The following is a 72,089-nucleotide window of genomic DNA, read 5'->3' as shown; positions in this document are numbered from 1 at the left end:
CAATAAACGCGGAACCACAATCCTACACACAGACGGTAGGACTCCTTTGACGGGGGACCAGCCTGTCGGAAGGCCGCTGTCTACACAGGACAGCACAAAGGCAGAAAGCTGACAGACATCCATGTGTTTGAACGGGCGAAGCTAACAATATCCAATAATTTTACCCCTTTAATGAAACCCAAAACTTCATTTCTATTTACACATGTTGGTTTGCAAAGCTGTGTTAAGTAATAAATCATGAATTTCTGCGAAATCACACGGGTTGAAGTCGGATGTGGAGTAGTTATTTTCATGTTCTTAACGGTTCGAAGTAGAAACTAAATATTCGAATCGAAACTATGTTTGAGGCCCTGTATTACTGAAGAGTAAATGTGAGATTCAGTAATTCATAACTCTCATATACAGAGTGATTCACGAAGTTTTACCCCCACTTAGAGAGGGCATTCCTGAGGTAATTTGGAACAAAAATGTTAATATACTAATGGTATCCAACTCATAATTAAAGAGATACAGTAATTTGAAAACTGGCGAAAAATCTTTTTTTCTTCGAATTTCAGTCAAATTAGAAATACAATACAAACGCTTTTTAAATCGTTAATGTTTTAGGAAAGAAGCATTCTAAAACCATTTTTTTTTTAATTTCTTAATTTTGCATTGTGCAACATTTTTCATCAATTTTATGTTACAAAATTACATTATTTTCAGCATCCCATTCTGTAAACATACCAATGGTTGCATATCACACCCTTCTATCAATCTGTTTCCTTTAAACTGTAGTGCTTTAGAAGACGACTGGATTTACATAAGATTTTCAAAAATGTCTCCCTGCACGTCAACACAATGCGTCGCACGCGTATGAACCGCTCTGCCTATCTACCTACGCGCAACATTAAAACCGGTCTACCTTATCTGCTGACATAGCAGACTGGAACGTATGGTGGCCCATGCTGAAGCATAACGCTGCATTCACAATGATGCGTTTCGAAAATCTATTGTTACTCCGTAACTATTGAAAATCGACCACAAGTTTATAAGGAAATTTTGCAAGAAATAACCCCAGGAATATGTGCCATAAGCCGGGGTAAAACTTCGTGAATCGCCCTGTATTGTCCAGCCAACAGCTTCTGTCTTACTATTTGTTTTCCTTAAAATTTTAAAAATATAAGGAACGATGAAAAATGAAGTCTTCTGGGGTGTGGCGCAGTGTAGATCTTGTGTGAACCGATGTTTTGGAGGAACGTCGGTTCACACAAGATCTACATGGCGCCACATCCCAGAAGACGGCATACTTCATAGTCAACGCCGTGAAAACCTCAAATCTTACAATTTAAGAAGCAGTTTGCGTTTCGCTCTATGCAAAGAGGGACAGTAAAAGACAAATGAACCTAATTAGTTACATCTGAAATATAAGAGAGATGAAGATGAGAGTATGTTCTTGTCTATTTCAAATTCGTTTGAAGACCAATTGCCATTCATGTAACGTACTGATGGATCGAACGAGGATTCCTGGTCTTGAATTTCACTACGACTAAAATTTTATGGAACGGAAGGCCTTGAATTGGGAAGTAATTACAGCGAAATCATGCTGGAAATACAGGCCCATTGAAATATCATATAGATGAATTCTACAGCCATGAAAGGACCAACTGGTATGAACTGGATTCACTTGTCTCACTAATTATACTCAGGAAGGTCAACCAATTACCAAGTAAATACAAAATTCTGTTGAGACATCTCAGCCGTCTCTGCTCGGACGTCATGTTTGAGGACAAAAGACCAATTAGCTCACGTGTGAAATAACTTATGTAGTTTGTTTATTGTTTCTGTGGTATTTTTCTCCCGTGTTCCTTGTGAGTTGCTTACAAATTATATTTAAGCAGATTTCTTTGTATTGGAAGGTAATCAAATTATTATTCCATAAGCTAGTAGCACTGAATTACACTAATTGACTGACGAAAGGTACCATGAATTTCCTCCCATTCAGGACAGGACGTGTCGAATGGCAGCGACCCTCTCAGATGGACCCTTTGGTTTAGTTGTACTAAACGTTGCTGATGTTGGGCGCTATCTTACACAAGGAGCTGTATTCCCTGCTGATTAGATTGGTAGTGTTCTTTATGCTTTTGACAGTATGTACACTGAATTTAAAAGAAAATGGAAGGAAATGGATTTAAATTATTTCAAGGTATAGCTGTTGCTGGCCGGTCACGGTAGCCGAGCGGTCTAAGGCGTGCACTGTCTTCGCTCGCTCGGAAGCCGGGATCGTGGGTTCGAATCCCACTCAGAGCATGGATGTTTGTGTGCGTTTTTCTGTGTTTGTGTACAGGTAGAGGCCTTGCGGCAAGCTGATCACTCGCCCAAGGAGTCCTACCGCATGTCTAAGATCTAGAAAACCGAAGTGAAACGGAGAGTTTCATGGAGGTAGGCCTAGGCCCAAATTGGGGCTGTAGCGCCACAGAAAAAAAATAGCTGTTGTCGACAGATATTGACAGCTGTAGCCATTTTCTTGAAAAATCGATTCTTTGGGAGATCTTTCGGAACTTGTATTATATATATCTTTTCGGTACAAATATTATAATTTAATTGTGCGTAGGCGAAGCGGAGTCAGTCCTAAGAACTAAGATTTATTACGTAACCAATCATAGTGAACGAAGCTCTGCCTGAGTAGATATCAGTCTTTCAGCTGATGAAAAATTTCTCCGCATTTTATTGAATTCAATTTCAGTTTTCTTGTTCACAAGGCCCCGATCCTGAGTCAGATGAATTCAGTTTATATCTTTACAACCCGCTATTTAAAAACACATTTTAATAATGTCGTTCCTCTCTCCTTTGGTTTCCAATTAATATTCATAGGCTTTATGAGGCTCCTCTTGATACATTTCTATCCTTCGTCCTCTTACTCCGCCTTTCCCACCTCCTTCTTTCATTCCTTTCGAACTGCTACAAATTATCGTGCCCTGTAAGAAAAAATAATAGTATATAAACTTGCAATAAAATAGAGCCTTGTATTGAGACCTGCTGAGCCCTCAGTGGCCAAGTTCTAGTACTTATTGGCTTAGAAAATTGTAAACCTTCAGCCCACAACCTACTTTTGTTATCTTACTCCCTCGTTATTAACATATCTACATCCTGGTTAACTCTCTCCGCTTCACTGCCTATCTAAACAGCTGCAGTAGTGTTTACTGAGTACAATTGCAAATTTGAACCAAATATATAGGACTTTAGGTTCTCACAGCGGTGGTTATGAAGAGTTCTACCTTCTGGGACAAGACACAGCTCTTGTTAGGGCAAATAATATTATGATATTCTCTTCTGTCCTATGATTATTGAACACAAGACCATGATGTCGTTGTAACTATGTCAGTCAAGTTATAAGCTACTTTATTTTGTCACTCAGTCTTTAACAGGAAAGTTTTCATCTGATCTTGAAACATAAATGTGAATTTCTATATTCCACCTAGCTGGAACTGAATGCCTTATGAAAGACATTTGACGAAGGGAATTATGTTCTGAGGAAAGTAAGAGCTTAAAAGGAATTAATTTTTAAAAAATCCCTATTATTTCTGCAGCTGAGTCTCACATAACTCTAGAAATGTTGCTATAATTTAAGTTTCGATATTGTCCACTGTCTGATACATATTATTTCCGGCACAGAAAATAATTCACTCCTGCTTACATCGTACAAAACATATTATCCTATGTAGGATGACACGCGTGACGAAAACGACAGCTTCTATTTCGGATGACTGGATTTATTAGCACCTTGGTTACAACCTCTCTTAATCACAATTTAATTACAGCGCTATCGCTGGTTCCACACTTCATAATTCACTGTTGCACACGCACACTAGTCCTCTCCTGGTAACGGATCTCAACACATGGAACTAGCGCTTCAAATCACTCCAAATATTACACATAACTTAAATCTTCAAATCCTCGCAGGCCGACATTCTGTATTCTTCTGTACTCCTGGTTCTAACTCGCTCTGCCGGCATAAGACTGAATTTACTACAAAGTCAAAGTTGCATAGCAACAATCGTGGCACGGACTCCATAGAAAGCCAGTCACGTGATAGCCATCTCGCCAGCCCATTGGCGCGCTGACTTTAGCTAGCAACGAACTATAAATATTCATCCTATTGTCGAGTGCAATTACGTGACTGATGGTTGTTTACAGGTCGTTGCCTAGAAAGGCTCTGGCCATCCACGTTAAATATATACTCTCATCCTTCACTACAAGAACACAGAGTGTTTCAAAAGTAGCTTTAGAAACTCGAGAGGATATATACTCGTACATATATTGATACGTGCTAAATAGAAGCCAAGCACATAGAAATGTAGCCAAATATATCAAATTTTTCTGATGTATCAGATTTACACTTCGATGTAACTTCCGGATGTAGCACGGCAGATGTCACATTTATAATTAATTTTTTCCCCCAGATGCGGCAGAATATGTCTGGAGCCACTTCAGCAACTGGAAATTACATGTTATCCTAATCCGCATACTTTTCTTCAAATAAGTTGTTCAGTATTTCAGTTTTGCAAAGCTACTTCTGAAACACCTTGTATATTTAGTCTCATTTTGCACAGTTAGTACACTAAACCATTCCAGAAGCCACTAATGACAGGATATTCTTGTCTCCTCACGTTCCGCATTTCAGCAATTAGATTTTAATTTTCTCACCTTTCAAAAAATCCGACTCTGCATGACACCACGCCGCCCTACACTTTATGCTATTACAAATATTTCTTTGGTACATTCTCTTCACTTGCTCTGTTGTCATAGTAACAGGAAAGCTGAGATATTAGTAGAATTCAGAATTAGGTCAAGCATATATCCACAAAGCCGGTCACAGTAGCCGAGTGGTCTAAGGCATATACTGTCTTCGTTCGCTTGGAAACCGGGATCGTGGGTTCGAATCCCACTCAGGGCATGGATGTTTGTGGGCGTTTTTCTGTGTTTGTGTACAGATAGAGGTCTTGCGACGAGCTGATCACCCGCCCAAGGAGTCCTACCGAATGTGTAAGATCTATAAAAACCGAAGTGAACGAAGAAGTTCATGGAGGTAGGCCTAGGCCCACTGGGCATGTAGTGCCAAGAAAAAAAAAAAAGCTGCCCACGAGAATGCACTGTCGATATGAAGGATTTCAAGTCAGTTTAAACGGGTGCTGTGGTGAGTCGACGGCAGGGATCAGAAAATGGAGAGTTTGGCGTGGGATTCTCATCTTCCAGGCCGTTCGCTGCTATATTCACTGTTTCGACAGAAAGAAAAATTGTTCATAAACGTAAGTGCTTTCGAACAAGCTTGCGCAAACAACTGTCTTCTGCCCCAGATTAGGATACTTCCGTTCAGGAAGACATAGAGTAAGTCGAATAGTTCTAGCTGTAAAGTGTGTTTATTGCCTTCTTATGATGCTATAAAATGACCAGAATGTATTCTGAGCAATAATATGCCAGTTCGAAGTCAAAAGATCTGCAGTATCTGTTCAATATGTCTGACATGCAGAACGTTATTCTTTTTGTAGTGCTGACTATTTTTATTTCGGTAAGTGACAAGTTTTATTCCTCAAGAGCGATAATTCAAATTACGACAATTTCAATACATTAAATACAAAAATTCCATTTAGTGTATCCAGTTCTTTAATTAATAAGCAATCATTGATCTCGATATGTTCAGGGGTGCACAAATCTAAACGGGAAATTTAAATTAATTTATACAATTAATTTTAAATTTGTTTATGTGCCTATCCTCAATGCAATATTAATATTAATATTAGGATAATGTAGGAAGAAAATCATTTATATCTTATGTGATGCAAGGTAGAAGGCAGTGAAGTGTAAACATAGAAACATTCAACCCCTTAACCTCTTTGAATGTAAAGTAATTTAATTTTATATTTAATTGAATTCTGCAGATAATGATTTACCAGTTCATTTGTTACCTTTGGCAGCTGTATTTTTCCCCCCTTGGCACTACAGCCCCAGTGGGCCTAGGCCTACCTCCATGAACTTCTCCGTTCACTTCGATTTTTCTAGATCTTACACACTCGGCAGGACTCCTTGGGCGAGTGATCAGCTCGTCGCAAGGTGGCCGTTGTATTAATCATACTTAATTGACCTATCTTGCAGCATGTCCTTAGAGTCTGTATGTAGTTCTATTGTTGAAGTAACTAATGTGATCTGCGAAATTGAGTATGGTCGTGTAATTAATGCTACATGCTTATTTATAATGCTATATTAAAGATATTATTTCCGTATCCAGACACTTCTGTCGTTCTATTTATTGATTATGTGTTGTATATGTATGTACGTAAATATAGAATTATTCTCCTATATGCATAACTTGGCCCTTTTCTCATTGAATATCTTCTATCAATGATGTTCTTTATTTTTCCGTATTTGTGGATAATGTCACGATTTTGGGGTTCGTGTGTGAGTTAGAAGATGGATCGTGGATCGGATGATTAGATGTATTGTACCTTGTATATTCACACCTTGGGACTACAGGCAATACAGCGCTATCGCTGATTTGCAGACTTTATATTTCACCGTTGTTCACACACTAGGGTTCTCAGTCTTCACTAGTCGTATCCTGACAACGGATTTATAACAACCTCACTGTCACTCCAAATCACATCTGAAGTCTTCTTTGCACCGCTTAATTCCTTTCTTGCCATTTTTTCTCAATCGCCTTCTACTACCATCTCCAGAACTCGACCCAATTCTCGACAACAACTGATTCTTCTCAACCTAATCTTTCTTTATAACCACTTTCAACGGACCACACAGAAAACACAGCGTCTATTGTTAGGAGATGTGTTTACTTATCCGTTGCCTAGCAATGGACGTCATATTGTTGTGCTCATTTGTTTCCGCTAGAATGTGTTTGCCGGCTCGTTACCCAGCAAGTGGTATACACGTCACATTACTTAATATGTGTGTTGCACATACAGAATCTTCTTCATACTTTTAACATCACGCATATGTTGGTTGCACTGATACGCAATGAACGTCAGCTTGCCCTGTGTATGCTTCTCTGCAGTCTAGTCACTCCAATTTATAGATCCCCGTGAATTCGTGTCTGTCGGTAATGGGTTTTTATATGAAGTGGGCTTCTTATTGTGAATGAATTAAAGATTGTTTCCGTTTCTTGAAAAATATAGTAACGGTTACCTGAATATACAAACGTAACCCTTTTAAAATTCTTTCTTTATTAATAATTTGTATTTTTTCTGTTTGGATATGCAGAGTCATCATGTGTGTCTTCTCCTAGCTGTTGTGTTCTGCGATGGTAACAATGCCATTAAATTATTTATGTATTACTATAACATTTAAGGGGGTACGCGGTAGCGTAGTTGGTTGAGGGGCTATGCTACAAGCCGGAAGGTCGCGGATTCAAGTCCCGATGAGGTCATCGGATTTTTTCAATTGACCTAATCCTTCCAGTCGCACTATGGGTCTGGGGTCGACTCAGCCTCTTACATAAATGAGTACCAGGAATTAATTAAATAATTTTCCTGGGGAGCTTAAGACTGACAACCTTACCGCCATCTTTGAACCTATTGTCTAAATAATGTGGGATCCTCAACGTCTCACGACCCTATGGGCCTTCACGGCCTGTTACAGGGAAAGCTTTACTTTTTTTTTTTTACTTCTATTACTACAAAATTTAGGGCTTAGTCCGTCGATGCAGTTTTCTGAAAGTGGTAATTTTATGCACCTCTGAATGGTATATATTATTGTTCATTATTGGGCCTCTTGCAGTTGGCTTTCTGGTTTACTGCTTATTTATTAGAACCAAATCCAAGGAAGTTAATAGACTGTTATTATTCTGTGATATTGAATAGTAAGGTTTAATGTTTTCTGTTTTATTTCAGATGTAATTTTAATTATGTTGTATATAATAAAGGGGCACGCGTTAGCGTATTTGGTTGAGGCACTATGGTACAAGCCGGAAAGTTGTGGGTTCGATTCTCGATGAGATTGAATTTTCAATTTACCTAATCGTTCCAGTCGCACTATGGCCTTGGGATCGACTGAGCCTCTAACAGAAATGAGTACCAGGAACCTTCCTGAGGGGTAAAGGCGGCCGGCGCTTAAGACTGACAACCTTACTTCCATCTGTGAGCCGACTGTCTAGAAAAGATGTGGGAGCCTCAACGTCTCACCAATTCCACCAATTGCTCCACAATCACCCTCACCTATCATCTGGGGCTGGTAAAATAGGCCAGAAGTGGCCGCAGTACAAGGACTTAGTCCCACTTAGTCTGATAATATTGTTATTTATTTATTCATTTGTTTGGCAACTTCCTTTGTTTTATCCTCCATACCAATACTTATACTATAGTTAGTTAGTTAGTTATTGGAGAGGGTGGGTTTCCCCATGCACTTAGACCAGTATTGGTCCATTGTGCTTCCCTCTATGATATTCTACCAGTCTCTATTCCCTACCGATATTGGTGCGTATCATCAGTCCCGCCGAGCAAGAGAGTTCGCATCCACTGGCTTGGTGGTGTCTATAATTCTTCCCCCCTCTATCAGAGGCATTAGAGACTACTGTTGGGCGGGAAACGTCCTTTAATTTGGCTCAGTGACCTCCTTTGGAGATATGAGGTTCTTTTACGTGCCGTAAAGCTACGACACGGGACCCACGGCTTAAAGTCCCTCCCGGAGGACTTGTTCTCTGAATTTTTCCGCCCTTAAAAATTCGACGACCTCCGCGGGGTTTTTGAACCCGCGTACTACGAGTCATGAGGTGGGAACGTTACCACCTCTAGACTACGGTGGCCGCCATACTTATACTATAAGACTCTCATCTAGAATTTCGTGACGATGTTTTATTATATTGTTCCGGAGCTAGGGACTAGCTGTATCGAGTGGGCCTTTCATCTGAGGACGGAGGCTGAGTCCGATCTCCGAAACATTATTTTAAACGGAAAACAGGATGATAGATATTGTCTAAAAGTCAATGATTATAGCACATAAAATAGTGAAAAATCATACAGATAAATTAATAAATAAATAGGAAATGCTACTGAAGATATCGAAGGATCGGAACAAAAGACCCGGATGAAACCCATTCCTTAACTAGAATTGAGATTTACGGATGATGCAACAGGAAGAATAATGGAGTATAATGTTATGTACATACACATGTGGCGAAGATCCGTACGCATGTGTTCTAAACGCGCGTGGCCGGGATCTGCCGTAAAGAACACAGCTGATGCTATTATCTGGTTACCTTGGTTTGCTGTTTTTGTAAAGTTTAAACCTTCCGTAACCTTGTCTTTTTAGTGAGTGTTTCCTCGGTGAAGTACTGCGTTCATTTTCCTCTTACATCACAATCGTTACTTTTGCCAGCAGAAAAAAATAGGATTTTAGGAAAAACGGGGTGAGTGGGTGTGGACTAGATTAATCTGGTTCTAGAAGTGGACTGGTGGCGGGGTCGTGAGAAAACGGAAATGAGCTTTCAGATTCCATGATTTGTAGAAATTTCGTCACCACCCGAATGTCTCTCAGTTTCTCACCACGAATGGATTTAGTCATCTAGTTACACCTTGAGCAGGACATCATTCAAGATTAAGGCGGTGTTATTTATTTATTTCTAGGTTAGCGGAAGATGTTATCAGTAGCTGAGGTTATGTAGCGGCGTATGATGGATTGATTGGTGAATAATAAATTGGAAAGGACGTCGAAGCACTCATGTACTTGCAGAAGGCTAGAGGGACTGAGGGACACCACGAAATCCTCATTCTGAACAGTCGGTATCCCTACCGAGATTCGAAGTAAGCACCTCCCGGGTACAAGTAAAACGAGGGCGGGGAGGGGTGTTACCGCTTTCATGATGAAGGGACTTGAAGTTCCAGTTCGAGTTTTAGGTGCGTAAAATATGTGTCAACCAGGATGGTGAATTTGGGTTAGCAGAATTGAGCTAGTGCGCAGATTCTGGTTTGCTTTTAACACTGGACTAAGACCCGACAGAACTTGGAATAAAACAAGCAATACCCTACTCTCATAAATCTTTAGCTACTCATTACAGAAATTTTCTCCCACTATACCAGGTTATTAAATTCGCACCAGAATATTTCAGTGGAAAATAAGAAGACAGACCCTTAAGAGAAAGATGAAAACCTTGCATTTGTGTTCGTCCGTCTTTGTTTTCCGAACCACAGTTCGTGAATTGTAACCATGGATATAAATAACTGCATATTACTAATAGAATTTCAGATTTGGAAAATATATAGATTATAAATTTTGGACATTCCTATGTAGCAGTCATAACAGGTAGTTTTAATGAGTACGTCACTATAGAAACATAACGTTTATCGTACCATTTTCGCCAGAACACACTCTATCGTATCGTCATGTACATGAGTGCATCTCCAAGAGGTTTTGGATTAAATATTGAATGTATTGACCACTTATAAAATCACGACTCCTACTTACATTTTATAAAATACTGTCACAAGCGCTAAGTCTTTTCCCGTCGACATGTCTTCCCTAGTAGTTGCCTGCTAACGGCTCCAACAATGGCTATTCCTCTGCTTCCATGCTCAAGTCCTTCTCTGAATGGCGACTCCATTCCAATCGAAATCTTGTAACTGACTGATTGCCACAAACATTCCTCATCATAATATCTCAGTACGGACTGCACAGAAATACCCATTCCTCTGTTGTTAGTCCAATTGTCTTTTATTAAGAATCTGCTGCAACAGATGTTCCATTGTTTGTTTCGGAGCCGTTGCCTGGAAACTAATATTGTTTCAGAGCCGTTCGCTAGCAACGGCTGTTTCTACGACTCCACATTTCTTTCTTTGAGCAAATATGCCGCAGTATGTATAATGGAAGACGAACACGGAAGAATTTCATAGTCAGTACGCATTAAATTTGGTTTTGAATACGAGGAAAGCGATTTACAAGGAATAAAATCTATTCAAACATGCACAATTAGTGTCCACCATTGACGTTTTTCCAGCGGGTCAGAAGATCATGTTCAGAAGTACTGAGGTACACTGAGGTACGGATAATACACTTCTGGATATGGTTTATGAAGTTCATCGATGGTTAAACATCTGTCAGCACGAATGTTTTCATCAAATTTTTTAATGATTTCATCAGTGACAACGAATGACATTCAACTCCTTTTTCCTTCATGGACAACAGTTCTTCCCGCTTCAAATTCATGCCACTCTTTTGCCACGTTTTGCCTGCTCATAACATCTTCGCCGTAAACAGAAACAAGTTTGCGATTAATTTCAGCAGCGGTTCCTCCTTTCGTGTTAAGAAATCGAATTAATGCACAAACTTCACATTTGGCAGGATTTTGAATTCACACGGCCATTTTAAACACTCACAGCGAGCACAACGTTGCCGTGACTGTGACCGGTGAACTCTGCCCTGTCATACGGTTCCTATCTCACAAGACAGAGCTGTTATTTCTGTGGAAAAGAAAATCTCTTTCATTTTAATGAACTTTTGTTTTTACTTTCCACATGTCACTCGTACATTCGAAATATTTTCGCAAAACCATTGTCTCTACTATTGTTAAAGGGCGAATCAACAGTAGCCTTAGGGCATGTGCCTCTGTAGCCAGTGAGGAGACCTCACCGTGCACATCAGGATGCAAAGCGGATTTATCTCGTACGCTCCACTGTCAACTGGTAAGTGTTCCATCGCTCATCCTTCGTCTTAATGATACTTTATATAAGAATAATTCAATTCAAAGGCACCTTCGAAGGAAGACAAGAGGGAGAGTGAAGAGCAAATATAATTCGCGATCACAGCTAGAATTTATGACCCAGAATTTTAGGTACTGAATACAGAAGCTTATCAGTTGTGCTAGTATGCCTATAGCTTCAATTTCTGGGACGCTGGCCAGTTAAACGAGAAAACCAACTGAGATCTGAATATGAAGTAATGTTGCATTATGCACAATAGATTAAGGATTCAGCAATGTCGCTGGCATATTTTCTGGCCAGTATGACGCCAGACATCCCTTACCGAACCTATTTTCCTCAGATATAAAACTTCTCCCATCGTTCCATTTCAGACTACTCAATTTGACACATCCTCAGTTCAATAACAGGTTTTAGAAACAGGAATTCCGGAAATATGAGCGAACGTAGTTCCGTTTTATTAGCCCTACCCCTCTGGAATTTATTCTAATGCTGGTTCCAAGGGTAGTTTCCTTATCGGTGGACTGGATATTGCACCTATAAACTGGTGAGATAAATTTCGCTACTGGATATATGAAACGGGGTATAGTCCAGCAAAATTCAAACTGAAAAGAGATTACATCATATATGCATGAATTCCGGTGTAAGAGTAGTAACTAATGTCTTAGAAGCCTTTGGGGAAAGGGAAAGGGTAAGGGGAAGAGTCCTTATTCTCGTACGTTCACCTCGTCGTAATATTTAAACCCCAAAGTCACAAAATAAATTTTACATATAAGTTTTGGATAAACTTAAAATGTTCTGTTGGATTTATTGAACACTTAGAGATCGTAACTGCAAGTGACTATTTCCGTTTCACGGACCTACACTATCTACAGTTCACTACAGCACACGCTAAATATTTTCCGTTTACTGTTTCATAATTCTCTTCATGTTAATGGGTCCCATAAATGTTCTCTGCTTCCGTGCTCACGTTTTTGGGACTGGCGGCTGCCTCACATCTAACTCATTACGATTCCAGTAGAAAGAACTAAATTATTTCTGTGCATGTACAGCACAAGCATCGAGGGAGAACCGCCAGCAACTTTGACCAATTCTATCCTATGCATGGTATTTATTCGAGACTATGGCGTTCTCGGGCATTGTGCATCGTACAGTATTGTAATGAATACAACATTTCGGAAACTGAATGTGTTTCCGTCCTCAGGAGAGGGACTGGGAAACAACTACTCTTTTGGTTCCTTTAGAAAGATCTAACCTCAATCACTGAACGAATTTCAAAATCACTTGGACACGGGCAGCGTAGAAAACACCGTTCATTTTTATACTCCAATCGCTTCCGTGGAAAGTGTTTGTTTTTGAAGGCTTTACTCAGTAACCGCTGCGTATACTTGCTTATTAAGTATCTGTTCTCTAGAAGCGGACGTTGTTTCATTGTTTGTTTCCATTTCGTTTCACAGTAACGGACCTACAAAATAGACAAAATCCGTGGTCTGTATTCCGCAAGAGAATTATACCGACCGAGCTACCGCCGCTTGTCGGTGAAGTTAGTGCCAACTTTTGCGGATAGAGGGTGTCACGTGGTCAGCGTAGCGGATCCCCACGGGTTTACGCGTTACAATATAAGTGTGTGTATTTGTATATAACTCTGGTCTAAAGTTCCATATTTTGCCGATAGACGTATCGTAAGAACGGGAAATAAGAACTATGGACCTATAAACACTTGAGATGGAATATCTCATATTACTCTTCATTAATTTTCTCCCATTTCCCAACTTCCGTATTCCGTATTGAGGGGGTGGGTTTCCCCATGCACTTAGACCGGTTACTGGTCCATTGTGCGTCCCCCTTTAATTTCTACTGCCTCCATACCCTACCGGTGCTGGTGCTTACTATCAGCCCCTTTCTGCCAGCGTGGTTCCAACCTCTTACTGGCAGTAGTATCTAATAGTTAGTCCCTTTCTGTCAGCGAGGTCGTCCCTCCTCTGGCAGGGGTTCCTAGTCCCTTTCTCCCAGCAAGGTTTCTACCCTCTACTTGGCAGTGGTATCTAATACTTTAGTCCCTTTCTGTCAGAGAGGTCCCCCTTCCTCTGGCAGTGGAACCTGATACTTCCCCCATCTACCGGAGGAATTGGAAACTACTTGGGCGGAAAACTTGGCCTAATTTTGCTCAGAGGTCTCCTAGAGACATGAGGTTCTTTTACGTGCCGTAAATCTACGACACGGGACCCACGGCTTAAAGTTCCTCCCGGAGGACTTGTTCCCTGAATTTTTCCGCATTTCTCAACTTAATTAAAGTGAAAAAATGGGAATAAACTAGATATTCGTTCTGACATTTTCTTATTTCTGTAAATAACTGCTTATAAAATCGAGTTAGTAGACATAACAGGGCACGCTGACTAACGAAATACTGGTATATTTAAAATGTATGAAAATTATTAAAAATACAGGTCTTACACTCATCACGGAATGTAGTAATTCTAGCTGGTCTATGTCTACTGAACTATGAGTTTTAGGTCCAGGGCACACAAAGGAAACTGACAACCGCAACGCAACCCCAACGCAGCCGCGATTTCCGAGAAATGTTATCAGCCTGAGTTGAACACATGTTACTGAATGGAGGAGCACAAATTGAGGAAATGGCAACGCAACTCGCGGAGAGACTGAGAAACTCAATTTCCGGGCAACGGAGCATGTCAGTATTCTCATAAATGCGTTGCTGCGTGGTTTCCTAGTGTCAGGTGTTCTGTGATGCGCTTCAATGATTCATTTGTTTGTTAAGGTGGCACGAAAGGATGACGAAGTTGCTAATTTTGTTTTTGTGCAGTTAATTGAGCAAGAGCATGGTATATATGACAAACGCCACCCAGACTATACTAGGCAGGGCAAAATAGATTTGGCTTGGGAAAGAATTTCCCATGAGACGAAGGAGTCTTGATCCAAGTTAAGTTCTTTCGAAACAATATAAGGCCCTTCAGTTTAAATCTTTACAGAAGAACGGATGCACTCAGTGTTTTCTTTTTCTAATACTGTATTTAAACATCCAGTTGCATTAATATATCATTTATTTCACATATATTTCCCTCTTAAATACAATTTATTATGTAGTCACCCTTTTTCCACGTTACATGGTTCGGCTGTGTACGGCCATCATTAGGTGCCTTCTATCGTACTAAAATTGTTTTACTGTATGTCAAAATTTCGTATAGCTTGTGAACGCATTATTTCCTGATTAAAATAAATTAACCTTAATTAAAACATATTAAATAATATACCAATATTTACCTTACGGCCGTCGTCCTCTCTTCTCACGCCGTCTCAGCCGGTCTCAACTACCGCCATATTATGACAGTATTAGTATTATTATCTTCCACTACAGAAGGCGAGTGTATGAAATTAAAAAAATATAATCATGCATTACGTCGGACAAATATACTCACTTGAGATGATGTGAGCAATTAATCAAAGATAATTTTCCGAAGTGTGCGTTTATTAAGCTGGAAGCCAGTTGCCTGCTTGAAATCGGCGAAATTCCTCGGAAATTGCGGTTTCGTTGCGGTTGCCAGTTTCCTTGGTGTGCCCTCTCCCTTAGAATACTTACCAAGAATTACCATGAAGGTGCTGACCTCAGTCCCATTATGTTATAACGGAAGAAGTTATTAACAAAGATGATGAACTTATTAAATTCTTTAGCTTTTGAGAATCTTGCTTTAAAGTGATCAGTCAGGCACAGTGTCGGGGGGGGGGGATTTCAACTTACCTGTCAGATTCAGAACCGAGAGAGCTTCTACACAAAATGGGTATCACTGTCTCTTCTCCAGAGATGAAGCGGTCGGAGCGTGAATCGTACTACGTGCAGAGGTTTAGAATAAATGGATATTTGCATCCACTGCAAATAGACATTGCGCATCTTTACCTGCCCATGAGATTTTACGGCGATGAATATTAAGATTACGAACTTTTGGGATATGTTGTCTTTTATTTTGGTAGACAGGTATACAAGTTTCTCGGAAATCTATTGCCAATTTCTTCAAAGTACTGGTCCCTCTATCCTTAAGATGATCTCAGTGCGTTGCTCCTAAACGGTGTATCTGTCTATCAAACAACATGGCGCTTCACATCAAGAGACCATAAACTTATTACTGACATTTGTCGTTACGTGTTCGCAAATTCATACACACTTTGTGTGCTTAATTAATTCTAATATATTTGGCGAATTTCGAAGGCTACAGAAACAAATTTAGAGTGTTTCTCTACAGTATGAGATAATGCTAACTTTTCTGTGTCCTCCGAACCAATTATGTTTCCTTCTGCAATAATTCTTTACAAGATGAATGACTTTTAGAGAATGTTGAGTTAAGGGCCTTAAATGTGATTCGTCAAATACTTTGATCAAAATTAAATGATACTGACAATTTTCAACAAAGGTAGAATCTGATGTTCTCACAGCGGTAGTTATGAGTTCTGTTCTCTGAGATGTAAAGTCTTGTAGTCCGATAAATGTCATCCGATCTTTCGGAGGAACATGTGGCGTCTATCTTCAGGATCGAAGAATTAGACAAACAAGAAACCAACATGGGAGCAGGTGGCAAGCAGAGCAATGATTGACTTTGACTTTCAACGGACTACACGGTGTTACACCCAGAAGCTGGAACTCTTCAAGAACTTCCATTGACTATTGTCTATTATTATTTGCTGTATTTGCAGTTTATTTGGCGACGTCGCCAGTAAATCTGACCGCATTGCGTCGAATTAATAATGAATTCATGAATAATAATTAATGAATAATTTGAAAAAAAGAAGGAAGTGGTCATGGCTCAATTTCAGGTACTAAATTGTACAGCTTTGCTTGCCGCGTGTTTCATGCTGGGTTCTTCCTTGGTTTATTCTTCAACCCTGAAGATGTTGGCGACATGTTACTACGAAAAGTCGGTTGACTTCCAACGGACTATACGGCGTTGCATCCCAGAACATAGAACACTTCAATTTCCATCAATAATTCTTTGAGATATATCTCGTTAAATTTTCTTCTTCTTTCTTTCCTTGGCACTACAGCCCCAGTGGGCCTAGGCCTACCTCCATGAACTTCTCCGTTCACTTCGGTTTTTCTAGATCTTACACATTCGGTAGGACTCCTTGGGCGGGTGATCTGTTCGTCGCAAGGCCTCTACCTGTACACAAACACAGAAAATTGCACACACACAAATTAAACATCCATGCCCTGAGTGGGATTCGAACCCACGATCCCGGTTTCCAAGCGAGCGAAGACAGTACGTGCCTTAGACCGCTCGGCTACCGTGACCGGCAGTGTATAAGAATAATATATAAGAATTCATTTCGTACCTCACAGGAAACATCGGAATCCACGATCCAGGTTTCCAGGCCAGCGAAGACAGTACATGCCTTAGACCGCTCGGCTACCGTGACCAGCCGTTAAATTTTCAGTGAATGTAAAATTACCCCTAATAAAAAGTCGTGTTTAGAAGGAAGTTGTATATATTTAAGCCTCCTTTTCCTTCTTAAATATGTGAAAAAGCATATAAAATTGTTTTCTGGTAAAATTTAGTTATAGAAGAAAGAACCGGTGTCTAAGCAATGATATTGCTTTGTAAACTTGTGTAATTAATTGCGATCCTTAGTCTATTCTTTAAAGAACGCCATGAATATAAACCGTACGAAAATTACTGGTAAGCATTAATGCGATTAGTATGCTGCATATACGTATTTTATTATCTCAGAATGAGTTTTCGAGATAATTGTCAAACAGGACTACTGTACTCGTACATGAAAATACTTATTTTAAAAAGAAGACGTTTGTGGTCCAATGTGCGTTTGTCCCCAGCATGCGAAGCAGAATAGAAGACGCATGAGTGCAAACACTCATTATTAAGGCACGTCCACATTATTCGTGCTCGTGTGACTCGCTATGTCCGCGAGTAATGTGGACAATATGACAAATCACGAGGCAAGCAAATTAAAAACTTTTAATTTAAATACTATAACCAATAAATTAAAATACGACCACAGCCTATACACACTACGAGTAAATATACGGATCTTCACGCGCCGAAGCCTGGCGAACAACTGAAGTAGTGTGGACGAAGATTTACGAGCACAAGTAAAAGCCAGACGAGTCTCCCGACGAGCACAAGCCTGGCGAGCACGAGCACGAGCATGAGTAATGTGGATGCACCTTTAAAGTATAAAATACTCTTAGATGGAACTAAACGTAATATGAAAAATAGAGTTGCCTTCGTGATAAGACTTAATAAACACTTACCGACCAATTCACGCCCTGTCAGTATGTTTGACGTAAATGCCTTGCAAATTAAGACACACACTTACCGATCAATCAGTAACTACAAGTAATTTGTCACGGTCCCCTCCTCTCCGCAACTTGCCCCTTTACCAGTGGACTGCAACAAAGGAGGAAAGGAGAGATGTCCAGTCGGCAACTCGCTCGAGGTTACATTAGCCCAGCTGCCTCGCGCTGAGCTGCAGACCGGCGCATCACCCACTCGCCTGAGCTACGAACAGTAATGATAAGGATAAGCTGCCTGAGGGGCACAGTCGGCTCTGCCTTGTACATGTAGCACCGACGGGCTACACGTTGGACTTGAAACACATTTCTAACTACTGCTACGGAGTTCGGAACCCGGTGAGTTGGAACTTGAAAATAAATACGACTTCAGCTATACGCGGCTATGTGGTAGTCTCAGTTGACACCACGTACACGTAATTTGGTAACTAGAGATAGAGGACGTTTACTCCTAAAACAATCTGGCACCAATGTCGAAGAGTCAGCTTAATTTTGAACCCTGGGAAGGAAGTAGTACATTCCTCCGAAACGCCGGTAAAATTCTATCAGATTTCATGGCGTCACATCTTCATAGTCACGGCCGTGACAATCTGAAACCACGATCGTGTTTCTGGAGATGCAATATGTCTGCTGTGAGAAAGAAACCGAATTCTTAGAAGAAGCCTGTGTTTCAAAATGTTAAGGAGCAGACGCATGTCAACGTGAGAAGGTTCATTATTGTAGCAGTCGTGTAAATCGTGAAGGACGTGGGGTTCGAAGACATCTCTCTTATGCTCGCACTTACTTATCAACTCCACCAAATGGGGCTACCGAACGACTTCGAATGTTCGAAAGCTGGAGATCCCGCTTTTTAGTTTTCGGGTCGGCGGCAGCCTATCATACAATGTAAATAACAGCGTTTTTCCTTACAAAAATTATTTCAAATATACACAATATAAATATAAATATAATTAATATATAATATAATAAATATAATCGTAAATATAATTTGAATTTGTTTCCGAATCTGAACTTTGCCACATTTCGAAGGATTTTCAGACATTCCCTAACATGGCCACTGTGGGCTCACATGCGGTCACAAGCTATTTCTATTGTTAATATGTAATAAAATAAAAGTATCACAATTTTGGGAAGAATAAAATTCATTGACAATTTCTAACCAATATCATGTGTCTGTGCTACGTAGCAGAAAATCCAAACTTTATTTATTTATTAACATTAATCATTAATCATGTATCATTTCTTGAAGAAAAAAGTATCACAAGCAGCCCTTCGGTTAGCTGTGAGGACACGTCAAGTGAGCATATTGCAATTTAGTGACCTGCTATAAATTGACGTAATCACATTTTTCTTGCGTTCACTTAAAATTGTAAATGCATAAAAACCGTCTTTACAGGATTTATTTTACATGTAAAAAGTTATATGTTTCAAGCTGCTTGATGGCAGAATATGTTCAAATGCTGCCAAAGGAATTATATGCTTCAAAGCTGTTGTTATATACATCTTATGAGACCTATATTTTACTACTTCAGTATAGCCTAGCTTAGTGGCCGCTCAGTCTAAGGCTCGTAAAGCCTTCGACGGTTTGAACTTTAGGATTGGCTGTCTGACAACCACTTGTGGCGCAGCGTTTGTGTCCCCATTTATGTTGTCCTGTGAAGTTAGAGGCCTTCTATTGAGTCGATTTCCGTCGTCTGAAGAGCCTAGCATACACTTAAAATGAATAATATTTTCAAAAATTAATTTCGAATTGGAGCAGGCCAGAGGGACTATTCTATCTGAATGAAGAAGAGAGAAGAATATTATATAATTGCATCTTGTTTTAGCAACAGGATAAAATACGTGTAACACTAAATTAGTTGTAAATAATGTGTGTAAATTCAGTTTCTACCACACACGAAACGCATAGTGTCTACGTTACAAAGACCAACTAGGTGTTTTGGGGGAAAACCCGTTGTTTATAGTGAGAACCGTATGAAACATACAGGTATATTCTGTGGACAATGTTAAAGCACGTGGTACACACAGAACAACTTGGATTTAAAGGGTTGAATTAGCTTAGAGAAATCAATATATTCAAATAGTTACTTTTATTCCTTTTACCATTGTACCTAGGCAATAATACTCATAATCAGTTAGTGCAGCAATGGGTTATGGGCTGGACGGTTGGGGTTTGATTCCTGGCAGGGGTAAGAATGTTTTCTCTGCTCAACAGCGTTTAGATCGGCTCTGGGGCCCACTCAGAATCATCCAGTGGATATCGGGGTCTCTTTCGCCGAGGCTAAAGCGTTCAGGGCGTGTAGGTGACCAGTCATCCCCCACCTAGTACTGAGCTAAAGAATGGTGGAGCTATACTTCCACTCCACCATACGTTTTAAACATTGAAGCACAGCACAACTTTGCGTCATTTTACCTAAGCTAAAAGAATTTATGTTCTACAACTTGACGCGTGTTGGAATGCGTCAAGGGACTCAGTTGTTTAAAGATACTTACATAATTTTCCTTTTAATGGACGGCAGAAAATGTATCTTTCAAGGTCTCAAGAGTGAGGATTCCTGAATGTCGCTATTGTTGGAAACTATACGCGAACACAAGGTTAATTGGTCCTCACTTCAGCCATATCCGTACTACCTTGTTAGAAAATGAGTTGCATTACCGACTGATATAGTGCAGCTACACAATATCATTTTCCTGTTTTCACTTTTAGTTTCATTTTTATATTTTGCATCCTGTTTTTCATGATTGCACCCGGTACTGTGGCCTTCGACACAATAATGAGTGGGTAGTTTATAGTTTTACAAACGATTGGAATATATGTATATAATATAACAACCAGTTTATTGTAACTATCCACTATATGTTTCAGTCTGGAGACCCTCATTAGGTGTCCATAAATAAATAAATAAATAAAATACATTCATTCAGTTCTACAGTAACGTGTTATATTTATTTATTTATGCCGGTCACAGTAACCGCGCGGTCTAACGCATCAACAGTCTTCGCTTTCTCAGACGCTGGGATCGTGGGTTCGAATCCCATTCAGGGCATAGATGTTTGGTGTGTGTGTGTATTCGTTTATACTGTGTTTAGGTAGAGGCCTTGCGATGAGTTGATCACTGGTCCAATGAGTCCTGCCGTCTGTGAAAAATGATTACGGAACTGAATAAGAGGCCAGGGTCCTGAATTGGCTGGTAAAGCCATTGAAAAAAAAATTATAGACACTTGATGATGGCTCCAGAACGAAACATATAGTGCGATAGTTATAATAAATTGATTGTTATATTACATACATATATATATATATATTCCAATCGTTTATAAAAAATATAATCAACCTACTTATTGCTGTGTCCACTGCCACAGTGTCAGCGAAGAATATTTTTCTGGTTCTGGTCATGATGCACTTGATGATGATTATCACCGTTTGCTCCTAGCTAAGGCGGTGAGAGGGTGACTTCTCACGGCGAGTTTCGGGTTCAGTCCCGAGTGAATTCATGTGCGAATCGTGAAGGGTGAAGAGGTAATGAAGCAGATTTTCTTCCGAGTTCCTTCCATCTACCACTGTTCCATAACCATCTATTATCACCTCCGAGATCTCCAGCAATCCTGATCAGGCAGCACATTATAACATTCTCCGTCTTTAAGTTAAGGGCTATAACTGTCACACACAGACTAAAATTCTGTCCATATACCCAGCTTCAAACACGAAAGTACCTCTGGTGAACTGCAAACTTGTCAAAAAATTCCCCTTTTTATCGAACGCGATGGTTCATTTGTGTGATAAAAGAATTTATCACAAGATACCCATTATTTTTTTTTCCGATTTTAACCAAAATTGTAATCGTTCGACAGATTTTCCTTAATGACCCCAGTATAAAAATAAATGAAAATCTGTTCTGGCCTGTCGATTTGCTTAATACTTTTTTAGTTATTGACAGTCGGACGGAGTGGCCTTAGGGGCTCGCAGTAAAGCCAGTACACTTAATATTGAAGAATCTACTCAGTTCCTTTCATAGCAAAACCGAGAGTTACCAACCTACACGAGAACACAGTCCATTATAGTAATAGAAGTTATCTTTTGAGTTTTTATTAGTTTATGAAAATTTCCACATAACCTTACCCGGTGCCAGGAAGGTTAGCACAGCGATATCGTTGCCGTATCTGTTCAAGTACACGTACCTTCAGTTGTTGACGAAAGACAGTAAAGCAACTTTTCAGCAAACAAGAATTCGAACATGCTAGCCTTTTATTTAGTATTAGGCTTAAACTCTTTGAATAAACCATCTTAAGTGCATTGAGCTTGAATAGCATAAGCATTTCCTGAGCAATATCACGCACCGACTAAGTGATTTCGTTCCTTCATGCTGATCGAATGAAATTAATTACCGAAAGTATAAGACTTGCATGAAAAGTAAGGTACTAGGGTAAAAGGTAAGGTAAAGCTATCCCTGTAACAGGCCATGGAGGCCCATAGGATTGTGAGACGTTGAGGGTCCTATATTATCTAGACAGTCGGCTCACAGATGGCCGTAAGAGCCATAGTGGGACTGGAAGGATTAGGTCAAATGAGAAAAAAAATCCACCTCATCGGGACTCGAACTCGCGACTTTCTGTCTTGTATCATAGTGCAAGGTACGAGGAAGTGTCAGTAAGTAAGTCATAAATAAATATAAAACGTAAAACATATGATATTCCAAACTAGAAAATGCATTATTTTTCGACACATCTTCCAACACAATGGTATATTTGTCCCATCACTTCGTCCAAAGCCGCAGCATGGAAGTCTTTTGACTGTAGTCTCAACCACTTCCGCAAGTCTGTTTCAACCTCTTCATCAGCTACACGTTTGCCACAAAAGTGTTTTTCTTTTAGCGGACCAAACAGATGGCAGTCCCTTGGGCCCAATTCCGAGCTGTAAGGCTGATGTTCAAGAAGTTCCTACTGTAGTTCTTGGATTCACTCCTGGGTTGCTCGGGCTGTATGGGGTCTGGCATTGTCATGAGGAAACAGTACCCCTCTTGTAAGTTGTCCTGGACGTTTTCTGCGTACTGCATCCCGAACTTCAACAGAAGTTCACAGTACGATGCAGAATTAACATTTTCACCACGCTTCTGAAAATGGGCTAATAGCACTCCCTGAGAATCCCAAAACATGGAAAGCATAATAGTCCCAGCTAATGGTGTAACCTTAACTTTTTGGGTGAAGGTGAACTGGGTCGTTTCCATTGAACTGAAGCACGCTTTGATTCGGACTGGTACTCATACACCCATGGTTCGTCCCCAGGTACATTCCTGTAAAGCATATCTTCTCCTTCATCTACATGCCGTAAGAGATGTTGCGAGGACAGAGCCATTCGAGTCTTTTGTTTCTCTCGATCTTTCAGTTCTCTGGACACACACCGTGTCTACACTTTCCGAAACTTCAATTGATCATGAACGAGTATTATGCTCTATGCTAAACCATGGGAATACCCTAGTGCAGTTGCTACCCTGTCTAAAGTTATCCTCCTGTCAGCACGAATCAACTCTTCCAATCGCTGCACAGTTCAGAGTTACGTCCGTTCAAATCTCAACAGTGCGACCTGGTCGGACATCATCTGCGACTTTCGAACGGCCTTGACAGAAATTATCGACATAGATATGAACCGCTTTACGCGACAAACACTTCCCACAGTAAATATGAAATATTTCTAAATGAATATTCTTTAAACTGAGTACTCTTGCCCACAAAAAGCGGCACATCAGAACGCTGCTCTCCGGCAGTATACTTCTCGAGCACAGTCGCCATTTTGACTACTGAAACCAGCCTTTGAACATGCATATGGGTGTCTGCTACCATGACTGTCATGAAGCTGGACTGTGATGGTATCTAGTGATACACATAAAAAACCTATTACATCCCTTACAGCTGTTTTACTTGCATTTGTGACCTATTTACTGACTCCCCCTCGTATAACACCATTAAGATGTCAACAGAAGTAGAAAAAAGCTACATTTCGAATTATGCCGATATTAATAATTTAGCGTGCTCATTTTGCTGGAAGGAGGAATACCCTTTAAGAAAAGTAAAATCAACCCTGAGCTTATCTAATTACGCACTGCGCCATGAAAATTTATGGGGGAGTGGATGTATTAGTCCACGTTTTGTTAATCTCTGCAGTGGCTGGAGGCGAGTGGCTAACTTGACGCCCCTACCGCAGGGAAAGAGACTCCGGAACCCGTTGAGTACGAGGCTGGGAAGATAGGTCCATTGAACCCAATTAAATAACAGTATGCTGTTAAGTGAAGTGCTTAGGCAAAGCTTGTTTATGAAAAGCAAACAGACAAAAATATCTTCCTTCGTAGCCTTTCATATATAAGGTACATACGATGTAAATAAAAATGTACAAGCTTGATATCAAAATCGTTATTATTATTATTATTATTATTATTATTATTATTATTATTATTATTATTATTTTCTTTGACTTTATAATGTGTTTGTCTATAATGTAATTACTTTTATCTACACTGTGCTCTGTCTCTAATTGGCCTTGCGGCTGTTGACTCGGCACATAAATAATAAAGAATTGAATTGAACTGAAGAATTGAATTATTAATATTATTATTGTTGAGTTAATTTCAATAGTTGGAGAGGTTAGTGTCTCTGAATCAGAGATACGAGTATGTCTTGTCTCTTACTTGTACAGAAGGAAAAGTTTGTGTAATATTAGAAAATCAAATGAAATTAATATTTTCAGCTCATAACGTGCTCTTCTGGTCAACGACATTGTGTACTTTCGTATATGGTTACTAATGTTGCGGAGAAACCTGCTACCTCTGCCTTCAGGATATCTTAAAAGTACAAAGTTTCACAACCCAGAAAATCGTCTGCCATGAAAACCTCAAACGTTAAATAATTTCGAAAGCCACGTATTCATTACGTCATATCAGTTACTCACGTACTAAGACTAAGTACTTGGCCGATTTCAATTAAACTCCGTAATACTCTATTCAGTAGAGCAACTCTAAATTTGATCTACCAATTATTATTCTGCTTAAATTTGGGCATCATACAAAAGCAGCTTTATGCAAAGATCTCATTTCTGCAGCCATCTTGTATAAGCTGGAAACTGGATGAAATTCAGATATTCGTCATGATTACTAAATATAATTCTACAGCGATTACTGGTAATAAGATTGGTTTTACTTGCTATTTCCTTGCTTTACTGTTTGATATCGAAGACGGGGGCGGTGATTCCTCTGAAACGTCAGTGAAAATCTGCCGCACATCTCAAGATAACAGTGCTCTTAATACGTATTTAAACGCTACAAGTGTTTTGCATTCACTACACAAAGCGATATCAGAATGGAGGTAACATTCTTGCTAAGTTTCAATATAGACTTGAATTATGTTTAAGCTGCCAGTAGTCCATGTGACAGTGCAAAGTAGATGATTAGTGTTTTCATCGCTTCGCTGTCGCGGTGGGTTTTCTGAAGATGTTGTTAATAAAACTAACTCTTATTAGCAATAGTTAGATGTCTTACTTATGTTGTCCTTGCAGCCAAAGGTCTGATACTTGAATAGGGTACTTTCAATTACCCTACCAGAAACACGAATGCTTACTCTAATAGTAGGTGTTACTAAAATAGCTGGGTTTATGGGTTCATCTCTTGGAGAAGCTAATAAGAATTCAAAGTTTGTACTCGTGCAAATTTACCTTCAAAATTTATTAGCCTTGTGTAGGATATGACGTTCTCACTGCGGTGGTTATGAAGAGTTCTGTCTTGTAGGATATAATCCCATTTAGTCTGTTTGAAAGTCAACCGACGTTTAGGAGGAACATGTTGATTCCATCTTCAGGGTCGAAGAATAAGTCAGGCAGGAAACAAGGCTTGTCGAAATTTCGGATTACGTACGAAAGAGGAGGGAAGTGTAAGGCGGCTGGTCATTTCCTGTCGGCCCCTCCGGCATTAATTTACTTAAAAAGAAGAAATATAAAATATAATTAGTAAATGTGTCCCATATCGAATTCCAACAAAATCTTTGGAAGGGTTTGGAAATGTGAAAAATTCCTCTTATGACTATAAGCAGACCAGGCTTTCATTATGTATCAGTATGCCTGAAAATTTGAAGTAGTCAATAACTTAAATGGGAGTATTCCGTACTCAGTTTCAATAAAATCTACTAAAGGATATATGGAAAATTTATTTATTGCATTATACAACGTAGGCATCATTGCGAATCAATATAATCGTGGATGTAAATCGCAACCGTCAGAAAGTTTTCTATGGAAGACTTCTAGGTCGCGTTTCAGCCATTTCTGTAAAATGTTAATGGGATATGTGGAAAACGCATTTCATGACCATATGCATACTAGGTTTCATTACGAATTAATACGACTAAAATTCCGAACTGCTTAACAATATTTGGCTGATGTCATCCATATTAAATTTCAACAATATCTGCAACATTGTTTATAGGATACATGGAAACGCCCATTTATTGCCTTATGTAATAATGTTCCCCTCTCCTTTGGGATCTACAATAAGAAATTGACAAAATAGATTAGCTGCCAATATATATTACAATTAGGCGCTTTTCAGACAAGTAATATCCATTCTAAATATGGGAGATCAGTATCTTAAATCAAGTTGTATGAAAATGCATATAACAAAAAATGTTTGTGTTTCTGGAACAATATCTCATGTAATATTATATGTTGAACTAGGGTCTATATCGTCAAACGTAATTGTAGATTAGATGGAGGGGTTCTTTAATTTGGATATATATTATATTTTCTTTTGTTAATATTTGTGAGAAATATGGGTATAAAACTTCATAACTATTGGTAACCAAGGGGAGTATTACATAGGCCTGTATATCTAGAGTTGAAAGTGGATCGTGATGTTGCAAAATCTTCTGCTATACTTAACAAAACTGAGTAGGTTTTAATCAGGTTGGGACTCCATGAAAAGTACACTGCAAGCTGCAGAAGACAAGAAACCGGGTTCCCTGAAAGACCCACTTGTGTGAATATTTCACTCGATATGCAGTCGAATTTGAATTGAGCCTCGAAATGGTTTTCTTTTATATACATAGCTAGACGTTAACTTCTGCTATTCTGCACATATTCATGTAATTAATATTTTTAAAATGTTACAGTTTCTTCTTTAGGGAGCAGGGCTAACGTAGTCGGTATAGCGACTGCTATGGGCTAGGCAACCGAGGGGTCGGAGTTCGACTCCCGGTAGGGTCAAGACTTTTTTCTCCTCCATGTCGTCCAGACAGGCTCTGGGGCCCACTTAGCCTCCTATTCAATGGGTAACGGGGATAAAGCGGACGGGGCGTGAAGCTGACCACTCAGCTCCAACTAGTGCCGAGGTCAAGAAAATATGGATCTATACATCCACTCCCCCATACGCCTTCATGGCGTAGTACTTAATTAGTTCACCACAGGCACAACTTTGTCTTACATTTTCTTCTTTTCTAAAACACAAGATTTTCGTACGTGCTGTAGATGTGTTTCTTTTATTCCTTCCACTTCAATATGGTTCTATTTTATGAATTGCAATTCTAAAAAAAATCGTATGTTTCCTATCCGAAATAAGGAACTAACCTATAAAACACTGCGCTACCATTTTCGAATACCCTTCCTTTATAGCTCTTTGCCTTTTATTTAGTTTTAAAATATATGCTGCATTTGAGATCATAATAAGTATTAATGCTCATACTAGATATATTAAGCTACCTGAAAGCAACAATGTACTAGCGGTTCAGTGTTCTGCCAACAAAAAATATGGCTCCCAGGTTAATTATTCGAAATACGGCACTCCACATCACAGCTATTTCGAGACATAAATATGACAGATATTTCTCTGTGTTTTCAGGTTGCGTATCGTCGGAGTTACGATCTGCCCACTTCAGATCACGCAGTGTGTCCCTCCATTACCGGCCACCGTGAAGATATTTCCATTCCCGTTCAACCGCGTGCCGCTGACAAGAGTATCAGAATGTTACTTTGAAAGTATCAGAGATGATTCTCGAAGTTTTCTATAGACTCTCATGGTTGATTCGAAATTGGTAGCTGTATTCCTTGCTACGTTACATAAGAGCAATTAATTATATGTGCTATATTAAGCAATGACCTATAAATGAAGTGTGCAATACAATTTACAAATTCTGAAATTTCCGATTTAAACCTACATTTTGGGGGTTACTTCTTCCGAAACAAATATTTTGTCGGAACGTTCTACTGCTGTAACCTAGTAGTCTTCGAGGAATAACAGTAGTCACTAAATTACATATTTTGGCCCAACTGTATGAATGTTATAAAACGAGATAAAGTGAAGTCAGTTCTCTATAAGCCCTTAGGATCACTAAATGTTACAAAATAAGCAATACACGGTTTAGAATTGCAACAGTATAAGTTATTAGCTCTGACCGTCATCACTTTATGAGGTGGAATGGATAAGAATCACCGTTTCAACGTGAAGAAAGTTTTAGAAACTAGTGCTCTTCCAGGCGTCTCCAAAATGAAGGCTTCTACCGACGGCAATATTCCGGATTTAGACCAGGGAAACGTCACGTATCCCGTTGTCAGCAGCGACCCAAAGATCCGCCGCAATTCTCTAGCTCAGCTCACCCGAGAGGCTCTGCCCCGCGTGGATCATTACCGAAATTGCATTGAGGCCACAAAGAGACCGTCCTTGGGAGAGCTGTACGGCGAACCAAGTGGAGTAAAGGTAAGAGATTTCAATGCAAGTGAAAGAACTCAACAACCAGAAGGGAATTGAATTGAAATTTCTTCTTATTTTCCATCCTCTCTATAAGCATGCCAAATTTTGGCCCATGTATTTTATAGGATTGCAAAATATCAGCGATAGAGAGTCAGTGAAAGTATGATTGTCCTTAGACGAAACGCGGACTTCTGATGAGTTGTATGAGCAGCAAAAAGAAACAAGCAGGTAATCTGATACATCCAACACCGACCACGATAAAACTTGCTCAGTATCTCAAGGAAAGTACTCAATTCTCTCCACAATTATTTTTGTCTTTATTTCTGCTACTCACTGCTGATTTAATACGACCTGTGTCCTCAGGTTAGTCATCAATGGGATGACAAAATGTAATTTTAGTTTGACTGAAAAGACTCCACACCCAAATTTAGCGATGTGATCAAACAACCTGCACAACACCTTACAATTTCGTATAAAATATGTATTTGTTTATGCCTTTTAAATAAAAATTAAAAATTAAACATCTGTGTAAAGTGTGAAAAGAACAATGTTAAGGTAAGTTACCTAAAATGGATGTAAGCTATGGATATTTCGGATGAAAGTATCTCTACTAACGGGCCGCATGTGTTATGGCCCGCGGTTCACTTTTGGAGATTGACAGCGCATCTGAAAGCATGTCTTACGTAACCTTTGTCACCCACGGTTTCAGACTGAAGGTAGAAACAGGCAATGCATCGGCAGATGTGCGACTTTTCACAAAATTTGCAATACGTACAAAGGTGATTAGCGACTGAAATAAATATTGTACATCGATATTACAGACAACTGGCCGACTTTTATAAACCTCAGTGTGGACAACGAGCTACTACAGACCTTCTTGTTTTACTAACTTCATAATATTTTATATAAAGTAAAGGTAAATTTATCCCTGTAACAGGCTATGGAGACCCATAGGATTGTGAGACGTCGAGGTTGCCACATATTTTTGACAATCGACTCACAGATGGCGGTGAGTTTGCCAGTCTCACACCCCGGCTGCCCCAGGAAGATTCCTGGTATTCATTTCTGTTAGAGACTGAAATTCTGTTACTGTATCTAGATGGAAAGAAAGAGCAGGAGAATACAGATACAAATCTGTAGACCCAAGGGCAAGAGCCCACACTCGTAAGACCTGTTACATCTTCAAGAGGCTGTAGAAGTAGAAATTTTATTGTACATGTCCCATTCAGTAGGCAAGATTGTTAAGCGTAATTCATTAAGAATTATTTATTGGCAAGACGAAAACTGTCTTCGCCCTTTCGAAAATTAGGATCATGGATTCAGATCCCACTCGAGGTATCGGTGTTTGTCTGGTTTCATTATTTTCTTTTTCGTGTTGTCCTGTGTAGGGAACGTCCTTGCAACGAGCTATTTCCCATTCAAGTAGTCTGTAAGAATATATATTTCAGATTAATTCTGAAATGGGAACAGGAGAGAGGACTTAATCCATCGAAGGAAGAAGATGAAACACGGCATATACAATCCACGATGACTGTCATTTCTTATCATAAACCTCGACAGACGTCATATTATAGGAAGTAATTAAGATGTTTGATAATACGTAAAATTTCTAAGAAATCTTTACAAATTCTACGGTAGTCAAAAGATTACTAACATGATTACATTGTGACTGTCCATAGTTATAGTTGTACAATACAAAATATCTCTAAGATCGGAGTTATAATTAGAATATTCAGCATAAAAATTAAGCTAGTTAAATAAGTTAATTACTAAAAGAACTGGTATCGATTGATTCTTAAGTCCTTTCATATTTAAAACTTAGATATATGTTAGTTCTTGTGGTCATATTCAGAGCTATCAACTGCTCAGAAATAGGCTGAATCTTTCGGTCCGTGAATTAATAATGCCACTGTTTAAGTAAGTGTAGATTGTACTTCTTTTGGCTCATTTTGGACTTCACCCATCGTCTGGTATGTAAAAGACAAAAAACCACCACGTTTCGGAGACTGGATCTGTCTCCGTCTTCAGGTGGATAGAGACCCAACTGAGTAGGTATATCCTTCCCTATCCACCTGAAGACGGAGACAGATCCAGTCTCCGAAACGTGGTGGTTTTTTGTCTTTTACATACCAGACGATGGGTGAAGTCCAAAATAAGCCAAAAGAAGTACAGTATACACCATCGTCAGAATCCTTTCAAGTCTATCCAAGTGTAGATTGGTTGAGTGTAGATGAAAGTGACCTACAAGGAGCATCGCTTCTGGGCTCACACGTATTGTATGATAGAATGTTGATATAACGTGCTTTTAATACAACTTCCCTTTAGCAAAATGTGTACCTCGAACATTTCCCACTGTTAAAACACAATGCACGAAATTTGTACGTTCATATCGCTTCGTTCTATTTGTGAGGACAAACCAAGTATGACTAGAATTCCTTATCATCAAGCAAGGTGAGGTAATAATATACTTCCTTTGTGGTGAGATGGGTGACTATTAAAGTAGTATGAGCCAGTTTGTACTGGAATGAATGGCTTTTGACCGGTTCCGTAGGCCATATACGTATTTTCAGTAGTGACTTCATTTTAAGGGTACGCTAACTGGTTCGCTCACGCTCTGTTACAACAGAAACTTGTGTCATTTACGTCATCCACTGAAAGACATGTTGACGAAGAGTGATAGATACCAATTGTATGAGCCTTAGGAGTTTCGTGGCGCTTGTCCCTGCTTCACCCTGTCCAGCTTCTCTATCTGGCTCTAAACGTTTCCTTAATATTCCCATGAACACCACTGAAAACATTAAATTACTATTTGAGCAGTATCCGGACGACAACAAAGGTAATATAACATGTGAAGGATCAGGTGTAAGAATAAGCAATATGAAATCTCTCCCGTGTTATCGCCGAATTCGCTTTTACTAGTCCAGAACTTTTAATAAATTAGTCGGGATATCTCATTTGGTATAACGAATGGCTATGGGATGGACGCCCGGCTTTGGAATCCAAACGGAGGCAACATTTTTCTCTTCTACATAGTTTCCAAAGTGACTGCGGGGCCCATTCAGTGTCCTATCTAACTGGTACTGGGTGCTCTTTTCCCGGGAATAAAGCGACAGGGGCATGAAACTGATCATTCACCCCAATTTAGTGTTGAGTTGAAGAATTGTGAGGCTATACCTTCACTAGCTTGAGGAACGCAAACCTCGCGGAAGGATATCTATCTGTATGTGCTACAGTGCAGCCTGCTAGCTGACCCTGTGAATCTCTTTCCACAGGATGGCGATATCGAATCTCGGAGACCTGAAGAGACGGGCGGAAATCATGGCATCAAACTGGGCTGGATCCAAGGGGTGCTCATCCCCTGCCTCCTTAATATTTGGGGCGTTATGCTGTTCTTGCGCTTGTCCTGGGTTGTGGCACAGTCCGGAATAAGTACGTATCATCTCACGACAGACCTGTTTACTCTGGTGTTTCACTTTTGTTTTATAGCCTTTTAGAAGCACAACGGAGAAGCTACGGGCTGGACGGCAGGAATTCGATCCCCGGAAGGAGTAAGTTTTCTCTTTTCCATAGAGTCCGGGCCCACTCAACCTTCTATCCACTGGGTACTGGACTCCCTTTCTATGGGGATAAATTGGCAGAGGCGTGAAGCTGACCACTCACTTCTATCTATTGCCGGGGTTAATATTAGTGGAGCTGTACATGCACTCATCCATATTTCTCCACGGCGTGATGCCTAATTAATAAAGCACAGGGATAAACTTACTTTTGCTTCACCTTTAGAAACCACCGAGCTGTATTAAATAATTATTTGAGATTTGACGGCCTATAAAATTTCAAAGCGGCTAAAGCAGACTCCGTCATCGGATACAGATCTTGAGCCAATTCAATCCAAATCATCTCAATGAAATCTATTTTCCTCAGGTCTAGTTTAACATAACCGTCCAGCTACATTTTCTATTGGTTATTTAACGACGCTTTCGGTGTCGAGGCTGCATGTCGTTGGATGATTGAATGTTTGAAGAATGATTAATTGCGAAGGATTTGGAAGAAAAGTGTACTTGGTTAATTGAAGTATTATCGCGGCATTTGCTTGGGGTTATAGAGGAACACCACAAAAGCCTCAGTCAGGATAGGCGTCTCGGACGAAATTAGGATAAAGCACTTCCTCAATAAAAATATATTGCGTTACTTCTAGCTCAACAGGTTTGGCGATCTGTTATATTCTATAATTTTGAACTAAATGAGGTGTAATATCAAATCGTACGTTGGAATTGGTACAACTTAATCTCTGCCAACTACTTGACCAAGTCAGAACCAAGAAGCCCTCCGAAATGCCAACAGATTGCTTCTCACATTTTCTAGAAAGTGCTTGAAGAGAAACGATATCTCGAGTCCGTGAAATTAAGTCTCATGGCGTTAAACTCTAATAACATTCCACATGTAAGGAGGCCGTCACTAAAACATCGAGTTTTCTCGTCACAATGTCTGTACACAGCTAAACACCGTTTTATCTTGAAATTATTTCTGATTCAATTTCATAATTTTGTGGCACCATAACCAGTACTTATTCTGCAAACTGTAAGAAAACCCTTGACGATTTTCTGTTTGCATCGTACAAGGAAGAAGCTAAATCTAATATGACTTTTAATACTATGAATGATACAAGAATATTTTACAAAAAATACTATCAATTTTTATTCTAACGAACTTATACATTTAATGCCGTCTTTAAAAATTTGAAGACAACAACTTATTCCTTTCTAAATAATGCACAATTATAAGTTATAATTGACACTTAAATTAATGTTTACTACATTACAATCAGTAGGGGAAACGTACCAAGGAAGCAGCAGTAAATAGCCATTAGATTTAAGAATATTTCTAAAAACATGCATTACTCATGGAGCTGAGCCCTTCCTGAGGAGTCGCCAATTCTGCAGCTACTCAAGAATTTCCCAGCATTTTATGGAACACCAATGTTCATTACCGTATCCACAAGAGCCCTCCGCTGGTAATTATCCCGAGCCAGATCAATCCAATCCATCCCATCCTCTCTTTCTAAGCTCCATTTCAATATTGTCCACCCACCTACGTCTTGGTATTCGCAGTGGTATCTTTCCTTCTGGCTTTCCCACCAATATCTCATATGCATTCCTCGTCTCCCCCATTCGTGCTACATGACCTGCCTATCTCATCCTCTTTGACTTGATCATTCTAAATATACTTGGAGAATAGTACAAGTTATGAAGCTCCTCACTGTGCAGTTTTTTCNAATGCACAATTATAAGTTATAATTGACACTTAAATTAATGTTTACTACATTACAATCAGTAGGGGAAACGTACCAAGGAAGCAGCAGTAAATAGCCATTAGATTTAAGAATATTTCTAAAAACATGCATTACTCATGGAGCTGAGCCCTTCCTGAGGAGTCGCCAATTCTGCAGCTACTCAAGAATTTCCCAGCATTTTATGGAACACCAATGTTCATTACCGTATCCACAAGAGCCCTCCGCTGGTAATTATCCCGAGCCAGATCAATCCAATCCATCCCATCCTCTCTTTCTAAGCTCCATTTCAATATTGTCCACCCACCTACGTCTTGGTCTTCGCAGTGGTATCTTTCCTTCTGGCTTTCCCACCAATATCTCATATGCATTCCTCGTCTCCCCCATTCGTGCTACATGACCTGCCTATCTCATACTCCTTGACTTGATCATTCTAAATATACTTGGAGAATAGTACAAGTTATGAAGCTCCTCACTGTGCAGTTTTTTCCAAACTCCTGTCACTTCATCTCTCTTCGGCCCAAATATTCTCCTCAACACCCTGTTCTCGAACATCCTCAGTCTATGTTCCTCCCATAAAGTCAGAGACCAAGTTTCACACCCATACAGAACCACAGGCAAAATTATAGTTCTGTATATTCTAATTTTTATGTTTTTGGACAACAGACGAGAAGACAAAAGGTTCTGGACTGAATGGTAGCAAGCATTACCCGAGTTCAATCTCCTCTTATCTAACAACTTACATGCAAATAATCGCTGGAGAATGGAATTCTATAATTTTCCATTTTTTTTGTAATGAAAAGATTTGCACTACAGCAGAACTGTTTTTTCGGTATCCACAATGATAACTTCCTATTACAATTCCTCTATGTGGCAAAATTCTCTGAAATAAGATATTTTTAACACTTTATAAGCTGTATTTAGAAGACTTATCCCTCTATAGTTATGATATTCAATTTGGTCTCCTTCCTTATTTGGGCACACGAGATTTTTCTCCTGTTTTTAAGGATCCATTCCACTATCCATATTTATAGAATGATATGATGTAGTTCATTGGCAATTTCTTTATCATCATATTTTAACAGTTCTGCCATTACTCTGTATATCGTACATATAGTATATGTAATGTATATATAAAACAGACTGTTCGAAGTATATTATGGATCATGGAAAGTTTGTCCCCATTTTCTCTTTTCCTTTTGTTGTCATGCAACAGGATATCCCGTGTGCGAATGATCCACAGCTTTGTAAGTTGCATCTTCTGTCGAATGCATTTAGTATCACAGTCAAAATTGCGTTTCAGAGATACGCGAACACACAACTGCCAACTGTTAAAATTTATTGAATGAAACTGAAGTTATTTTAACTTTCTTAATTTGTTATTAGTTTCCATATATTCATTAAAATTGATTATAAAGTTTAATTTATGAACCTCCAAATGAGCAGGAATGTCTCAGTCGGTACGGCAAAGGACTAAGGGCTGGAAGACCGTGATTCGATTATTGGCAGGGGGAAGATATTCTTGCCTTTCCACAGTGTCTCAGACCGGCTCTGGGGCCCACCTAACACCCTATCCGGTGAGTGCTGGAAGCAGCCAGGACCTGAGGCTGACCACTCACCTCTGTCTAGTGCCGAGGTCAAGAAGAGTGCAGATATATCTCCAATCATACGAGTTCATGATGTGGTGCTTATTTAATTAAGTTCAGGGACGAATTTACCTTTTTACCTAAAACTTCCAGCAGCACCATGGCCCCGGTGTCAACTGAGCCTCTAACAGAAATGAGTAACAGGATCTTCCTAGGGCTAAAGTGCGGCGGGCACGTAAGATTGATATCACCGCTTTGAGCTGATTGTCTATAAGATGTGGGATCCTCGACGTCTCACAATCTTATGGGCCTCCATGGCTTCACCTTTCTTTCTTTACCTGTTACCTCCGAAGTGAATTTATCTGAAATTGGCAACAGTCGGTGTCAATATGCATTTGGATATGGGGCATGACAAATGTAAGAGTGAAACAACTCCTTTACGAACTCTGTGAAATTTCTTTTACTTCTTCTTCAAGCACCACATAGAAGGCGTGTTGCGGATCCCTTATCACTGATCTGTTCGTCGTTTATGCGTCGGTCTCTGTTTCTCTTTGCCTAGAAAGTGATATCCTGCAATTATGTGACGACAAATTACCATTGAGAATTCTCTAAATGTTTCTCGGCAAACTGTCTAGTTACGTCTCCATATCATTATCCAAATTTAGCATGAAGCTTGTGTCTAACATATTGGAATATGCATGTAAATATATACGGTCTGATCGCAGGTTTTAAAAGCCTTATTCACGCAAAATGTAATGTAATTTTATTCTTCATTTCCAACCAAGGCAATACTTCCACAAATTAAGCGTTTTATCGGCATTGCGCAACAGAACTTTTTCTGCATCTTCCTGTTTTCATTTTCCTGATTTTACGAGTATATCAGATTTCATAACATATATCACTAAGATGTAGGTTTCTATTGGGAAGTTAAAAATACTCATCATATCAAGAAATTCCTCTCCTTGTGGGACTCGAAAATACATCACTATTTTTAAAATAGCCTGCCCTTTTAGTCTATTCAGAGGAGAGGGATGCAGTCAGCCCTAATCATAATGAAGGGCGGTATGACAGCATAAAATTTTGTCTTGAATTATTAGTCTGTACTGAAACTATCGCCTTATTTATTGCAGTTCAATCTCTCATCATTATCGGTATATCGACTGTTGTCTGCGTGTTGACTACACTGTCTCTCTCAGCCATCTGCACCAATGGAGAAGTTAAAGGAGGTAAGAATTTATCACCAAGTTATGGACACGACATTGTAATCATAAGAGGAATTGCATCTTCCAACAGCATAAGCATAACACTCACTAATTAAATAATATAATAATAAATAATAATAAACTTCGTTCAGGGCAGAAAGAAAGAGACCTGGTCATGTGTTAAGAGGCTTCTTCCCTTGTTGTAGGTGGTGTGTACTACATCATCTCGCGGTCACTGGGTCCAGAATTTGGGGCTTCTATCGGCATTGTGTTTGCATTTGCGAATACTGTAGCGGCGTCGATGAACACCATTGGATTCTGCGACTCTCTTAATGAACTCCTGCATTCTAAAGGACTTCAGATTGTTGACGGTGATGTTAATGACGTCAGAATTGTTGGTACCATCGCCATTTTAGTCATGTGCATCACATGTGCTGTGGGAATGGAATGGGAATCAAAGGTAATGGCAGTATTACATATGCTTGGCTACAGTAATGCGAACAGCGGTACACACAAAAAGAGTTTCGTAAAGGATTCTGCCAAGATTTGCTTCATAGTATATTTACAAAGCGAACTGCATGCGTATAATATTGTCGCGTGTTTCCTAGGTAACGCGAGAAGAAAATTTACGTGGTTTCGGATTTGGCGAATATGTTTATTGGACAATCACTCTTTACATTGTACACTCTTCTTCATAAGGCTCGACAGTTTCATTTCTTGAACGCTTTGGCCTGCTCAACAATTTCTTTCCAACTACTTCTGTCCTGTGCGCGAGTTATCCAGTTATAAATCCTGAGTCCTTTAGATCTTCCCTTGCCTCATCTTTCCAGCTGGTCTTTGGTCGGCTTCTCTTTCTTATAGTGTGTGGCTGCCAGTCATACATTCTTCTAATGGTTCGTCCAGCCTCCATCCTTGAGATGTGTCCAAGCCAACTTATTGTTTGGGCTTTGTTGAAATTAACTAAGTTCCTTCCATTTATTAGATTGTCTAGTTCATCATTTGTTTAATTCTCCATGAACCATCATACTTTACATTGTACACTCACAAATACAATTATTCGCACTTACAACGTCTTCGGACGTTTCCTCTTCAATGTTATACGTGTACATTCTCACCGCTAATCTCGGTAAAATGTCTTCCGCTCTACTCGGAGCTCAACTGTCCTTAGCTCTTGTCTGATACGAACTGTTATATCCCGCACTCGGGCTGAATAGGGAACACCTTGTCGAAGGGTTCAGTTTCTCCCGTTTCTATGCAAACGTATCTCTTGTTGCCGCATGAATACATGTTTACTGTCTCAAACAATTCTTTTGTAACGGTGGAAAGCCCACTGTTAGACTTCGATCTCCGGAGCAGCGATTTCCTAGGGATAACTTTCTCATTGTCCGTTGCGTAACGACGGATGTTTTATAGTCCGGCTTTCAGGCAGCACGTCACAATATATTACAGAAATATATGTACGTTCCATCCATCACGTGTATCAGATTCAAGAATATGGTAAGTAAACACTTATGCTTTTTAAACCAGACGAGTTAAGAGAGGGAAGATTTATTCGACGCACATAAACACTGAAAGCTGGGAAAATTTGAGAGCTTTGTAATAATATTGCAAAGAAACTTTCATTTTCTCACGAGACTTTAATTCCACTTTATAATATCTCCGCTAGTGTACTAGTATAAAATTCTAAATGTTTACATTGACTCCATAATTAATTTTTCCTCACTATAACAAAGAATTGTATTAATATTGTGACATGTGGGCTGTCTCTAGGAAACGAATTGGCAAATACGTTGCCACGGAGAGAGATTCTTGGAAAACAACTGGTTACGGAACACGGTTTCCATGGATACGAAAACTGAAAGTTATAAAACACTTAGAAATGAGACCGTTGCTTCAGAATTAACGCAAGTTTTCCGAGATAGCACATTCATGAAGAGCAGTAATGAAGCCCTTGGAGGCGGCGATCTCTTTTCGGTTCTCTTGCAGCTATAACAGACAGTTCATTCGTGAATTCAGTTCATTCAGAGATTCTTTGGAGAGATTTGTCAGAGAGATGTCGTTCAGAAGAAGTTTAATGCGTTAGCCGTTATAATTGCCTGTAATTGTAATGAAGCGCTAATAAACCAACTCATCAAATCCAGAATCAATTATTATTAGTCACGCGAACACCGCATTCGTGACAACATATACCGTTATCTGTAAAATTCTTATATGAAAATATTATCTTTCAGGCACAAAACGTCCTCACTATCATCATTGTTGCCGCAATAATTGATTTTATTGTTGGTGCAATCATCGGTCCAAGGAGCGTCCTGCAACTAGCCCAAGGATTCGTCGGGTTTAACTGTGAGTAGGATACCGCTATGTTCTCTAGAGCTGCTCTTAATTCTCACTCTTCGCTACGCAATTACGTGAATAACCCCATCCAGCAGAGCCCTTCTTGAGAAGTTAACAAGGACTCAACTAGTCAACAAATCCTCCCCGTTTATAGAACTCCAAAGTTGGCTGTCGTGTTCAGAAGAACCATATCCTGAGCCAAAAAACTTTCACGAGTTATTTTCCTAAGAGCCATTTTAATATTATCCTCCCACCATCTGCTGACAGAAATGTTGTACTAAGTCATTAAAATCAGCCCATTTATTCGGTTCTGGCAATTTTAAGTGCCGAGCATATTTAAGATCAGCTCACTGCGTAAGAAATAAGTGTTGACGTGCATCTGCAGCATAACCGAGAGAAGTTTCCTGTTGCAGTGACTGTTATGCAGCAAAACTTGGGCCCCGGCTACAGGTTCAGCGAGAATGTGAATCAGGACTTCTTCTCAGTGTTCTCTATTTTTTTCCCATCCGTCACTGGCATTCAGGCCGGAGCCAATATTTCGGGAGATCTCAAGGTCAGTCTGCTTTTATTCTCCGGTGCACAAATATTAGTATATTTCACTTTTCTTTTGTATTTAAGGAGGGTCTATATTTTTCTAGAAACACAGCCTACATGACTTAGTCCTTATAATATCTAGGCTATGAACTGGACGACAGGAGAATCGGGCTTCATTCTGCGGTGGGGACAATGATTGGTCCCTTGTACAGAGAGGTTCTGGAACCTACCAATTCTCCTATAAAATGAATATTAGGGAATCTTCACCGGGGGGTTAAAGCGGTAGGTGCGTGAATTCGACCAGACACTTACACTTAATGTTTAATTAAGCCCAGGGAAACTTTAGCTTTTAGGCCTATATTACTGAGTGTATGCCTTATCTAGAGCCGGTCACGGTAGCCGAGCGGTCTAAGGCATGTACTGTCTTCACTTGCTCGGAAGCCGGAATCGTGGGTTCGAATCCCACTCAGGGCATGGATGTTTGTGTGCGTTTTTCTGTGTTTGTGTACAGGTAGAGGCCTTGCGACGGGCTGATCGCTCGCCCAAGGAGTCCTACAGCATGTGTAAAATCTAGTAAACGGAAGTGAAACGGAGAGTTTCATGGAGGTAGGCCTAGGTCCAAATTGGGGCTGTAGCGCCACAGGAAAAAAAAGTACCTTATCTAGAGGTAAAAAGGTAAAGTTGTCCTTGCACTTAACTAATGAAGCACTACGCCCTGAAGGCGTATGGGGAGTGGGTGTATAAATCCACAATTTCTAGCTGGATGTGAGTGGTTAACTTCAGCCGCAGCTTTCCCAAGAGGAAAGAGGCCCCCGTACCCATTGGATAGGAGGTTGGGTGGAACCCAGAGCCAGTCTAGACGACTTGGAGAAGAGAAAATTCTTGCCCCCACAGGGACTCGAACTCTGACCTCTCGGTCTTCCAGCCTGTAACCAGTCGCTATCCCAACTTCAAACAGACCGCGTTCGTCCGCTTCATATTCCTTGCTTATTCATTACTCAAGGTCACCTTTTCTAATTTGACGATACGTACACATATACGGCAGGGGCACGCGGTAGCGTAGTTGGTTGAGGCACTACGCTACATGCCGGAAGGTCGCCGGATCCAATCCCGATGAAGTTAGTGGAGTTTTCAATTGACCTGATCCTTCCACCCTTACTATGGCCCCGGGGTAGACTCAGCCTCTAACAGATATGAGTACCAGGGATCTTCTTGGGGGGCAAAGGACGACCAGCGCGTAAGGATGATAATCTTACCGCCAACTGTGAGCCGATTGTCTAGTAGAAGATGTGGGAGCCTCGACCTCTCACACCCCTACGGGACTTCAGGGTCTGTTACAGGGACAGCTTTACCTTTTAACAGATGCCACTGTAAGAATTAAAATGTAATATTTCTCGATACTGACAAGGTCGTGAAATAACCAAGTTAGAAAATATCAGCTTAGCTACTCTTTAGTAAATATACGTAACTTAGTCCAGTTTTCTATTCTTCATAATAAGTACTCGAAATATTATTAATTATTAAACTTAAACTTATTAATGCTTGTAATATCTAAACTTCATTTCAAAAACATGCATCACAGAAAATTTTTCTAGTAGTGATGTGAATTTAATTAATATTTAAAAGAGTATTTTTCTTCTGTAGAGAATATTTCTCGACATGTCAGAATGTTCTGGAATAATTAAAATAATATTGCTGAATTCACTATTTCTGTTTTAGAAGAAGATGCTTCTTACACCAAGTTACTGTACACAATCTTGTATATTAGTATAAAGTGAAAAGCATTATTTCGTTGCTGAATATCACAGGATCCTTCGAAAGCCATCCCAAAGGGTACAATGCTGGCTCTGCTCATCTCTATGGCATCCTACGTAGTCTTTGTCTTGTTTGCTGGAGCCACCGCTGCCAGGGATGCCAGTGGGATTGTGGGAGATGTAGGCAGTGGCATTGAATTCCACTGTTTTCCTGACAGGAACTGTGAGTGGGGACTCATGAATAGTTACTCTGTAAGTAAACTCGTAGAGAATGACCTAAGGTGTAATAGAACTATTCACCATCCATATTCTGTTAGGGTCTCATTGGTGTGTAGGAACATTTATCTGCTTCAGTTTAAATCGCCTGTATCCGTTGGGTCTATATTTGTATCAATCTTTTCTTATCTAAGATTATAAGGGTCCATAGACTATATCATATAATAGATCTCTCCTGATGTTATGATCAAACAATCAGTGGTACAGCACTGTTCTCAGGAACCTCTCTCTGTTGCTGAAAGTACAGCTTATAGCTCTTTGTCGAAGCCCAGCATTCGTATTCTTGTATATCACCACAAACCAACTTCAAGAACACTAAGTTATTATGATTTTAGACATTATTCATCCTTCTGGCTTTTATTTAAAACACAAAATTTCAGAGACTTGTTTCTGTCTCCGTCTTCAGGTAAAAACCTACTCAGTTAGGTCCGATCGATAGAGTTATTCCCTATCTCCAGACACCAGCACCAGCAAAAGAAGGATCTTAAAACTATGTTGTGGTTGTTTTATACTGTATATACATAGAGGTACTCCCTATCTCCGGATACGAGCACCAACACAAGATAGGATATACAAAAAGTATTGTGGTTCGTTTGTGTACCCTACCTTGTGTTGGTGCTGCTGTCCGGAGAGGGGGACTAGTTCTATCAATCGGTCCCAACTGAGTAGGTTTTTACTTGAATATGGAGACAGAATTCAGTCTTCGAAACGCTGTGTTTTAAATAGGAAACAGGATGATGGGCAACGTTCAGACACACAATAGTTGTACTAATGTAACATCGTCACAAATTTGAGATCTTATTTAAGAGTACTGTCTTCTGGAATGTGAGGCCCATGTAACCTGGTAGCTCTTCATAGAAGTTTCGAAGAGTATCAGAAAAAATTATCCTACCACGCGGTATCACATTCCAGTTAATAATATCCGAGAGGACCTCAACATTACCAAGTGTACTTTGTATGTGCCCTATCAGATGATGCAGGTTGTGTCAATCTGGGGACCTCTGATTTACGCCGGCTGCTTTGCGGCAACTCTGTCTACTGCTCTGACCAACCTCTTATCAGTGCCAAGACTAATCCAGGCACTTGGCATCGACAGAATATATCCAGGGCTTATATTTTTCTCAAAGGGTTACGGCAGGTCTGGTGAACCATACCGAGGATATGTCCTTACATTTCTCATCTCCACAGCCTTCCTCCTCATAGGTAAGTTCCAGCAATTGCAGTCGGGGGGTTACGTTGTGTAAGATCTGGAGATTTTACCTCTGCTAAAGTTGATAGTCTCGGGCTGTCAGTTTGTTAAAAACTACTGAGGTTACAGGGCCCACCTCTGTCCCAAACATCAGAATTTTATGTGACGTATGATTCACATCGCAGGTGGTTTTATTGTCACCAGGTACAAAATGTAACGATTATGGCTTCTGCCTCTCTCTCTCTCAGGTATAATATAGGAATCCATGCCTTAGATATTGGTACCCATAGGGCAATATTTAAATTTGTCTCTGACTGCAGGATGATACGTCAATAGATCTGACATCTTGGGGCAGAGTCTTTGGGAAACTAGTATTTACCCGGGTTCTCAGGCAATTTCCCGCCTTTGTGGAACCCGAAATTAAATTACTGTAAGAATTAAGGCATTCTGGTCTGCAACGTTATGTGGTTCTGACGGAGCTGGCCATTTTTAAGGAAAATGTGGCCACCATCTTCAGGACAGAGGAGTAAGAACAGAAAGAAACCGGCAGCAGCAGGCAGCAAGCGAATCCAGACAAATGTAGCCGAAATAGGTACAGCGGCGTGGAAGTCTGCAAAAAAAAAAAAATACACAAACTCCACAGGTTTATCCTATCCAAATTCAGAGAAATAGATTTCTACCTTTCTCCCATGGCTCAGATGGGAAGTATATACAAATACTGCTATTTGAGTTATCGCCTCAGCGAATGTATCCAAAGTGTAGAGTTCTTCAAAAGCTAAGAGTCCCTCACGTATTCCCACGAATCCCATTTTAAAGCTGTTTCCCCCTGGGTACCCTACATCTCTCAGGCGGTCTCTCCTTTCAGTAATTCACGCACATTTGAATAAATTGACGTAAAATTTCATTTTATAATAGGAAGCCCCCAAAGATGGTCATATACGACAGAAATATCCCGGGTTTTATCATTGTCTATTAATTAATTAAGAACTGGGTGCAGTAGACGGTATTTTTCAATGTTTCATTTACTATAATTCCCGTTGCAGTGGCCGCTCATGAAACGTATTCTCCCACTCAGACACTGATAGCGTGGGTTCGAATCCCACTCGAAGCATGGATGTCTGCCTTATTTATTTGTTTATGTTGTCCTACGTAGGTTGCAACGGGCTGATCACACGTCCGAGAAGTCCTGCCAGCTGTCTATAAGATCCATTGTTCCCTATGAATTGTGATAAGATGAAGCCAGAAGGGTTAATCCATCAAAAGTAGAAGAAAATGAAAAATTTACTATAATTATTTGAGTTTTCATTTGAGTTTGGGGTACGCGGTAACATAGTTGATTGAGACACTTATGTTAGAAGCCGGAAGATCGCGGGTTCGATTCCTGATGAAGTCATTGGACTTGGCAATTGACCTAACCCTTCCAGCCTCTCTATGGCCATGAGGTCGACTCAGCCTCTTACAGAAATCAGTACCAGGAATCTTCTTGTGGACAAAGGGCTTCCGGCGCGTGAGGCTGACAAGCTCACTGTTGTCGCTGAGCCGATTGTCTAGAAAATGTGGGAACCTCGACGTCTAACGATCCTATGGGCCTCCACAGCCTATTAAATAATAGCTTTATTTTTACCTTTATTGTTTGATTTTAAACACGAGTAACGTTGGGATTAATTGTGACAATGTTTCAGCCCAGCTGAATGTGATCGCTCCCCTAATATCCAACTTTTATCTGGCATCGTACGCTCTCATAAACTTCTGTACATTCCATGCAGCCCTCGTCAAACCACTCGGGTGGAGGCCGGAATTCAAGGTGAGAAAATCACATTCTCTCAAAGTTAAACAATCATACAAATTTTCATAACGTCAAAATAATTGCAATTTTTAATTTTAAAAGAAGTTTTCTGTATGTAGCGTTCATATTTGTTTGGAGGGTTCTTTTATTATAAATATGTCGGTCTGTAAATAAAGGCCAGCCTTGGTATCTGTAAGCTTTTTATAAATTTTAAGTATTTGAAGCATGTGCAGATCTTATCCCAGTTATTTGCTGATTTCATTTCCTGCCTCCATTTATTACAAAAAAAAAATGTATTGCTGCAAACCTAATCACGCTGCAGATACCCCACTAATTACATGTAATTTATTTTTCATTTTATACAAGCTCATCGGATAACTAATTCAAATTATGTTTTAGGTTTTTTGGCACGTATATGCAATTCTTCTTTGCATTTTTAACTGAAACTTGGTCTTTGACATTAAGGGAGGAACATAGACTGAAGGTGTCTGAGAACAGGGTGCTGAGGAGAATGTTTGGACAGAAGAGGGATGAAGTTAGGGAAGGTTAGACAAAACTGCATATTAAAAACCTTCATACCTTGTACTCTTCTTCTAGTTACGTAGAATGATCAAATCAATGAGGATGAGATGGGCAGAGAATGTAACACGAATGGCTGGGAAGAGGAATTCATATAGAATATTGATGGGAAAGCTAGAAGGAAGGAGATTACTAGGAAGACCAAGCCGTAGATGTGCGGATAATATTAAAATGGATCTTAGAGAGATAGGATGGTGCTGTATGAACTGGCTCTATCTCGTTCAGGATAGAGACTAGTGGAAGGCTCTTGTGAACACGTAATGAACCTTCGGGTTCCATAAAATTTTGGGAACTTCTTGTTCTGACAACAGTGAATATTAGTGCTTTGGAGGAACCGTCTGCCTCCAACTTCAGGGTACATTATTGAGACAGCAGATTCCTTCGACAAATTGATGCCTTACGAAAGGACCACAAGGAGTCACATCCAAGGAAATCGTTATTATCCTAGAGCAGGAAGGATTTTGAACCAAACTTCACATAAGTAGGAAACTTACATTTAAATAATTAGATTAAATGCAATTTTTATTACAAAAATGTTGTTTACAGGAAAGAAAACCGGCATTGCAAACTTAAATACGAATTTAATTCGATACTATATAATATCTAAAAAATTGTGTCGTTCTTGCGACGTTTGAAATTTCCATAGCGACGAGCATAAATATTATTATCTTCTTGGAAGTGACAGTGTGTAATTAGGAATATAGACATATTATTAGATGAACACTGTATAGTCTGGTAAATATATCAGAATACATTCGTTCACATCCCAGAAGACTTTAATTTTGGGTGTGGAATTATTTGGACAAGCAGAGAACCTAAAATTGAAATAGATCTAAAGATAGAAATTACGAAGTTATGAAAAGGATTTTATTTCCTGACGGTCAGGCCAAATGACAATGCTATTATATATTAATTAGCTTAGTTAAATAGCTTGTCATGTAAATAATTAATATATTTAGTGGCTTACTGGATTAGTTGATATCACTTCTCTAGTAATGTTTGTTGTCTGATGAGGTAGATTGTATTTTTGTAATTAATTTGATGATTAGTTAGAAGACCTTTACCTTAGTGTGTTTCTCTTCTCTTGCAGTACTACAACGTGTGGCTGAGTCTCTTTGGCTTCATACTGTGTGTTGCCATTATGTTTCTTATCTCCTGGGTCACGTCTCTTATCACATTCTTCGTTGTTTTCGCCCTCTATCTGCTTGTTGTGTATCGAAAACCAGGTAAAGTGAATTCGATTAACAGCTACTAATTACTTAGACCTTCTTTTGATAGGACAAAAGCATAAATACTTGGTTTAGCTCATAAGCAACATGAGAAGCTTTGTAGGTAGGTCGAGACACGTCACAGTACAATAGATTATGGCGAACTTGGGTTGCAAACTATTCAGCAATATCGACGGTGAATTTTAGATATGGCTCTTGTAAAATATATTGTCCTCTTGTGATTATTATAAACATTTGCACATTTTATTCTCATACAAATGTTATTACGGCGATGAAATCGTGGAGAATGTGAAAGGCAGGAGAAGAGTATCTCAGGGGCTTAGTCGGCTGCGTTCCACATCGGCGACCGGAATCTGTCTCAGGTCGTATCATGTGGGATTTGTGGTGGAGAAAATGGCACTGGGACGCATTTTCTCCACTGCCAATTTGAATTGCACCAACAACTCGACATTCATTAGTCATTGCTTCATCAACGTTATATAAGGAGTGGCCCGAAACTCAGTTAACTGTTTAGTAAAATGTAAAATATATTTCGTTATATATGTTTTTAGTACTTACTGAATTTATACAAATTGTTCGAAAAGGAATCTTCCATCTTCAGTGCACAGCTCATAGCGCTGTGTTACCGTTCTACAAATTTACTGATTTAAATCTTAACATTCCCCTTAATATGAGAAAATAATTTAGGTTAACTAAATTTTGGGGCACACTGTAGTGCCAATACAGACATTGTCGTTAAATAATCAAGAATAGGAAGAAAGATGGAAGGGATATGTAGCAAGAGCGGGGGGAATGGGCAAATGCATGCAGAATTTTAGTCAGAAAATTTGAAGGGAAACGCTATTTCAGAGTTCCGGGAGTATGTGGGGTAATAATACTAGAAAGTGTCTTAGAGGTAGGATGTGATATTTGGGCTTGGTAGAGTAAATAAATAAAGAACCCAACAGAAACAGAAGACAAATTGGCTCAGGTGACCTCGAGAGTTAATATTCTTAATTTCTCCAACTCAGTGCATCCATTTGTGAAGTATAGGCCTTACGTCGTGTCCATCCAGTCGCTCTCCTGCTCAAGAAATTCTTCTCCCTTTATGTGACCTGAATACTAATTTCTGTCATCGAAATTATTATTAAAAGATTATTAAAAGACAAATGTTTGGAAAAATAATCCTTAATTCAATACCTAATTCTCAGTACCTCTCATGGATAGTGCGCACTGCCTGCTTCCAATTCAGCACTAATTCTATACGGATTGTTCTTCAGATGTTCGATAAAACTCGTCAGCCGAGGGCTAGAGGAATATATATGAAACTAGATTTAAAATGGTCCCTGTTCTTAGTTCAGTGAGGCCAGTAAACATCCTTACATCTGTAGCTTTTGAGAACAATTTCAATATTATCCTCTCATCTAAGCCAAGGTCTTGGAAGTGGTATTATCCCTGCATACTTTCCGACAAAAAGTTGTAGACATTTCCGTTTTTGACATGGGTGTTCATGTCCCGCCAATTTCATTCTCTTTGACGTTATCAACCTAATGATATTTGACGAGGAGTACATTTCCTGGAGCTATTCATTATGCAATTTTTCAGCCATCTTTTACTTCCTCATTCTTAGGCCCAAAGAGTTTCCTCAGCACTCTTCTCTCAAACACTCTCAACTTATATTGTCCTTAATAGGAAATGCAGTTTCACATCTACACAAAACAATAGATAAGATTATAATTTTGTATACTGTGTTTCAACATAAGCTGCACCAAATATTTTCTGAATTTAATGTGTTCTTAATAGCTGAACTTCGTCACGGCTAGGAAATGAAAAATGAAAAAGCTATAAATATTTATAATTTTCATATCTGCTCTGGTTTTTGCAGACGTCAACTGGGGATCATCGACTCAAGCGCAGACCTACAAGAGCGCATTAACTTCGGTCCACAAGTTGGTAAACGTACACGATCATGTGAAGAATTACGAGCCGCAAATTCTCGTCCTGTCTGGTAAGCCTCAGGACAGGCCCCCTCTTGTGGATCTCGCACACCTCATCACCAAAAACAGCGCACTGATGGTGTGCGGACAAGTGTCGGAGGTGAGTACAAGGCTTATAATCATAGAGTTCTCCATCAAACTCTCTTTATTGACAAGGAATGTTGACGGATTCAAGCATCGTCTAATTTAAATATCTGGTAAAAATATTATTTGGCTATAGAAATGGCAGTTAATGGTAACGGCACCAAATTTTCATCGGTCCTTCTTAGTTTTCAAAACATTACAGGAACTAAACTCTGGATGTGACAATTCTGATAAGATACTTTCGATTTTTGAAGTTACAATTCGAACATTTTTGATAGACTCCTTGAGAGAAATTGTATTAGATAATTACATAGCCGGTAACTCATATATTCAGGTTGTTAGACCTCATAAGAAAATATAAACACCATTTCTATTCTTTACTAATTAGGCCACTCAGCCTCTTACAACTCATAATTAATTCTGTAAGATAATCCTTCAAACCTTATGCATAAATCACTAGATATTTCAATGTGGCTTGCGGAAAAACGAACAGGAATATATTAAGTGAGCTTTAAAATTGGAATTAAAAGGGCCCTCTTTTACAGATACAAAATTTGGCCTTGAAAAAGGAAAAGGAATATCATACAAAGTTGTTATGGAAGTACTGAAAAAGAAAGGAATTTCAGCTTTAGAAAAGAAAACAGTAAATAAAATAATTTTTGGAATGTAATTGTGTCACAGGAAAGACTGTCGCATCGGGCTCGGATGAACCTTACCCTTAAGAGCTATGGCTGGCTGCATGCTAACAAAATCAAGGCCTTTTATGCCCTAGTGGATGACATTAAGTTCGAAGTAGGTGCCAGGGCTCTACTTCAGGCATCGGGGCTCGGGAAGCTGAAGCCGAACATTCTGATGATGGGGTACAAGAACGACTGGACATCATGCACTGCTGAGGACTTAGAAGAATATTTCACTATCCTACAGTAAGAAACCTATATGTTTGTTTTCTTCCTCTCCAACATGAACGCCGTGTAAGGAACTCATAAACTGTAGGTTTGTTTCTAGAGGATCATAAACGTTACGATTTCTTTCATATTTCAGCGACGCTTTCGACAACCGAATGGCTGTTGCAATACTGCGTCTTCCTGATGGACAAGATTATTCCAAATTCGTGGATGAATCGGAGCCCCACGCTTACGTCAACGGCGGATTCAGTCTCGCAACTTCTAGCCAGGATCTGACAGTGAACGATCAATCTGGTTTCATGCGCATTGACTCAGATGTGAGCATTTCGCAAATGGGGAACCAGTCGTCAGATCTCTCACTGTCTGTAATCGGTAAGCAAGAACACCAACAACGTTGAAATATGTTGATCATTGGAACTCGGGTAGAATAGAAAGTTTCGAACTGTGAAACAACAGGTAAAAAGAAAAAAGTAAAGCTATCCCTGTAACAGGCCGCGAAGGCCCATAGGGTTGTGGGACGTTGAGGGTCCCACATTATCTAGACAATCGGCTCAAAGACGGCGGTAAGGTTGTCAGGCTTACGCGCCGGCCGCGATTTACTCCACAGGAAAATTATTTAATTAATTCCTGGTACTCATTTCTGTTAGAGGCTGAGTCGGCCCCAGGGCCATAGTGCGGCTGGAAGGATTAGGTCAATTGAAAGAAAATCCAATGACCTCATCGGCATTTGAAACCGCGACCTTCCGGCTTTTAGCATAGTGCCTCAACCAACTAAGCTACCGCGTGCTTACATGAAACAACAGATGGATGCAGAAAATTAATAACATGGTGATTACTAATTTGCTCTTCACCCCATGCAAGTAAGTTTGTGAAAGTAGGAAGAATTTTATGGACGGATAAATTGATATGCAAAGGTAAAGCAAAATGGAAGTTTGAAGAGTACTCTCTTCTAGAATATAACGCTGTGTAGGCCGTTGAAAGTCAACAGACGTTTCGGAGAACCATATCACCTCCATCTTTAAACATCACTGTGAGAACTTCAAATCATACAAATAGAAGCTTATTTGGAAATGTTAATAGAAGTGGAACATTTGTGAGTTTGGCGGGGAGTGGGAAGTAGAACTGGAGTGTATCATGGCTGTAAAGATGTTAACTGGATTGAACTGGCACAGGATTAGTGGATGGTGATAATGATTCTTCTTATTCCATAATGATAAGGAATATCTTGAAAAGTTAATTTGTAACACTACAAAGAGATAATGTTCCATGGTAATTATTGCATTGTGAAATTGGAAGATATTTCATTTCGTGTCGGAGAAACATATTCCCTCCATCTTAAGGGTGAAAAACGGAAACATCGGCAGGCACCTACCAGAGAACACGGGGGTACGTCTCAGAAAAAGATAATCTTCATAATCACAGTCATGAGAACCTCAAATCTCACTGTTACATTGCGTTTGTACTTCAATTTTTTAAGTGCTAAGACCCCATCATAGAGCAACTGATCTTAGGAATGTTGCACTGCAGCTGCAGAAGTCGCATCTTGAACTTAGAGTCCTTATTAAGATTAAAATACATATATTTCCTGGTAATTAGAATTCCCATCTCACAAATATCAGTAACAAACTGACCAGAGAAAAGTGAAGGCTTATCCTCAGACAAAACGAAGGTACTGCAAAAGACGGAGAGGGGAAACTTGATTACCACTATTAAATATAAAAATTGGGCATGTGGGGATATTTTAGAGGATGGAAAATTAGCGATCAGAAAAGCTGAATAAGAATAATTAAAAGAAGCCTTTATACAGAAAGGTAGAATATGTAAGTGACGTTGGAAAACGGAAGTCCCTGACATAATAACTTAAAGAGCAATTGTGAAAATGGGTCGTTTTCAGAGCCATGTAAAGGAGAAACTGAAAGCGAATTACTATGGCGGAAAATAGGAGTTTAGAGACTGAAGGTGAGCAGAAGAAACACTGAGGAGAGATGTGTTTCATATTGTCACGTGTAGGGGGGTATGCGTGACGAAAATAACGGGTTCCAGTTCAGATTATTGGATATAATAACACTTCGGTTACAATCTCTCAATTACAATTAATATGGCGCTATCGCTGATTTACACAATTCACAGTTCATCGTTGCACGCTCACTAGGATTCTCCGTCTTCACTAGTCCTCTCCTGGCAACGGATCTAACCACAGAAACTAGCGCTTCAAATCACTATACAATCTTCTTGTTATTTCGTCTTCAATCACGCTGTACTTCTCTGTCCTAATCTGCACTCAATCTTCACAATTCACTAAGGACACGCTCCATTCTCCTGCTTGTACTCTCAACTGCTGAACCCTCCTGGATTCTCTATAGCTGCAAACGGACTCATATCATATAGCCGCAGCGCAGGCAACGCAGAAAACACCGTTCTACTGTTGCTTAGCGCAGACCACAGAAAAATGACGTGATAGCTATCTCGCCAGTCAATTGGCATGCTGAGTATTGCCTAGCATCGAGCTATAAACATTCGTCCTATTGTTATGTGCGCGTATCGCAGGGTGTTTATCGAGCTGTTGCCTGGCAATGCGTTGACATGTCACAATATGTAGCAAATAGGATGAATAGAGCCACACAGTGAGGTGTGAAAGAATGAAGTTTTGGAGGGAAGGCATTTTGGAGGGGAGATTAACAAACGTCGGTCCAGCAATAGGCATTTTGAAGATGTCAAAATTAAATTTTTTTTATTGCTAGTGAGGTGGGACTAAGTCCCTTGTACTGAGGCCACTTCTGGCCTATTGTACCAGTCCCAGATGATAGGTGAGGGTGATTGTGGAGCAATTGGTGGAATGAAGATTGGCAGGGGAAACCGAAGTACTCGGAGAAAACCTGCCCCAGCGCCAATTTGTCAACCACAAATCCCACTTGACCAAACCCGGGATCGAACCCGGGCCGCCGCGGTGGGAAGCCAGCGACTAACTGCTTGAGCTATGGCGCAGTCCCAAAGTAAATGTTAGAAATATCAGTCAGGAAGTAGGAATATATGATTAAATATAAAGGTAAATTTGAGTGGATCGTAAGAATGCTTGAGAGTAAAGTAGAAATAATGTAGATTAGGCCTACTAGTAATTATTTTTGATGGAAACAGGATTTGCGTAATAAAAATGTTGCTGTACGATGCATAAATAACGTATTATGGGAATACTAATTCGGATGGAATGTTCTAACGTAGGACAACTGAGTCAAACTTACTCGCCCCAAACTGTAAACAGCAACAGGTTGAATAAAGCGTCCATATTCATTTAAGGAGTAGATAAATTCGATGTGGATATTTCTAGGCTGTAGAACTAATGTTAAGTTGCCTCATGAGGGTCCTCAGGCAATGAAGAGTTACGTAAGATATTAATATTTCTGTTGATAATGAACATATTCACACTTTGTGTAGGGTCCGCAGAGAACTCGCTGACCAACAGCCCGAAACCTTTCCGGCGGTACCTAAACACAAGCAAGTCTGATACGCTCAGCCCTTTATCCATACTGAAACAGAAGAAGAAGGCTCGAGCTGAACAAGTGGGTCTGCAGTAAGTACATGATTTGAACGTTTTCCGGCGTGGATTGTCCGCGTCAATATTCGCATGTCCAGTTAGTTCTACAGCCGATTAAAGCCTGTTCTTCTCCATGGTGTTGAAGCCTGACTTTTTCGAAACCTTATGAATGAAATATATTAGTCTTTGAAGGAATTATCTGAAGGACATTTCTTTCTCTTCCTCTTCCAATTCCACTTCTCCTTCCTCTTCCTATTCTTACTTGACGGATTAGGCTATTTGGCCTGTTCCCATTCAGAATTAATTAATTCTGAAAAAATGAACCTTATAAACAGTGTGTAGGACTCCTTGGACGAGTAAGCCCGTCGCAAGGCCTGTACTTAAATAGGGGGAAAAAAACTAACAGAAGAAGCGTAGACAGACATCCATACCTGGTGAGGGATTTGAACCCACGATCCCCGTGCCTGAGAGGGTGAAAATATTTTATGCCTCAGACCGCTCAGCAGCTGTGATGGACCTGAAGAACACTTCGTGAACCATAAAGAGAGAAAAGGTCAATGAAGCGGACAATACGATAATTAAAATTTGTAAATTATATAATGATTTTGAACTGAGATTTGTAACGCTTCATAATGGACGTTAATATCAATCAGTTATATTGTCGGTTATCCGAATAATAACTGAAATTAATAGAAGTTTCATCTCAGTAGTACTATTTCCTTAGAGATAATTGGCGAGGGTGTATACCTCACCACTCATCTCCAGTTAGAACCGAGGTTATGAATGCTTGCAGCTATGCATCCACTCCCCATACTTCTTCGTGGCGTTGTGCTTTATTAAAAAATGTAAAAATATAAAGCTGTCCCTGTAGCAGACCGTCAAATACCATAGGGTTATGAGAGGTTGAGGTTCCCACATCTTCTAGACAATCGGCTCATACATGGCAGTGAGGTTGTCAGCCTTACGCGCCGGCCTCTCTTTACCCCCAGGAAGATCCATGGTACTCATTTCTGTTAGAGGCTGAGTCGGCCCCAGAGCTATAGTGCGGTTAGAAGGAAAAGGTAAACTGAAGACATTTAACGATCTCATTGGGACTCGAAGCAGTGACGGCTTGTAGTATAATGCTTCAACCAACAACACTACCACGTGCTCCCTGTGCTTAATTAAACACATAGGACATTTTACCCTAATTTCATTTAGGTATGTTATTCGGAACGGGTAAATAAAAGCGAATAGCAGAATGTTTTATTAGGAACTATAAGAAAATCAACTGCGTGGGAGATATGGAATATAAGAGGGCTATTTTACATTGGGTTTTATGGATATTATAGTTACGAGAATTTCAACTGAATTAAAGTGGTTCAGAATCTGTTCAGTAGCGGTAGTGAGCTCTTTTCTGGTGCATTTTATTTGGCGTGTGCTGTAACGCGATAATCTGTGTACTTGCAGGGTGCCCGTTAGTCGCGAGCTTCACAACATGACCCTGTTCCGAGATAAACAGTCAGAAGGGAACATTGACGTATGGTGGCTTTATGATGACGGAGGTAAGGACAGAAATGGATCTTGTTTTGAATTTCGTTTCATATTTAAAGACTTACATATTTACTTACCAATGGAGCTGAGCCCTTCTTGAGGAGCCGCCAATTCTGCAGCTACTCTAGAATTTACCAGCATTTTATGGAACCCGAAAGTTTATAACCATGTTCATAAGAGCCCTCCACTGGTCCCTATCCTGAGTCAGATCAATCCAATCCACACATTCCCACCCTATCTCTATAAGATCCCTTTAATATTGTCCACCCACCCACGACACGTCTTACACAACACGTGGCTTACTTTTCGTATTGCAATAGGCCTCACAATCCTGCTGCCGTACATCATCAGCACACGAAGCACCTGGGTCAGCTGCAGGCTACGTGTCTTCGCTTTAGTGAACCGCCAGAGTGAGGCAGAGCTTGAGGAGCGCAAGTGAGTACCATGCATCTCTAAAGCGCTCTCAAAATAAATGGATGGGACATTTACATTTCTAGAAAAATTCTCCTTTTCTAAGTTTTAACTGCGAGATGTTTCTAGTTGACACAGAATCGCACGAACTCCGTAGAGCGGCGTTCTTAATATAGAACTAATATTCGCTCGGTCAGTAATGTTTCCATCTTTATGGAACCCGAAGATTTCACTGCTGTGTTCATAAAATTCCCCAATATTCCCTATCATGTGCCAGGTGAACCTAATTTCGTTAAGACTCGTTATGATTTTGTGGTCCCATTTACCTCTATGTTTACCAAGTTATGTCTTCCCTTTAGATTATCCAACTAAAGCTTTGTTTTTATTTCTTTTCTCTCCCATGCCTGATACATGTTTTTTCATCTCAGTCCCCCTTGCATTTATCATCCTAATAATGTATGGTGAAGAGTACAAAGAAGCCTCATAATGCAGATTTCTTCAGCCTGCTGCTACTCCTTTCTTCTTAGGTTCGGATATTCTCCCTAGCACCCTGTTCTCACTGGCACGCGGTAGCTTAGTTGGTTGAGGCACTATGCTACAAGCCGGAAGGTCGCGGGTTCAAGTCCCGATAAAGTCATTGGATTTTCTTCAGTTTAGCTAATCCTTCCAGCCGCACTATGGCCCTGGGGTCGAATCAGCCTCTAACAGAAATGAGTACCAGGAATTAATTAAATAATTTTCCTGGGGAGTAAAGAGCGGCCGGCGCGTAAGGCTGACAATCTTACCGCCATCTTTGAGCCGATTGTCTAGATAATGTGGGACCCTCAACGTCTCACAACCCTATGTGTCTTCACGACCTGTTACAGGGATAGCTTTACTTTACTTACTTTTATCCTGTTCTCACAATCCTCAATCTCCGTTCTTCCCTCAGGCTGGGAAACCAGGTTTCACATTCATACAGAACAGTATACGTATAATTACGTTTTGTTACATTTTAATTTAGATCTACGTTTGTAGACAGCAGACGTGAAGAAAATAAATTCTGAACTGAATGGCAGTAAGCTAATCTAGAACTGAATTTGCTCTTAATTTATGTGCGAATGTAATATTCATTATCATTCTCAAATGCTGAAATTTGATCTATTATTTTATGTATTTTCCGTCATACGAAAGCTGAACACATAAATTATGACACAAAAATGTTTATTTTTCTACAGTATGGCCAGCCTGCTGTCAAAATTCCGCATCGATTATCAAAGTCTCAAGATGGTGTCGGGTATCACTGAGAAGCCGAAGAAAGAAACCGTCAACTTCTTCAATAACCTGTTGCAGGGATCATGTGACGGAGATGGTAGGACATAACTCAGCGACATATATCAGAATACGTCACAAAACGATGTCATTTAAATCTTAAGAAATTAGCAGAATAGCCTTAATATATCTGACTCTGTCTGAGTAATAGCTTCTATGTACCAACATTTTTTGTATTACTTCGATGATCACGGTGCAAATTCTCCTACCACAGCTAACAGTACACTCGTATAAATTATATTCACGTCTGTGTTTGAAAAATGCCTGGATCTACTTGGAGCCAGGTATTCTGGTAGGCACTTCTGTTGTTTTATTTCAAACAAGGAATTGAGGGAGTAATTGTCTTAAATCTTTCAAGTACGACGTTTATGTAAATAATACTGCCAAGTGTAGGGGGCACGCGTGACAAAATGACGGGTTCTAGTTCGGATGATTGGATTTATTAACAGCTTGGTTACAACCTCTTTTAATTACATTTAAAATTAGAGCTCTATCGCTGATTTACATACACTTCATAATCCAGTGTTACACGCACACTAGGCCTCCCTTGGTAATGGATCTCAACACAGAAACTAGCGCTTCAAATCACCTCATACACATAAGTAAGTCTCCTAATCACACGCCAAGTCTTCACGCGACGAACTTCCCGTGGCTGTCACTGTCACTTAAACACTTAATCACGCTCAAGTACTCACCAATACTGAAATCTGTTTTGAGTCTGAGTCTCATTTTACTACCGATGGTCAGTCGGCTAGTCTGTCTTGGCATAAACCATCCACCTGGGACTTACGACCAGATCTTTATTTCTGTTTGACAGTTACGGTTTTGTTTTTTATGGGCGCCTCGCTGACGAGAGGACATGTCTTTCTTTTGTATACGCTGCTAGTCCTTGCCAGCGCAGTCTTTCTCGAATCCGAGACCCTTGGTACTCGAGACCATATATTACTGTCTCAAATTTGAGACTTCCCTTTTCGTCTCCTCCTACGACTCGCAGGGTCACGGTGGAGGTGTTCGAACCCGCCTCCACACAGGCCACGGGCCTGTCTCTAACTGTCTTTATATAGCTTCCGCACCGAGCACGCAGCAAACAGCCTATATTGTTGGAGCTATCGCATAACAACAGTCATAACGCCGTCGGCATAGAAAATGCCCCACTCCCATTGTTGCCTTGGGTGTATTCGATCGCGAGTTGTTTAACGATCAGTTACCTAGCAACGCTGTGTCCATCCACGGTACAGTACTTAAAACATCCAGCCACTACCTGACAGAAAACATACTAGCTTTTTTCAAAGACAAACTGGTTAATGGACTTCAGGGGGATAATGATCGTTTGTAATTCTGTGACTTATATGAAATATATATATATATATCGGCCCCGCCCTAGCTCAAGCGGTTAGTCGCTGCTTCCCACCGCGGCGGCCCGGGTTCGATCCCGGGTCTGGTCAAGTGGGATTTGTGGTGGGCAAAGTGGCGCTGGGGCAGGTTTTCTCCAAGTACTTCGATTTCCCCTGCCAATCTTCATTCCACCAATTGCTCCACAATNCACAATCACCCTCACCTATCATCTGGGGCTGGTACAATAGGCCAGAAGTGGCCGCAGTACAAGGGACTTAGTCCCACCCCACTAGTAATAAAAAAATAATATGTGAAATATATAAATGTGCTCTGACGTAAAAAGAAATATTTAATGTTAAAGCATGTTGTGCATTTTTAATTTCTACTTTGCTTTAAAAAGTTAAGAAAAGTTAATTGTACTTAACTAACTCCAAGAACCAAGAGTCATTATTGAGAAGCAAACAGTCGTTGAGCTAGTCAAGAAAGTCCATGTTCCTTATACAGACCTAATGTTCCTTGCCTCATGAATTCAGTCAACACATTCTTTACTAAAGATTTCCGTTTTACATTACCCTCCCAACTACAACTAGACCTTCTAAGTGGTCTCCTCCCATAGAATTTCGTATTAAAAATTTATTTGTCATCTGATCTTGGTCTTAAAGTGCTAGTTCTATAGTCCCTACCTTTATGAATGACGAAGTTAAAACAAAACTGCTTGTCGAATAATAACAGAAATCGACTGATATAGGATTCTTGTATTTTCTTCAGAGGCGCGTGTTAGCAAAGAGGAGTTGACAACAATGCAACAGAAGACTTACAGGCAACTGAGACTCAGAGAGTTGCTGCTAGAGAACTCCCGTGACTCCAGGCTCGTTGTCATGTAAGTTATTAGTTCATAATATTTCATATAGAATTTAGCCTTGTGTTTAACTTCCGTGAACTTATTAAAAATGCAGTTCATATACTAGTATTTGGAAATTTATTCTACATATTATTTGTGGATGTCATAGATACGCCTGTGATAAGAGTAATGAACTATATGATCGGTGTTTGTGGCTGGCGTCTTCCAGGTGCCTGACATTTTTAACAAAAATAATTGAGGTATAATCTAAGAATCTATTAGGGTACGATTTGCCCATCAACATTACTGGGAGTATTTTAAGGTGAATTTTATACTCAGAATTTTCAACAAGAAAGAACCCTTTATCTGAATATGTAATAATACACATGCCGTCGTGGTTGTAGTTCTTTGTCTTTTCTTCCTCCACACTACATGTTTCGGCCGTAATTGACCATCATCAGGTGTATTTTTCACTACGTAGCTGTCACAATGCACACAATCCAAAATCTAAAATATCAGCCTCTCAGTTTTGTTTAAAATCTCGCCAACACACGTTCGTCAATTTGATTTTAGAATTCCAGTCTAAAATACAAATTTCTAAATATATTTTAATTCAAAATTTAGTCTTAAATACCAGGGCCACTTGCTCTTGTCTACATGTGCTGCGGCGGTTATTTCTTGTTTTCAGCACTGTTCATGTATTGTTCTGTGCAGGCTTTATCTGAAGTTACTAATCAGCCAAATATTTGAGGTTATTAGTCGCCGGTTTCTCACTACAGCGACCTGGGTTCGATCCATGGAGACTTTATGTATGATTCATTGTAGACAAAGTGGTAACTTGGCAGGCTTTCTCCCAGTCTTTGTGCCAGTTGTTATTCCACAAAATGCCACATTCTTCCATCTTCTCATCAGGGGTTGGTACAATGGGCCATTTATGGTCAAAATTCTGCAGGCCTCAGTCTCACTCCGCACTAAGAATAATATTAAAAAATAATAATCACACAAAGTACAATATAGATACGCACCAAAGTACATTAGTTTCATTTGGCGTCTGTATAACGTCTGTGTGCGGACAAGTAGACATACCAACTGAAATCTTCATATACTGAACTCTGAGATAAATATCTAATATTGATCATGTTTCCAAACAGGTCTCTTCCAATGCCACGTAAGGGCACGGTATCAGCATCCCTCTACATGGCCTGGCTAGAAGCTCTCACTAAGGACTTGCCACCCTCCCTCTTGGTCCGAGGAAATCACACGTCAGTTCTTACTTTCTACTCCTGAACATGCAACAGAGATAATACATTACACCCTAATTACACTGGGCTCTTCACGACACTCGGAGTTTGCCCAGAACGATGTTTTTAGTGAGCATGCCTCGGCGTGTAGATGCATTTATCGGCTGGCCTTGCATGCGTGGAAAAGTATGCCAGGAGACTACGGTCAAGCTAGAAACAGTCGAAAGAATTCTTTTGAAAAGTGTCCATTCGAAAATGACTAATTTGTGTAAAGACGATATTTTGATATAAAGTATGAATGATATCACCAACATATCTATCAGTCATCATGAAGTGTTTCAAAGTACGTGTGAATCCACAGGATGTTTGCGAGTTTTTTCACTCGTTTCCTTTAAGATACTTGAAGACTTTCACGGAAATGCGAAACTTGCATATGGACATTTGTCTCCGTAATCTTATGAAATGCAACTACAACGTCAAAGGGGTGGAATGAACTTGCAAGACAGTGTGGCTGAAGGAAAATGGAGAATGGTAGGCCAGACTCCCTCATGTTTTCACACTACGAACCAGACGACGAGTCGAAGATTAAGGTTTTTGTTACGTCTAACAGCATTCTGCCGCCAGATATACATATACTGATACATTTCGTATAACCGAAGGAACTAAATGTAATTGAACAAAAATGATATCGAAATGTATTTACTCTCAAATAATAATGTTTACATGTACGCACACAGGCACATTTTGCATGAAAGAACAAAAGAAGTTGGATTGGATAAAAATGGCACTGAAATGTAAATGCATTTGACTTCACAGAATCATAAACATACTTCAATGTAGAAGCATGTGGGTGTATATTTCTGTGACTGGAATTTTAGTATCAAATATGAGGATAGAATATGTGCAGTAGTTGTAGACATTTTGCACTTGAATCAAGGAAAGCGCACATGGTTTATTTCTAAGTACGGGTGTGTACACCATATAAGACCTAAATATTTTATGGAAGTCTTGCATCTAACAATTTTCTATTCCAGATATTGACAACATGAAAAGTGAAGATTATTACCTTCTGGGATACAACACCATGTGGTCCGTTGAAAGTTAACTGACGTTTCGGAGGAAAATACCGCCTTCATCTTCAGGGTCAAATAAGCCAAGCAAGATATTTCCATCTGAGGGGTCGAATAAGTCTAGCAAGATACCAGGTTGAAAGCATGTGACAAGCCGGTTTATACGAAGCTGAAGAAGGAGACAATATGTTCCTCCGAAACGTCCTTTGACTTTCAACGGATTACAAGGCGTTACACCCCGGAAGGTAGTGCTCTTCATAACTACCGCTATGAGAACCTCAAATCCTCAAATCCTCAAATCAAATATATTTTCATTTTACTGCCGAAATTAATGATCTGCCTTCGGTATTAGAGAAGTCTATGCATTAAATTAAATATTTCTCCATTAAAGATAACCTAAAATTACAGTATATCCATACTCTAATTAATTTTATAGCTAGAAATTAATTAATTAAAAACACAGGATTATATTATTGAGATAAATAAAGTAAATAAATTAATTGTTGTATTTATGTACAATAATGAGAAATACATAACATGCTTGCCTAAGTATTTTATTGCAAATAAATTTCAATGTAGTATACCGTTAATTGAAGTATAGACCAAACAGAGTGATTTTATCTCAAAAGTAATATGCCCACTAATTAGGCAACTAAACATTATCAGCCCTAATTCGTCGGATTCCCTTTGGATTACAGCGTGACATGTGAAACAAAGGTTTCTCTACTTCTCTCTCTCAGGATGTATATGACTTCCATCAAGGTCTTTATTTCTTAATTTCTCATCTCAGCCTATCTGATATGGGAAGTTATTTGTTTGTCTCCTAAAATATCTTCACAAAGGGACATAACTTTATCTATTAAACAGAAGTTAAGATACTTGGTCAGTTTCAGTAGGGAAATGATTCTGATAAAGATTCAAGTATTCTGAACCTGGCCCTGTTTATGTAATACAATTTAGATCGTCAGTCTTCAAGAAATGAACCGTATATAAATGAAAAACCAGTGCACAAAGCCAATGAAGAATGCATATGCAGTAAACCCTCGCAAATCCTGGTTAACTGGGGGGAGATCATCCGGATTAAACGATAATGAGGATTAGTGAAGAAAAGTTTGCTCTAAAAGACAAGAAAACTTAGAATATAAATAAGTGAAAAATTTAGTGATATAAGTGGTGCTGAATTGAATTCGGATAATGCTTGCTACTACTCACTTCAGAACATTTCGTCTTCTCGTCTACTGTCTAAAAACGTAAAAATTAGAATAGACAAAAAGCTATAATTTTGCCTGTAGTTTTATGTGTGCGAAATTTTGTCTCTGATATTAAGGGAGGAATATAGACTGAGGGTGTTTGAGAACAGGGTGCTGAGGAGAATATTTGGACAGAAGTGATAGGAGGTTGGAGAAATCTGCACAATAAGGAGCTTCGTAACTTGTACATTTCAACAAGTATAACTAGAATGATCAAGTAAAGGAGGATGAATTGGACAAGACATATAGCTCGATTGGAAAGAATAATGATGGTTTGAAGAAACTGTCATGTTTTGTCTGTACAGACAAGTGACTCGTCTGTCCTCCTAAAAGTTATGTCTCTTTTAAAGTATGAACTCAACTGCGCAGAGCATTTTTCATTTTCCATATTTCGATTCGGATTATCCGACATCCCAATTAAATGTAACCGGATTAGCGAGGGTCATAATATTTTTCAGTGAACTTAATCCTTCCAGCTTCATCCTCTAACAGAAATGAGTACTAGGGAACTTCCGGGGGGTAAAGGGCAGCCGTCTCATAAGACTGACAACTTCGCCGCTATCTGTAAGCAAACTGTCTAGAATATATGTAGAATGCTTAACGACCCTATGGACCTCCACGCCCTGTTACAGAGATAGATTTACTTAATAATACTATATAAATTTTCATGAATTTGGATTATGATTAATTTTGTCTTTAAACTGACTACGTAGTAGTAGCCATTTTGAGCTCGATTCAGGACTACGTCTTTGCAGATATCTTCAGTAGTCTTATACAAGTTCAGTGGTTAGTGTACTTGACCTCTTCTTGTATTTGTGACTCTTCGCTGTCTGGATTGTTCCTAAACGGTTAGCACCCTGCAGTCATGTAACAAGTGTAATTTAATGCTGCTACACTGGCAGTGTTTGCTTGTTCGGCAATCACGTGCAAGTTAGCCTATATCCGTCAGCAGCTTTCAACATTTGCAACCAGGTTAGCTTGTGATAACTGCTGACATCTGGGAAGCCAAAATCAACGCTTCGAACTTCTGGATTCCTTTAGTGCAACATTGAGAGATGTGAAATAAGATCTACAAGGCATTAAGGAAAGTTCGGTACGTACATGTACTTTTTATGCATGAGTATGTACATTATTATTATTATTTTATTTTTCTTTATAGAATAAAAGGTTCATATGCTGATACCACCAACAGAAAGTAGTGGATGGATGTCAAGGTTCGGAAACAATATTATCGAGATGTGCCTTATATTATCAGCAAATTGCAATGGTTACAAGATCCAAGCATTTGGGTTGTAGTGTACTCCAGTGTCCTTGAATTTTTATTCCTAAAAAGTGTTAAATTCTGTTAAATCATTTAGAAGCTCTTCTACAGAGAATAACATGAATTTACCATTATTAGGCATCTTTACCTTCGTATCAGCCCATTGTAATCCACCGATCCCTTTTACATGGCTTTGAAATCTAAATTAATTCAGTTTATTGAACATATAAAAAAATAATAAGTTTCTCTGAACTGTAATATAATGTTATAATCGTTCAATACAACATCTGTAGTGACGGTTAATAATAGGTATGCAATTTACACTAACACGATACTGGAGAGTGTCCGTTGTCAGGAATGTGTCATGTGGGGTGTGAATGTACGAAATGCTTTCAGGTCGTTATATTGACAGGCTATTTGTAATTTGTAGAATTTTAGCATCGATCATTCCTGGGCGGCCCCAGTGGTTTAATGATTCCTCATTCATGAAGCTGAGCCTTTCTTGAGAAGCCGCCAATTGTACAGCTATTCAAGAATTTCCCAGCATTTTATTGAACCCCAAGGTTCATTGCCGTGTTCAAAAAAGCCCTCTACTGGTCCCGATTCTGAGCCAGATCAATCAAATCCATATCTCATCCTACTTCTCTAAGATCCATTTTAATATTGTCCACCCACCTACGTCTTGGTCTTCCCAGAGGTCTCTTTCCTTCTGGCTTTCCCACAAATATCCTATATGCATTCCTCTTCTCCCCCATTCGTGCTACACCCTCTGCCCATCGCATCCTCGTTGTCTTAATTATTCTGATTATTCTTGGAGAAGAGTACATGTTATGACGGTCCTCATTATTATTTAATGATTAGCATATTAAAAATGTTTTGTCTCGAGCCCAACCATTGCCACTGATCTTTAAATAAAGAAATAGAAGAGTTTTGCAGAGGAGCTATGTGAATCACTAATATCCATCGAAGCAGAAAATGTGCCTTACTGTTGAATTATGAAATTGACGTCGATCACAAAATATTGGACATTGTTGCGTTAAGCTTTGTGATCATCTCTTGAAGAGCGCTCCAAAAAGTTCATCAGGAACATTAGATATGTGTATGTTTCATTCAGCACCTGCAAAAAGAAGAAAGTTCTTTATTTCTCAGACAAAAATATCAACTTGAAATGTTGCTACCATGGTCGTGATAGGTCCAAAACATACGCCGATTTTGGTTCGACATATTTGAGGCTCGTTACTCGCCCTATTTTATAGGGTGCTTGCTTCCGTATGGGAATTCCTTCATTTCAGAAATCGTATTGCCGCATTAACGAGGTCAATTGAATTCTTCGGATTTCCCTTTCTAGAAACGTTTTTTTTTCTCGCTCTTTCCCAAATCTTGAGGACTAATGACATAATTTCTAAGGGAAGGTTAATATTTAGTATTATAGGGTATATTATACATGCAATTAAATACAAATTGAATGGTACCAGCTTCTAGAATGTAACGCTGTGNTTTTGTGTGTGGAGGTCGCTGCGTGTGTTGTGTATGTGTGTGTCGTGCCGCGGGGGGGGGGGGGGGGGGGTACGCGTGACGATAAAAACCGGTTCTCGATCGGATGATGGGATTTATTTGTATTCGGCTACAGTCTCCCTTAATTACAATAATACAGCGCTATCGGAGTGCGCGGTAGTGTATTTGGTTCAGGCACTATGCTACAAGCCGGAAGGTCGCGGGATCGAATTACGATGAGGTCATTGGAGTTTTTCAATTTACCTAATTACCAGCCTCACTATGGCCCTGGGGTCGACTCGGCCTCTAACAGAAATGAGTACCAGGATTACCAAATGAGTACTTGGAATATTCTTGGGGGTAAAGTGCGGCCGGCGCGTAGGGCTTACAACCTTACCGCAATCTATGAGCCGTTTGTCTACAAAATGTGCGAACCTCAACATCTCACAACCCCATGGACCTCCAAGGCCTGTTACAGGGATACCTCTTCTTTTACTTTACTTTTTTACAGCGCTGTCGTTGATCTACACAATTTACAGTCTACCGTTACACACACACATTAGCTTTCTCAGCCTTCACTAGTCTTCTCTTGGCAACGGAAATAAAACTGTCTCACTGTGACTAAATCTTTTAATCGCACAATAAGTCTTCACAGAGTGACTTATAATTCTGCTGTATGCCGTTATATTATCATTATCTTGACTGAATTTAACTGCCAGCCCCCTAGATGCTGACTGTCGTTATATAGACTCCACACGGACCATACAGATAATACATCCTCTATTGTTGGTGAAGTTTGTTTACCGCTCGATTGCCTAGCAATAAACGTCCTATTGTTGCGTGCTAGTGTGTTGAGGGATGTGTTTACAGACCCGTTGCCTAGTAATGGGCTTCCGCTTGTTCGTTGCTATTCCGACTCTATAGGCAATGTTTGCCTAGCATACCAAACAAGGTATACATATCTTCTTCATAATTTAATTTACACGTTGAACACAAGTGCATGTAAAATATATATATTTTCGAGACACCTAGAGTTTCTGAAGCTGCCACATAACTCTGAAATACAGATAAATTCAATCGACTTTCTATAAGTTAATATTTTAAACAATTTTAAGTTAAGCTTGGTCAAGCATTTCCCTAGCGAAGAACGATTTTCTTTATACTGAACGACAATTTATTAAAGTAGATTACGATAAGAAATATAGGCATAATAAGGCTCTTGCAATTTTCTCTTCTGCAATCAATAATTACACTTACAGGGTTCACCAAAATTTTACCTACAACTTCTAAAGTCATAAATATATAAAGCTATGTCAGATTCGAGATTCTTAGAACACTGACTATGAAAAGTACTACCTTCAGGGATGTGACTCCGTGTAGCCCGGTAGAAACTCACAAACATTGCGGAGGAACTTAATGCCTACATCTTCAGAGTCATAGCAACGAAGAAGAAGCTATCAGCAAGCTGGGTGTCTTCGTTCCTTCAATATAGAGGCAGTACATTCCTCCAAATTGTTGGAGAACGTCTGCAAGATTACACTGTGTCACCATTTTTCGGTTTGTTCCTTACTCACTGCTTGCTTAATATATTTTCATTTTCTACCCTGAAGATGGAGGCAGGATTTTCTTCCAAAATACCGGTGAATTTTTACCTGACTACAGGGTCATATCATAAAATTCTTATAAAATTATGGTTAAAATATTGCAATTATGAAATATACATGAATAAAACCGTGATGTCAGGCTTCATAATATGATAAGCTACTTCCGAACGTAAAATTATTCTAAGTACTGTGGAAGCTTTTCCTTCGTTGATAGTCTTTGGTAAGAAATTTCTTCTTAATTTTCCATAGCTCTAGAAATTTTCATTTGTCTAATGTATTTCGTGACGGTCACGGTAGCCGAGCGGTCTAAGACGTGCACTGTCTTCGCTCGCTCGGAAGCCGGGATCGTGGGTTCGAATCCCACTCAGGGCATGGATGTTTGTGTGCGTTTTTCTGCGTTTGTCTACAGGTAGAGGCCTTGCGACGAGCTGATCACTCGCCCAAGGAGTCCTACCGTATGTGTAATATCTAGTAAACCGAAGTGAAACGGAGAGTTTCATGGAGGTAGGCTTAGGCCCAAATGAGGGCTGTAGCGTCAATGGAAAAAAAATGTATTCCGTACCACCATCATAGTGCGGCGAGATACTGGGATGATCTTTCCGGCAGTCAGGATGAATTCTTTGGACACAGTCATGACTATTCTAATAGAACGCATGTGGGAGACAGGAGCCCCAACCCAATCACTCTCCCACGCCGCGTCTCTCACTCTGCCAGACTGAAACACCGTCCAGGAAAATTCAGTGTGTTACAATACAGGTTCTCGTTTACATATTGTATACACGCACACATTCTTAGGTATTTCGTACATCATACATAAATATTCTCTCAGTGATACCAGAAAGATATGTTCTTTGAAGTCTGGAGATTTCGCGAGGGTTTCTGATAATAAATAGCTCTGATTTTACACAAGTCTGTGATACTGGCTGTTATTCATAGCCCTGACGATATACAAGTATAGACTGAGTGTTGTTCAGCAGACTACAAATAAATAAACAAAATTTAATCATAAAGCTTATCCACAATTCAACTGGAAAAATTGCACACTTATATATTTTTGGCGCCACGATAGCTCAGTCGGTATAGAGAATAGACTACGGACTAGACGACAGAGGAATCGACGTTTCATTACAAGCAAGGGCAAGAAATATTTTCTTTTCGGCAGCGTCGACAAGAGCTCTAGGGCTCACCCAGTCTCCCACCACACCCAGGGTCTCATTCCTCGGAGGTAAAGCGGCAGAGGCATGAAGCTGACCACTCATCTCCTTTTAATACAGAATGTCCCAGGAGTTTGGCGTCATACTTCAGGAGCATACTGAGGGTTCCCTATGGAATAACCCATGTCCGCAAACGTAAAATAGCAGCGCTAGGGCGGCATTTAAAATCATTTCGTTTAAACTTGATGCCTCAAAGTCGAACTCTATTGCACAGAGGAACAGCCATCCACCAGCACTCATGCCATTGCCAATATTGTGGGGACATCAGAATCAAGTGTTTGGAGGATCCTGCACGACCAACAACTTTATCCGTATCATCCAACGCGAGTACACGACATAGGTCCAGCTGACTTCGTACCACGAGTTCAATTTTGTCAGTGCATACTGAACCAGTGTCTACATCAGCCCAACTTCCTGAATCACGTGTAATTCACAGACAAAGCGCAGTTTACAAGGAATGGTTGGTTCAACTGTCGAAACAGCCACGTTTCGGCTGACGAAAACCCAAACGTTACTGTAGTTGGTTACCACCAGGCGCAATTTTCTGTCAATGTCTGGGCGGGCATCATTGGCGATCACTTGATTGGGCCTTTCTTCCTACCACCGCGGCTCAATGGGCCCTTTTACAAGTTGTTCCTGGAACGTATCCTTCTGAATTAGCTAGAAAACGTGCCACTGATTGTGCGGAGGTAAATATGGATACAGCATGACGGAGCGCCGAAACACTTCAGCATTTTATCACGAGACTACCTGAATGCTGCTTTTCATGGTCGTTGGATGGGAAGAGGAGGCCCAGTGCCTTGGCCACCCCGATCCGCAGACTTGACACCTCTGGACTATTTCGTCTGGGGCCATGTGAAAAGCCTGATCTACAACACGCCTGTGGATAATGAATTCGAGCTGTTGGCCAGAATACTTGTTGCATGTGACGTGATCCGTGAGACACCTGGAGTATTTGAAAGGGTGCGCCGAAGTTTCTTTCGTCGATGTAACGCGTGCATTGAAAATGGAGGGCGTCAATTTCAACATCTACTCTAGCAGTTGAGTCTTAAGAGTTTGGAGGGGGTAATATGCCTGTGCGTGCTCATCAACATTGAAGCGTTAAGTTTAAACGAAATGATTTTAAATGCCGCCCTAGCGCTGCAATTTTACGTTTGAGGACATGGGTTCCTATTTCAAAGTTGTTCTATAGGGAACCATCAGTACGGTCCTGAAGTATGGCACCAAACTCCTGGGACATTCTGTATAAGGGTTAGGGTTGCGTGAACTACGCCGTCACTCGCCTTGGAGTAGCACTTAATTAAACAGAAGCAAAATTTGGCTTCACTTAAATTGTTAAACATTATTACATTCCATAATTTGGGGTTCTAATTTCAAGTTGGCCGGTCACGGTAGCCGAGCGGTCTAAGGCATGCACTGTCTTCGCTCGCTTCGAAGCCGAGATCGTGGGTTCGAATCCCACTCAGGGAATGGATGTTTGTGTGCGTTTTTCTGTGTTTGTCTACAGGTAGAGGCCTTGCGACGAGCTGATCACCCGCCCAAGGAGTCCTACCGTATGTGTAAGATCTAGAAAAACTGAAGTGAACGGAGAAGTTCATGGAGGTAGGCCTAGGCCCACTGGGGCTGTAGTGCTAAGGAAAAAAAAATTCAAGTTGTGTGAGCCAGAATAACTCAGTAGATATAGCAACGGGCTACAATCCACAGCGTTCAGACCGGCTCTGAGGACTACCTAACCTCATATCCAGTGGGTACCGGGGAACGTTTCTCGGGCGGTAAAGCGGACGGGGTGTCGAGATGAGCACTCACCTATATCTAGTGTCAAGAATTGTGGAGCCATACCTCAACTCTCCAATGCACCTTCATGGTATAGTGCTTAATTAATTAACCACAGGGACAGTTGTACCTTGACCTTTAGGCCTACTTACCTGTTGTGTTAATTCATTTCCAAACCAACAGAAGGACTGTATCTGACACATGAAAGCGAATATGACAAGAAGGATCTGTACTGACTCCACGTGGTTTCCTGAAATCTGTAAGCAGAACATGTAAAATAACAACAAATGTAATAATAATAATAATAATAATAATAATAATAATAATTCTTTAACATAAATCAATAATGCAGACAAGTAAAGAAACAAAAAATAATAATAGTAATTCAATTCAACTCGTGTTTATTTACGTGCAAACTTAACAGCACAGAGGCCAATAACAAAGCTGGTACGAGTACAATGAAATACAGATATAACTAAAAGACAAAATACAAATAAGACAGTCTATATAATGGCATTAAATTAATGATAATTCCAAGAAAAATCGAAGTTAGCATTAACAGGTGAGAAAAATAAAATAAGTACATTTCGAAAGAGAAATGGTGAGAAAGGACAATACACATACATACACACATAGAAGTTAATAATAATAACAACCCAATTAATTCTTATTTATTCGTGTGGCAGCTCAACATCCTAATTCAATTCATGTTTATTTACGTACAACTTAACAGCACAGAGGCCAATCAAAATGTTAGCATGAGTACATAGAATTACATAACAATAATTAAGAAACAAATACAAAATTTGAGAGTCTACATAATGACAATAGATTAATAATAATGCCAAGAAAAATTAAAGTTAACCTTAACAGGAGAGAACAATAAAATAAGACCGCATACACACAAGTAATATTAAGAGTATCATTAACAAATATTATTAATAATTTTAGGTTTAATGTCATTGACATAAACTGTTCCGATTGCAAATATGTCGAGATCTTTACGCACCGCTTTGGCAGCATAGTAATAATTTAATTAACATAAATCTAAGTTGTTATTGAGAACTGAGAAATGAAACGTATAAATATTTAATTGAGAAATGAAAAGTATAGATTTTCAGAGAGGATAATAATAATTCAATTTATTGTACATGCAAATAATAATACTAACAGTTATAGTATATTTAAAAATCGTTTTGGGAGAACATTCCTGGCTCCGAATACGTCAACATCCCTGCAGACAACATTAGCAGCTGCTGCACATCCAGCAGAGGGACAATTTTTAGATGAGGAGCAAACATTGAACAATGCAAAGTCTCTGATATACCGAGCAGGAACTCTGTGACCAACAATTTCCAGAACAGAAGGGCAGAATTTCGAGCCAGAATAAACGTGAATAAGAAAGAGAGCATCAAGGCAATGTCTCCTAGTACGTAAAGTATGCAAATCTAACTCCTCAAGAGCAAGAGAATACTGGTAATGAACTTGAGGAAAGAAACGATTGAAACAAAGAGCCGAAACCTCTGCTGGATGCGTTGCAGCGTGTTGGAATAATAATAATCATAATCATAATTATTATTATTATAATCTTGTATACAAAATTCCAAAGCTTGGTCGAATATTTTTATTCTGACTCGAATAATGTAGGAGTCGTTGTCATCATAGTACAATAGACGAGAGACTGACCACCAGTGGGGAGACAGTTATAGTTAAGCCCACATTGGACTGTCGGTCCTTGTCGGAAAAATCCCGTTGTTGACAGCGAAAGTATTCATTGAAATTGTGATTTAATATATACGATTTGGTCAATGGAAAGTTTCTCTGAAGAGAACGTGGCTGGAGATGAGAACTGTTAATTTCGAAATATTGTATCTCAGTGCCACATTGTGTTGTATTACATTTACTTTGCTTCTGTTAACACAGTCTGTGCATAGACACAGTATGCGTTAGAAGTTTACAACATACTGCACCCTAAAAGCCAACATTAGGCCTTGCACATACACATTTGACTTGTCTGACCTTCTCCTTACATTGACCAATGTGTACATACTGATGGATTTTGAAGTGTCAGTTATGTACACGTTAATGGAATACTAATAAAATCTAAACGATTTTGACGATGGAATATTTGCCTTCTTGAACATTTTCCATCGTCCTGCCTTCATCTGAAACTTTGTTTCGAACGCTGACTCTCAGTTGGATTTTTACCTGAGAACCTAAGCCGTTGGGCAAAATCGATAGAGGCAGTCCCTGCCGCCAGCCTAGACCTATAGATTAGGTACAAACTGAGTAGGCATTTTACATGAAGACGGAGGCAGTGTCCAGTCTTGGAAGCGCTGTTGCAAAATAAAAAGCAGGATGATGGATAATGTAAAAAAAACCAATAATTTCCTTGTAATGCAGTGCCCTTCTACTGGTCTTGGTCGCAATATTAAAATATTAAAATTTTAATACTTTAAATAATATTTTAAAAGAATATTTCGATTATATTTAGGCATTTCAGGAAGGGAAAGGGTCCTTCACAGCTTCATCAGTGGAACCCAGTTCATAGAGGTTTTGAACAAAATAATGGAAACAAAATTTTCTCGTTTTTATTCAACGTCCAAATTTTTATTGAACATGTGTTCTAGAGACTGGGAGACTGGATTAAGCCTTCTAAATGTCGGTCACCATAAAATATTAGAAAGTTGGATAATCTAAAAAAAATAATTACTGTGTTAACATACCATCGTCACGAATTTTCAGACCCTAAATATTTCCAGTCTGACCTGGCACCAGTAGGA

At 39.7% G+C, this 72,089-nt stretch overlaps 1 protein-coding gene across 1 annotated transcript; it reads left to right on the top strand.

The window, feature by feature from the left end:
• The first annotated feature begins 18,156 nt into the window (after window positions 1-18,156).
• LOC111869203 (bumetanide-sensitive sodium-(potassium)-chloride cotransporter) lies at window positions 18,157-60,372 on the top strand. The gene is made up of 20 exons (XM_023860504.2): window positions 18,157-18,333; window positions 27,864-28,718; window positions 31,985-32,141; window positions 36,716-36,811; window positions 36,994-37,247; window positions 39,019-39,133; window positions 39,538-39,677; window positions 41,467-41,664; window positions 42,660-42,891; window positions 44,560-44,681; window positions 46,333-46,468; window positions 48,336-48,547; window positions 49,213-49,454; window positions 49,573-49,808; window positions 52,869-53,004; window positions 54,418-54,512; window positions 54,822-54,936; window positions 56,130-56,263; window positions 58,327-58,438; window positions 59,551-60,372. Exons 2-20 carry the CDS (start codon window positions 28,440-28,442, stop codon window positions 59,684-59,686), a joined length of 3,147 nt encoding a protein of 1,048 aa, XP_023716272.1. The 5' UTR covers window positions 18,157-18,333; window positions 27,864-28,439; the 3' UTR covers window positions 59,687-60,372.
• The last annotated feature ends 11,717 nt before the right edge of the window (window positions 60,373-72,089 follow it).

The sequence above is a fragment of the Cryptotermes secundus genome, unplaced genomic scaffold (genome assembly GCF_002891405.2).
Source record: "Cryptotermes secundus unplaced genomic scaffold, Csec_1.0 scaffold2033, whole genome shotgun sequence".
NCBI lineage: Eukaryota > Metazoa > Arthropoda > Insecta > Blattodea > Kalotermitidae > Cryptotermes > Cryptotermes secundus.
Note: the sequence above shows the minus strand (reverse complement) of the source record. Positions and strands in the feature narration are given on the sequence as shown.

Excerpts from the sequence above, each read along its gene's own strand:
- LOC111869203 (XM_023860504.2), top strand. The coding sequence starts at position 28,440 with ATGGATAAGAATCACCGTTTCAACGTGAAGAAAGTTTTAGAAACTAGT. Across the intron at positions 54,513-54,821 it reads GTGGCTTTATGATGACGGAG|GCCTCACAATCCTGCTGCCG; the intron begins GTAAGGACAGAA and ends GTATTGCAATAG. Across the intron at positions 56,264-58,326 it reads GGGATCATGTGACGGAGATG|AGGCGCGTGTTAGCAAAGAG; the intron begins GTAGGACATAAC and ends TATTTTCTTCAG.